Source organism: Thamnophis elegans, chromosome 3 (genome assembly GCF_009769535.1).
Source record: "Thamnophis elegans isolate rThaEle1 chromosome 3, rThaEle1.pri, whole genome shotgun sequence".
Classification (NCBI taxonomy): domain Eukaryota; kingdom Metazoa; phylum Chordata; class Lepidosauria; order Squamata; family Colubridae; genus Thamnophis; species Thamnophis elegans.
In genome coordinates, this window is record NC_045543.1 from 72,669,364 (window position 1) to 72,741,452 (window position 72,089).

Below are 72,089 nucleotides of genomic sequence, written 5' to 3' on the forward strand. Positions count from 1 at the left end.
TCCCATCGCACATATGTGCTAATCATTCTCAACTCTAGAGGGCGATGCTCATCTCCGTTTCAAAGCCAAAGAGCCAGCGCTGTCTGAAGACGTCTCCATGGTCATGTGGCCGACATGACTAAATGCTGAAGGCACACGGAATGTTGTTACCTTCCCACCAAAGGTGGTTCCTATTTTTCTACTTGCATTTTTTCGTGCTTTCGAACTACTAGGTTGGCAGAAGCTGGGACAAGTAACTGGAGCTCACTCCGTTAGGCAGTGCTATGGATTCGAACCACCAAACTGCCAACCTTTCTGATCGACAAGCTCAGCATATTAGTCACTGACCCACCACGTCCCTATACATATGGTTTCACTGTACATATAGTTAATTTTTTTTCTGTGACTGAGCAGGGCATCTTTCTCCCTTCGAATGTTCTTTGTAAAGTCTGCCTTCTAGTTTTCTCTGTAGTTTTAATGTTTTCCCTTTCCCTCTCTACTTCCTTCTTTGCTGGTTCTGCTAGGGTACATGAGTGTAAGTATATATGTATGTTTGTGTGAAAAATATTATTTAATGTGTAGAACTGCATTAGAGCAAAATTTGTCCTTAGCAGAATATGGCAATATAACTCTGTAAGAAATAATAATGAAAGTCTTCCTTATATATGCATGAAAAGAATAAGCAACAGTAAACAAGAGTTTGTTTTATCTCCTGGAGGCAGCTAACTGAAGCACTTCACCTACTTTCTATACATTTCTATTTTGCTTTCCCTCTATCCTTGCACATTTGACAGTATACAGTTTCTTTCCAACATGTCATCCCTTCTTTCTGAGACTCCAGTATAGTCAGGATTTTTTCCCTGTCTTTCCCTTTTCATCAACTCATTCAATTTTCCTTCTTGCAATTGTTTTGTGAATAAATTGCCATTCATTGTGCTTGTATCTAAATATATAGAAAGTGCTGAAAATACACCTCAAAATACTTCCTCTGAACTCATCACTCACTTTTGTATTCAGTTCACACTGAGTTATTATATATTCATTCCTGACCCAATCTTTCTTTGTTTTACCAAGCATACCTGTTAAGTACCTCACTCCTACTAAGTTCCATTTAGTATTATATTTCTGCTGACATGTTCAATTCTCACTTTCACATAGCAGACAAAAGCTGTGTTTAACTGGCTTTTTGAATTAACTCTCTTTCTGGGTTTGAACAATTCACTGAATTCTACAAATACTAATGGATAAAAAAAGCCCTCAAAACTTAGATTAGCATATTGCTCACATTCAGCAGCTGGAGGTTTAACAGATTCGCTTAGCATAGTGTACTAAATCTATGTATGTTTCTTCTTGGCAGAATATATTTATGCTATTTTTTTCATGGGACATGGCATAAGTTAAATTAGAGTAGATAGAAATTACTTCTTTCTTGTTTTGCCTTTTCAAACATGCATATACATATATGCATATGAGATGATAGATAGATAGACAGACAGACAGACAGACAGACAGACAGACAGACAGAGATAGAGAGGTAGAGGAGAGATAGAGATATATGTATTAATGTTTACTTTTCCTTTACTGCATCTATCAGTAGAAAATATTGGGTTTCTTCAAAGAACAATGTCAGCAAAAGAACCAAAGTGATTTCTTACACTCTGTCCTGGCATGAATGTGGAGGGAATAATTTCATGCAGTAATTCAAAATACATCCTTAGTGTCACTTATGTGGTGATAGCATAGCACCCATAATACCATCATGGATTTCTAACATGAATGTGCTTTCCAATCTTGTCTTCATTTTTGTATACAAATCCTTTTACGAATTGTGTTTAGCTTGGCTTGGCTTCTTTAGCAAGTGCCTTAGTTAATTCCTGATAATGATTCTGAGGAACTAATATGCCACTATTTTCTTCCCTTGGCAGTACATTAGCCATTGAAACAGTGTGACACTAATGCAGCTGTAGTCAGGTTTCTCCTTTTTTTTTGCAGGGCTTAAGCTGATAAATGCCAACAGAAACACTGAGTACAAGTTGAAGAAGAACCAAGAGATTTCTACTGCAGTTTTTAGGGAGATGCCCAACGTGGAGTTAGCAGTAGCATAAAAAAAATGCCTGTTCTCTTTATGAATGGTTTAAGAAGCATGTGATTTCCACAAACTAGGCATGGCCTTCTTCTCAAAGAAGGTCCCAAGGGCTGACAAACCTATATCTAAAAAATAGTACTATGAAAAGACAATACAAATTCATCTACTCTCTGTATTCCCTCTCTAGAATGCAGAAAGAGATACTATGTTTTGAATAAAGCTACCATTATACTGTACAATTGCTTACTTAGTTTGCTTACTTAGTTTGGACTAATTGCCACAACATAAATAGCAAATTGCTAGAGTATATTCATGGAACTCAAGCTAATAATCTTATTTGAATTTATATTTTAAAGCTTTTGTTCCAGGTAGATGTCAGTGTCACATTTGCTTTTGAAAACTGCTTTTGAAAACATTTAAAACCATAGCAACAACATTTGTTTGAGCAATCTATGTTTTTATTTATCCATTTATTATGCAAACTTTTACAAAGATATGTGTTTTTAAAAGATAAGCTCTTAATCAGTCTTGTGTGTGTGCTGAAAAAGTTGGTCACTGTTATACTAATCTAATTTTAACATTATTCAGCATCAACTGCAACATAAATTGAAGTTGTGCTGAGATTGTATTACTGCCACTCTAAATTACTGTTAGATATAATATATTCTGCAGGAAATTACTGTGTTGTTACCGTTGTTACTTTATATGCAGATACAGCAGAAACAGATACTATGCTGAGATTAGGTCTGTGAAAACTAAAGTAAGATCCATTTTCCCAGCTGATGAGCCTTTTGTAATACAATGCTTTGTAGTGGAAGATTGCCAGAAAAACCATCCTACAGAAAGACCATTTTAATTCCTGTTTTCTTCTTTGACTATACAATGTTACACATTTTTCAAGAAAATACATGATATAGGACCATCCTGTAGTTCAGCTTTCCTCAGTTTAGTGAGTTTTAGAGATATTATACTACAGTATTAATTCCATATAATTAGGCAGCATAGAAGGGAATTATACAATTTATAGCCTGCTCAATATATTTAGAGAGTATCCAATTAGGGAAATGCTAGAGATTGCCTGAATACTGTAGAACAAGGGTTTCAAACTGGCAGCCCATAGGCCAGATGTGTCATCTGCAGGCCACAGCCACCCCAGCTCCGTGAATGGGAAAAACATCACAAAATGTCACGTGATGACATTGTGATGTCGCAAGTTTGACACTCATGCTCTAGAAGAAAAGTGGGAAGCCTTTATTTTTTAATTATTGTTTACTTTAATGGGAGTGCATTGTCACAGGCTAAATCATTTAACAGTTTACTACTGCTACCACTCAAAGATGCTACTACTCTCATAAACCTGTATAAATGCCGCTCTTCAGTCTAAAACAAGCAAATAAACAAAATTAAGGTTTAGTAGATTTGGTATTGGTACTACCTGGCTGATCATTCTTGAGTGTAGAAACTAAGCATAATTGTATCTATCCAATATATAGATCAGTACTTTTCAACCTTTAATATGTGTGGACTTCAAGTCAGAAAATTCCCTAGCTAGCAGTAATATAAATGGAAAGAAATCCCTGGCTCTGGAGTAAACTAAGAGTTTGAAAACAGCCTAGAAAAAAGCACTTTAAATGTTTTCCTACTGCTACCAATAATACTGTAAGAACATGTCCATAAAGTTATCAGGAATTGAGCTGGGTTCAAAGGAAGCTTTATCTTACATTTTATTGAGAAAAACAATTTGAACTGGGATTAATTTAAAAAATAAGACACAAACATACATTCTGATTGTCCTTTGGGGTTATTATATTGCACAAATATATCACTTGGGTTGCTACGAGGTCATTTTATTTTCTTTATAATAAGGGCCATTCCACACTTTTTAGAATCACAAGGTGATGTGTGGGTGTTTTTTTGTTTTTGTTTTATGGTTTGTTTTTTGGACTACATTATTATTGTTGTTATTGTTATTGTTATTATTTTGGTGGATGGAACAGTCATGCAATACATTTTTTGTAAATTCATAATGCAGTTGTATGTTTTTCTGGAATTATATAGACACCTCTGTCTATATACACTTGATTGTACTTACAATGAACTAAAAGGCAAATATATATTTAAGTAGTTGCAGATCAATGAAATGTCCTTTTTTGCTTTTAAATGGCCTTCCATTTGAATTTGGCCTTCCATAAGAAAAGCAAAATCCTTCCAAAACAAATATATTAAGAACTAGTTAGTATATTTTAGAAAGTGTGCTTCTGCAGACACCATAGCAAAATAAAGTAAATTTCTTCTAACAACTACCTAAGAATTTCCGCCTTCCTGCACCTGTACTGCTACCTTGTAGAGTTCATTGGTTTTAGAGAACCAAATTCTACTCTCCATTTCTTAAAATCTGTCCCTGCAATAATTAACATACTTTTCAGCTGGAAGACTCTATTAAGATTCACATCCAATAGACCTGAATACAATCTGATTCAAAATCTGTCAGTGCTGAAAGCCATCTTTTTCTTTGGAGCTTCAGGGCTACCACATTTTGTGCCTGGGAAAATGGGAGGGAGGATATCAAGGAGTGGTGAAGTATTAGCCATAATAACATTCCTTTTTCTGGGGGTCAAGGGCTTTCGTCCTGCACCTGGATGGAAGTGACTGGGGGTTGTCTCCAGTTGGAGCCTTGAATTGATTGGATCATGTGATGGACTTGTGAATGCAGGGGATGGATCTTTGACTTTCTGTTGGATAGGGAAAACCCGGAACTCTCATATTCAGGTTTTCCCAATATGACATCTCTAATAAATATGACGTCTCTAATAAAATGGAACTTTGAGGAACTTCAAGCCTTGGAGTCTTTTTTCGGTGAATGTGTTAGTTGGAACTCTGACAAAATCATTTGTGGGGTGATATTAGGGAAATGTGCATATTAGTTTTTAAAACAGGGGAAATAGGATTAAAGTCCCAGTACCTAGTATTTCTTTGAAATGAACTATAGAATAGGCAGCTTGTCAAGCAGAGACATGATAGAAGGAATTGGTGATGAAGAATAATTGCATTCTTAAACAAAAAATATTAGGTATATGTATGTGTATGTTTATATATGTGTATATGCATATGTACAGTATGTAAACCCCCCCCCAAAAAAAACACATATACAAAGAAATAAGGTTTTTCATTTGTTTATGTTTCAGAGTGAAAAATGTAACTAAAAAAACAAATAATGTATGGCAGTAATTGCATTACATTTGTATTGATTGTCCATAAATTACAACCTTCTAATAACTTACTATTTCTTCTATAATTATATGTCTCCTGCTCATAAAATAAACATAGTAGCTTTTACTGTGCTGCATGTCATTTGCCTTGTAAAGGCAAGAGCCAAGGTGGCGCAGTGGTTAAATGCAGCACTGCAGGCTACTGCTAGATCAGCAGGTCAGCGGTTCAAATCTCACCGGCTCAGGGTTGACTCAGCCTTCCATCCTTCCGAGGTGGGTAAAATGAGGACCCAGATTGTTGGGGGCAATATGCTGACTCTCTGTAAACCGCTTAGAGAGGCCTGAAAGGCCTATGAAGCGGTATATAAGTCTACTGCTATTGCTATTGCTAAACAGATACTGTGTTGTAGAAAATAACTTTACTGATAACTTTAACCAAAGGAATGGTGATGCTTTTCCCCTTGCCATGGAAAATGTAGCCTGATTGAAATATGGGTAGAACCTAGGACTGACATTCAGATAAATTACAAAAATCTATAAACTATGTCATTTCAAGGACTGATAGGAATATTTATTTTCTTATCTCTCTATATATAAACATGAAAACACTCATGTAGAAATCACCACATCTCAAGAACAGTAAAGCCTACAAACTTAAAATTTGGCGCATAGGTGTTCAGTAACAAAGGATTTATTGAAATGACCATCAGAGCATTAATATTTTGTATATTATTATTAACATGCTCTGATACTAAGTAGTTAGACGTTCTACTCCCACTCCCAAACTGAAAACTTGGACGTGAGCATGGCCAGCATGGGACTCATCCGGCCTGCTGGCTGAGAGAGATAAGGTGATAAGATAGGTGGTGCTTCTGTGGGGGATACCTGAGGGAGAAAAGGGGTTATGAAAGGTGGGGCTTCTGTGGGCAAGCCTGAGGAACAGGATAGGAGAGTAAAAGAGGTTTCTGTGGGGCAAGCCTGAGGTAGAGAAGGAGCTAGGATAGGGAAAGCTTCTGTGGGGCAAGCCTGAGGGAGAGAAGGGGAGAAGAGAGGTTGATGGTAACTACTCATTAATTTTCAAGCTGTAAGTTTTGATTTATCAAGCCCGATCACATAGTTTCATAGTGGAGCACGGGTATAATAGCATAGTACTTTATAATAATTCGCTATCATTAAAATATAGAATTTGGGATGTGTAGCTCTTCAGAGTTTGTAGCAGCTATTTTTTTAGTCCTTAAGTAAAGAATGCTTAAGAAAATAATAATGCATTGGCCTTCTCATACTTGATCCTGAAGAATTAAATCAGTTTCCCAGTACTTGGGGAGATCTTGTTCACAAACCAATATTTTACTTTTTAGGTTTACTGTATGAAAATAAGGACTTTATTTTAATGCGAGGACATCAGGGTTAACCATCTCAATATACAGTAGAGTATATGATCAAATTAATATTCTTAATGCTGCTTTCATAGTGTCCCTCCATTTTAAGTGGACAGGAATGTGCTTCTATAATGAGATTTCAGATAATAATTCAATTATATTCAGGGTACTTTTCTAAAATGCATTTTCAAAACAGCCCAGGCCTTGAAGTTATAGATCAGGGTGTCAAACTGGCCACCTGCGGTCCGGATGCATCATACGCAGGCCATGTCTACCACAGCTCTGCGAATGGGAAAACATTGCAATATGTCACCTGATGGCAACATGATGCCGCAAGTTTAAGACCTGTGCTATAGATAGTCCTCATTTAATGATCATTTATTTAGCAACCATATGAAATTAGGACAGTGCTGAACAAGTGGTACTTACTACTGATCCTTGACATTTTGGCCATTCCTTTACCTCATGGTCACATAATTGCAATCTGGGTGTTTGGCAGCTGGTTTGTATTTATGTTAGTTGCAGTGGTAACATGATTGTAATTTGCAACCTTCCCTGCTGGACTCCCACAAGCAAAATCATTGGGAAAGCCAGCAAGTTTCTCCAGTAAGTTGCTTGCACATTCCCCGTATCTCTGACCGCACTGTGCTTCTGTTTGTCTTGTGAGCTACCCATGCACCTTCCCTCACTTGGCAGCAGCCACTCTCAGTCTCAAAATAGTAGCTCTAAGTCATGTTTGATCCAATGAATTTCTTGTCATCTAGCAACGCTCTAAGTGTCTCTTCATCTGCTTTATATTCTTCAACTCTGTTGTAAACCAAGGGTAATTGCTACTCTTCCAACTTAAAACTGAAAGCTGTTCAAAACTCTAGAATCAAAATTATACTTGTGGAAAAATATTTCCAAAGAAAATGCTTACAGGAGTAACCATACTTATAAGTTCAAGGCAGGTGGTAATTCTGAGAATGAATTGATGATGTGAATATAAATGCCTAAGGCGTTAAGGAGCTCCTAAAGGAGCTGAAATGTATCTGCATGGACAAAAGTGAGAAAACAAACCCTAAAGATCATCTAGGAGAGAAATATTGCATCACAATAAACACACACAAACACACACACACACACAGAGTTGATTTTTTTAAAAAATATTTTCAATTAATTAAATGTAACAATTATTGAGAAACAGAACCTTAAAGACATGGTTTGGGGATCCAGATGTCCAACAGAACCTATTTAATAGTTATGTAAATAGTCTGTGGTTTTCTTTTTTAAAAAAAACATTTGATTGTTAATTATGGACATATTATTTTTATTGCTATAGGTTGTTAGTGCTTTTAATTACTATTAGCTGCCAAGAGTCATGAATTTAAGATGTATATAAATATAAATATTATATATATAAATAAGGTTTATTACAAACATCCAGAATATTAGAGAAGGCAAATTAATTGAAGCACAAGGAAAGATATCACATTAGTGAATCAATTAAAAAATTAGACTATAATTTACTATGATAATGTTTTCATTTGATACATGTTTCATTTGCAGTATCCAGTCTTCATGGTGTCTACAATGAACTGTGTGAATTGCATACCCCTTGTCTGCATGCCACGAGTAATGTCAATGGGGAAGCCAAGAGAAAGTTGAAATCATTTCTGATCCCATTGCTATTTTGCCTGTCTGTGGTCATTCTGATTTTCTCTTGAGATAAGGAAATATCTGTGAAAGAATGACCTAATATTCAAGGGTTGTCTAAACCAGAATAAGTTAATTTTCATTTTGCATTATTTGGTTTTGAAAATAAAACAACAAAAGTGCAAAAATGTTATTATTATACCATTCTTCCTACTGAAAGAACTCAGAATGGTATGCGATAGTAACAACTTCTGCTTATCCCAGGTTCTTGGGAAAAAGTCAGATAGATATAATGCCAAATCTAGTTTAAATATCTGGCTGACTGCAATAAACCATAATAATAACTGATTAAACTGTATGCCACTCAACTCCTAGTGACTCTGGAAGATTACAATTGTTATATCATTCAATTTGTAAACAGGTAGTCAACAATTGGGACCAGAATGTCCATTGTTAAGCAAGATGGTTGTTAAGTGAGCCATGCCCAATTTTATGACCCTTTGTACTATGGTTGTTAAGTGAATTGTGTTACATGGCTCTGACTTCCGCCATTGACTTTGCTTATCAGAATCCAGCTGGTAAGGTGTTTATAATTACTAGCACACAATCAGAAGTGCCTAATGTTGTTAAAATGTTTGTTGTCTATCAGTATTTTTTTTAAAAAAAATTGGAGTTAATTTCAGAAATATAGACCCCTGCTCTCTGAATTCCTGTTGATGTCAGCTACAAACCTTGGTGTGAAGTTAATATCTGTCTCTCATGTTTTTTAGTTTTTATACATGAGTTTCACCTCTATCACTATAGAACAAGTACAAGTTGTACTTGTACTCTAGTACAAGTTCTAGAAGAACACCTCTAACCTCCCTGTCAGCTGACACATTTTCAACTTCACCAGGAAGAACTGTGTGCACCATAGCCATTCTCCTCAGATGGCCTCTGGCATAAGTCAGAGTAAGCCTAGGGCTGTTGTAAATTAAACTACTGACTGTAGTCTCTAGTGAATCAGCCAAAATGGAAACACAGCTTTGCTTGGAAATGCCTGCCATATTTTTTTCTAATTTAAAATAAATAAATAAATAAATAAATAAATAAATAAATAAATAAATAAATAAATAAATAAATAAATAAATAAATAAATAATATTGGAACAAGGAAAAAAGAACAAATGAGAGATGAAGGCAGAGTACTAGGAACATGTTAATCTGATCAGTAGTACTATAGGGAGTAGAGTTGATGGCAGCTGTAGCTAGGTTGAAAACTTTCTGAGTCTGATATCAGTAAATGTTAAGGAAAGAAATAAGCAACCAAGGTTGGAAGAATCCCCAGTGGAAGCAGACTTTACTGTGAATAAAATAAATAAAAATTCAGTTTAAGTAGAAGGGAATGAATCTGGAAAAACAGCACTTAAATATATGGTGGTGGTGGTGCTGCTGCTGCTGCTGCTGGCAGCAAAGAGGAGGAAGAGGATTACTGGTATTTAAATTTATATGCCACTAGACTCCCAACAACTCTGGGAAGATTGCAAATGGTGAAAAGCTTTTGAACAAAAAAGGAACAATTCAAAAATGACACTAAAGCAGGACTGTCAAACTCCCTGCCTCCACCCAGTTTAACAAAGGAGAAAAAAAGCCCTGATACATCTCATGATGACAACGTCACAATGTGAGTTTGACACCCCTGCACTAAAGGAAGAGCAGAGGTGTCAGAGAAATTAGATAGAGGCATATGTATAATACTAATAAAATTTATTCGTTATAAAATACATCAATTGAGTTGTAGCTTCTGCTATTACTAATTGTGGTTGGTTTAACTATGCAGTCTTGTCTTGATGACTAGGCAAATGCTCTAAGCACCTGTGTAAAAATTATTGTGAGGTAACCATCATCAAGGTGAGAGACTTTCAAAATGTGGGCCATAAAATTATCAGTGGTCTGAGAAGGTCTGCTAGTGATTACCGCAGACTCTTGATGTTTGTAACCTTGCTGCCTCAACCCTGCTTTAGTCCTTGCACCAACAATCCTCACTGGATCTGTCCAGTGGGGGGATTCACATTTTTTTTACTACTGGTTCCGTGGGCGTGGCTTGGTGGGGAAGGATACTGTAAAATCTCCATTCCCTCCCCACTGCAGGGGAAAGTTACTGCAAAGTCCTCATTCCTCCCCATCAGCTGGGACTTGGGAGGCAGAGAATAGATGGAAGCGGGGCCAGTCTGAAAACCTAGCGGTTTTCTAGAAGTGTTTAGAACCTGCTGAATACCACCTCTGGATCTGTCCCTTGTTTTTTTTCCTGCAAGCAAAGAAAGATTATTCAGAAGAATGGATTCAGGATCATGCAGGGGATGATACAGTCATGTGTATCAAAATTCCAAAAACATTTACAATAGTTAACGGGTCATCGATCTTCAACAATAAGAAAGAGGCAGCTATCCTTTTTTCTCAATCCAATTTTTAATTAGGTTTGATTAGTTACTACAATAAAATTTTAGTTACTCCTTTCATTTTCAATGTGTAATCTCTGAACTTGAAAGAAAAGAGCATTCTCAGAATCCTTTATTTTTAAGGCTAATATTTACATTAACCAAACTATTCCATTTCATAAGTGCATATTACACACACACACACACATACACATAAATACACACACACACACACACACATATATACACATACACATATACATATGCACACATCTTCTGACTGAAGAACAAAGTGAGATGTTTCGATGGCTCACAAATTTATTGTTAGCTTTCCCCAGAAATATAAACTTTGTTTGCATGGCATTGGATATTCTCTTACAACGTTCTTTACTGAAACTAGACCAATATTAATATTTATCTACTTTATTACTTTTTAATTAAAGAAAAAAGAGAAAAATACAAAAGTAATAACGATAATAATAATGCATTGTCAAAAAGAAGAAAAAAAGAACTTGCTTTCACAAAAAAGTGAAAAAATATAAAAAACATGTTTCTTTACAATATATTCTGTATATAAACAGCATTAATATTATTCAAGTAGGAATATATTTCTAATACATTTATACAACTATCTTTTTAACCTACTGACTTTGGTATAAATAACCTAACTTTTCATTATACTTGTCTATAAAAGGTCTACATTTATAGGCAATCCATTCAGAAGTGGCAAATGCAATCAAGTCTTCAATCCATGTACTAAATGGAAGCATACATTTATCTTTTCAATATCAGTATTTTAGCCATAGTTAAGGCTGGGAGAATCCATTTGTCTGATTCTCCACTTCCATGTACTAAGTATGTGGTTCAAAAGAATATTATCCTCTGAGAATTTTAGTTTTTGTCAAACAATTATATTTATGTAATATAGTACTTTCCCCCCAAACTTGTTAAGTATTGGACATTGAGGAAATGTGATTTAAAGAAGCATTATTATTTTCATACTTTGATGGTATTTTTCTACACAAATGTTATGCCTTCAGATGCTTTGGCAAATAGGTTGACCCCCCCCCCCCCTCTGGACTATCATGTCACCCCTGGTTCTCATTTTCATTAAACTAGATAATAATATCTGGTCATTATTTTCATTAAACTAGACATACTTAGTTCCTGCAACTGTTCTTCATATGTTTTAGCCTCCAGTCCCCTATCATCTTTGTTGCTCTTTTCTGCACTCTTTCCAGAGTCTCAACATCTTTTTTTATATCGTGCTGACCAAAACTGGATGCAGTATTCCAAGTGTGGTCTTCCCAGGGCATTACAAAATGGTACTAACACTTCACATGACCCTCATTCTATCCCTCTGTTAATACAGCCAAGGACCCTGTTAGCTTTTATGGCAGCTCTAGCTCATATTTAAGAGATTGTCCATAAGCATTCCAACATCTCTCTTGCAATTACTATCATTGAGCCAGTATGATAGGTGAGAAGTAGAGGTGGGTTTCAGCTGCTTCTGTCGGGTATGTGTATACCGGTTGAAAGAATTTAGCATGCCTTCCCATACCGGGGCTTCTGGGGGCCTGGTACTGGAACAGTCCCTTCCCTGGCCTGTCCCTCGCCCCTGCTCATCCACCAGCAGAAGCCTTCTGGCGCGTGGAGGGAGGGGAATTCATGCAGAGGTAGGAAGATGCATGGATTCCCCACCCCCTTCATTGGAAATGAGGCATCTGTTAGAGGAGAGCAGTGCGCGTCTGTTGGCTTGTCCAATGAATCCTCCCCTCCTGTTAATTCTTCTTCCGTTTGAACAAGCCATGTGGGGCGCGCTCCCTTGTTTTAACAGCCTCCTCATTTCCAATTGGGGGGTAATAAATCCATCTTTTCTGTTCCTCTCCATGGATCCCTGCCCCAATTCGAAAGGAGCAGGCTATGAAAGACAAGGCAGCATGCCCTGCGTGGCTGTTCAAACAGCAAAAGAAGGAACAGGAGAGGAATTCTGCGTGGGGCTTTTTAAACAGCCAAACTCTCCTCCTGTTAATTCTTCTGTTTGAACAAGCCATGCGGGATGCACTCCCTTGCTTTAACAGCTGCCTCATTTCCAATTGGGGGGTGGGAAAGAAATCCATCCTTTCTGTCCCTCTCCATGGATCCCCCAAATTGGAAACAAGGGGTGTATGAAAGACAAGGCAGTGCGCCCCACGTGGCTGTTCAAACAGCAAAAGATGCAACAGGAGAGAAGTTTTATGCAGGAGTTTTTAAGCAGCCTAACTCCCCTCCTATTTCTCAGGCAGGCCGGATTGGGAGTGCACGCCAGGCTGTTGCTCCTCCTGCTGCCACTGTGGTCGTCATGACTCTCGTGAGGGGAAGAGAAAAAAATAATAAAAGGCTCCCGCCATGGAGCCACCCACCCCACTCCCCCATCCAGCAGAGCTTTTTTCCCCCCTCAGCTTGGCTCCTCTTCGCCCACCAAAGCCCTGCCCCCACTCGGCTACCCTTGCTGTCACCATGTCCCCTCTGCATGCCTACCGACGACCTGAGGGGGAGCGAGTGATGCTGTGTGGGGCGGCTGGCAGTGGCTACAACTCCTGGGCTCATTGTGGGTAGTGGGCAGCACCCCAACTCTCCTGCTGCCACCGCCACTGCCATGCCACCTCACCAGCAGCACCTCCTGCCCGCAAAACCGAGGTGTGGAAGAATATTGAAAGACGTGGAGCCACAGACTTTCCCCCACCCCACAGCTTGCCTCCTTGGGTGGGACCAGGGCTTGTGCAGAGTGTGTGGAGTTTGTGACCAACTTTAAAGTGAATGGGGCTGTTTGTGACTAAATGGGACAGAAAACATAGAGGAATGCAAGGGAACATGGATTTAATCTAGTCCAAACCCTTCCCAAGGCAGGAGTCCTTCCTTCTCTTTGAGAGCTGTCAGTGGCAGACATGAGGGAAATTGTGTGTGTGTGAACGAGAGAGAGATATATAAGAAAGAATGAGAAAAGGAAAGAAAGTTAGAGAGAGAGAGACAAGAAAGAAAGAAGGAAGGAAGGGAAAGAAAGAAAATAAGTGGGGGAGAGAGACACAAGAAAGAAGGAAGGGGGAGAGGGAGAAAACGTATGATCATAATAGAGCCCAAAATTTGGTACATTTTGCCCCAAGCAAGAATCTGAATTATAATTGGCATTTGAATTTGAGGAATGGAAGGTAGCCATTGTTTCACTATCATACAAAAGCAGTTCAATTCTTTCAGCAAGTATTAGTAATTTATTAGACATGGCTAATTTATTTGGACTTTAAACTCTGTTCCTGAAGCATGGGTGCCATAGAAATTATGGTCTGTGTTTTTCTTTACTGGCAGTTTTATAGTGAAATTAATCTTCATCAGATTACCCTTTTAACTAAATTCCCTGAAAGCTCTGTTCAGATTTTCATTACAATATTTACCATATTATTATGGTTAACTATTTATACTAATGTGAAAAAATTGTATTTCATCATATATAAACTCTGCCCTCCCCAATTAGATGCTTAAATTAGATGCTACTAATGATGAAGTTCAGGTAGTAATTTTATTGCTTACAATCTAAGACAGAACCAATATAATTTCTTTACCCATCAGCGTTAGAACCATTAGCATCTGAAATAGACTATGTGCATAAATTTAAATATTAGTGATCATTTTTAACTTTTTAGCCTTTTAAGGTATCATCATTCCTTTATTTGCTATTTTATTACAGCATATTACAGTTCTTACAGTTAGAATATTAATATTATAGTTTGCATATTTTAGTCCTATGGTCAGTTTACATTTATTGTGATTAGCATTTTCTGCTATCTAAGGGATATTAAAATATTCATTTGGACAATTGCGAATATGTTGTTTCTGTTGCAGGTTTCATGCAAAAATTGTGAACAGTGGCACTAGTGACGTGATAACTACCCACAGATATAAATCACATTAGCCTAGCAATAGAATAAAGATTTTAAAGTAAGGAGAGTTAATAATACAAATATTATTAGTGTAGGCCATCTCTCCATATCCTTTTCAGTCAAAAGATACATTTAAAATATTTTAGAATTATAGAAAGTGATTGCCACGTTGGATACTTCAAGGGACAAAATAAGTAACTGTTCTAATTCTTGATATGATTGATAGATAGACGGACAGGCAGGCAGGCAGGCAATATACAATTACTCAAATACAAGACTCATAGCTATTTTTTGAAATGAAATTGAGATTAGAGTTTCACTCTGTCCTTTGTAGCATATTCATTTTCCATTTTTAAATTAACAAACTATTAAAAACAATTTTTGCAAGTCAAATGAGACAGACAATTTGTAGGTCCAAAATCTTTATCCATGGCCTTTTAGCAATCACAGCTCTTGACATTTTATATAAACATTTAAGTTGACATCTGGGAGAGAATATCAAGAACAAAATATAGATACATAATCAACATAGTCAATTTGGAAAGTTCTATCTCAGATGCACTGTATAATAGGGAACAGAAGTGGGAATCTGTTCGATGACTTGTCAAGTACTAGATTAGTGTAGTAATCTTGACAATGAATACTTTGTGAACATAAAATATGTGATATATATATCACATATATATCACATATTTTATGGTAAGCCCCAATTATGGGAGGAAGCCCTGGTAAGCCCCAATTATGGGAGGAAGCTAACTGCTTCCATCATCTGTCAATCAGCTCATCACAAGAGTCCATCACGACAGAAACCCAATATTTTTACTGTTGCCTTTGTTATATTTTTGTGTGTGTTTTTTATTTGTACTGATAAATAAATAAAGGGAGACTAGTATAGATCTATTTCAAGCTAGCTGATGAGAGCTAAATAGCTTGAAATAGATCTATACTAGTCTCCCTTTATTTATTTATCAGCACAAATTAAACGCACACACACACACACACACACATATATATTCCATATAGATAGATATAGATATAGATATAGATATAGATATAGATATAGATATAGATATAGATATAGATATAGATATAGATATAGATATAGATATAGATATAGATATAGATATAGATATAGATATAGATATAGATATAGATATAGATATAGATATAGATATAGATATAGATATAGATATAGATATAGATATAGATATAGATATAGATATAGATATAGATATAGATATAGATATAGATATAGATATAGATATAGATATAGATATAGCAATAGCAATAGCAATAGCAATAGCAGTTAGACTTATATACCGCTTCATAGGGCTTTCAGCCCTCTCTAAGCGGTTTACAGAGTCAGCATATCGCCCCCACAGTCCGGGTCCTCATTTCACCTACCTCGGAAGGATGGAAGGCTGAGTTAACCTTGAGCCGGTGAGATTAGAACCGCTGAACTGCAGATAACAGTCAGCTGTAGTGGCCTTCAGTACTGCACCCTAACCACTGCGCCACCTTGGCTCTATCTAGATATAGATATAGATATAGATATAGATATAGATATAGATATAGATATAGATATAGATATAGATATAGATATAGATATAGATATAGATATAGATATAGATATAGATATAGATATAGATATAGATATAGATATAGATATAGATATAGATAGATATAGATATAGATATAGATATAGATAGATATAGATATAGATATAGATATAGATATAGATATAGATATAGATATAGATATAGATATAGATATGTGTGTGTGTGTGTCTGTGTGTGTGTGTGTGTGTGTGTGTGTGTTTAAAATTTGTGCTGATAAATAAATAAAGGGAGACTAGTATAGATCTATTTCAAGCTATTTAGCTCTCATCAGCTAGCCATACCCTTACTGGGATTTGAACCTGGGCTATATTACATACTAGGCAGAGATCTTAGCCATTAGGCCACAGGCTCTTATCCGTTATCATTTGAACCTGAGGCCCGGTAGCCGCCAGCTGGGGTGGCTGTCAAGGTGCTGACAGCAGAGCAGATGCGCCGTTTGTTACTGATTCCAGCAATCGAGACGGACGAGGGAAGCGGTGGTGGCGGACATCAGCAGCGACTGTAACGACCGCGCGGGCGAGGTGTGGAGGAAGAACGGAAGGTCCCTCCCGCCCGCGATGACGGCTCCAGCCATGGACGAGCAGGCTGGCCCCGGCGTCTTCTTCAACAACAACAACAACGCACTGCTCTTGCCGCCACCTCTGGGTGGGAAGCAACCATGCCTTGCAGACTCGCTTCCCACCGCAGCACAGGGGCCGCACAGGCGTGGTTGCTTCCCATCCGGAGGTGGCGGCAAGAGCAGTGCGTTGTTGTTGTTGGGGCCAGCCTGCTCGTCCATGGCTGGAGCCGTCGTCGCGGGCGGAAGGGACCTTCTGTTCTTCCTCCGCACCTCGCCTGAGCAGTCGTTACAGTCGCTGCCGACGTCCGCCACCGCCGCTTCTAATTAATATAATTCTCCCTCTCTTTTTCACTCTCTCTCCAGCACACAAACGCAAATGCATAGGGCAGCCCACCTCACACACAGGTAACTCCGGGCAGCTTACAACATTATGATGCACGTCTCCCCATAGGAGAGGAGATGGGGAAGCCGGGGGCCCGGAGATCACCCGGAGGATGCCGAGGATGCCTTAACCAATCGAAAGCCGGCGTACCTCGTCATAATGGGGGATGGATTTCTTGCCAGGAAACGCGAGGGTTGGACAACGGCGGAGGCTCGGGTTTGTTTTTTTTCCCGGGAATAAAAGTGAACATAAGACTTCTAAATCCCCAGCAAGGAAAGAAATGCAACTGTAGTGGTCTCTCCCCCCCTTCCTCTAAAGAACAAATGTTATCCTGCCGCAGAAGCGAAGAAATCTCAGATTTTGCCCTTCTGCAACAGCCTCCCTCGGGATCCCGCTCCTCCGCTACAGATGCATCGCGTCCCAACAGCGGAACTTCACAGCCCCAAACCCAGTTTCTGGGTGACCCGTCGAGAGACTAACTGCTTCTTCTCCCCACCCCTTCATGTACCATTTCACCTTTGCTAAAATTCCCACATGTTTTAACCATTACCTGTAATAGAATCCCCTGATCATTTTAGTTGTCTTTTCTGACATATATATATATATATTTATTTATTTCTTCCTCATATGTTTAGCACCTAGAATTGTAAATTATATTTTCAGTAAATTCAAATTACAGATTTTTAGAAAGTCATTGTTATGTTAATTATTTTTCCTTTGATTTCTTTCCTATTGATCTTTTATACTGATTTCTGTGTCACTGAATCTACTTTTGCTGCGGCTCCTGTTGTCCATCTGTTCCCATAAACCCAAAATCACTTTCCTGATCACATCAGATCCCTTTGGCATTGAAATTTTTGGGCTTAATTTTTATCTTCTAATTTTTTGTTAAGGAATTACTTATTTCATGAGTGCTAGGTTTGTTGTTTTCACAACTGCTAAGTTTCTTTAATGAATGGTTTCCTCCTGTGCTGTTTGAAACTCTAATTGTTCAACATCCACTGAATCACTATTAATGTTTGCAGAAATACTCAGAATTCAACAAAATGCTCCTAGAGAATTTAAAATACAGAGCATTTGTTAGAAGAAAATCCAGTTTATTCCGAGCCAGAACAAGTTATGTGGCTTGAGGATATTGCAATTGTAGTAAGTGTGAGCTGGTTGCTAAGCAATGAATCACGATCGCATGACTGTGGGGATGCTGTGATGGTTGTAAGTATAACAAACTGTCATATGTCACTTTTTTCAGCACTATCATTTCAGGTGCAAATACCATGTCTACACATGAAGGTTCAATTAGACTGATTTATTATTTACCACTTTATAATGCCTTGGTAAGGCCACACTACATCCAGTTTTGGTTGCCCCGATGTAAAAAAGATGTGGAGACTCTAGAAAGAGTGCAGAGAAGACCAACAAAAATGATTAGGGGACTGGAAGCTAAAACTTATGAAGAACAGTTGTTGGAACTTGGTATGTCTGGTCTGATGAAAAGAAGGACTAGGGGAGACATGATAGCAGTGTTCCAATATCTCAGGGGTTGCCACAAAGAAGAGGCACTCAAACTATTCTCGAAAGCACCTGAGTGCAGGAGAAGAAGCAATGGGTGGAAACTAATCAAGGAGATAAGCAATCTGGAACTAAGGAGAAATTTCCTGACAGAATAATTAATCAATTGAATAACTTGCCTCCAGAAGTTGTGAATTCTCCAACAGTGGATGTTTTTAAGAAGATGTTGGATATCCATTTGTCTGAAGTGGTGTAGGGTTTCCTGCATAAGCAGGGGGTTGGACTAGAAGACCTCCAAGGTCCTTTCCAACTCTGTTATTCTAAATTGCTAAAAGCCTATGCACAGAATTCTTCAATTAACGGCCAGCACCTGCTCAGAGTTAGATAAGGGTCAATGGCACTCAAGCGGGATTTGACTTAATTTTCTTGTGGCTATGTAGGGATTCTAGGATGATCCCCCTTTTCATTCCACTTCTCTGCCATTCTTTCTCCTCTACATCAAAACTTCACATAGTTATTCAACAAATGGTTGTAGACCTGTAACCTCTATAAATAAAAATGTTGACAAATTGTTCTAAAGCCTAAAAATCTGGTTTAACAATTGAGCCATTATTCTAATGCTAATCTTCCCCTATGTAGTAAATAAAAGAAGATGCAATGTTACTCAAATTCACATTTTTGAATATTGAAAGTATTCCAAATGATGCAATGTTTATCTCCAAGAACAGAAGCAATGTTTATCTCTAAAAATAAAATGGTTATATGAACTGGTATATTTGAAATAAACATAAGCGAAAAAAGTTACCAAACTGGATAATTTAATCATGTGACTTTAGAGGACAATCAAGTGAGTGTTATTGTGTGTGAGTGTGCATGCACGTGAGTGTGCGTGTGTGTGTTGCAATATTGTGGAAAGATCTAGACAATAATGCTGAAAAACAGGAAACTGAATATTTGTCTTCAAAGGGGTACTCCAGTTGTATAGTATTAAAAAAACTGGGTTTCCTTGCTTGATAAAATCTTTATCTCATATATGTTCACTATTTGCTGATAAAAACTTGAGTCTCCTTAACTTGGCAATTCCTAATACAAAGAAGAAAGCAATTAACTCTACTGATATTTTAAAAAGACGTTGTAGTCTTGATATTAACCAGCTCTATCTTTAGGAGAGAGACTTTTTTTCCATGAATTTCAGAGTTTCTTGACAAGAAATTTTGTTTTATCAGATTTGAGAAACAAGGTAGTAACTGAAAGGAAAAGTAGTGTGTGTGTTACAAGTTAGCGCAGGGTTACTCAAATTTTTTAAACAGGGAACCAATTTACGGCCACTCAGACTGTTGGGGACCCCAGACTGGCTGGGTGTGTGTGCCTGGCTGATCATGTGACCGGGAGGGCATGGCTAGATGGTCATGGAGTGATGGTGGAGTGGTTAGGTGGGCATGTGACTGAGTGGGCATGACCAATTTAGTCAATTAAACAATACACACAAATTAAACTTTAATTTGTTATGCTCCTGGGTGTGGAAAGCAGATCAGTGAAGGAATGTGGCTGCTTTGAGATGTGTGTTCGTCTCTGTCTCTCTCTCTCTGTGTGTGTCTCCCTCCCTCCCTCCCTCTGGAGGCTGGGAGGCCAAAAACAGCCCATTTTTGGCCTCCACAGCATCCAAAACCTCTCTGCCGCCCCAAAATGGGCCCATTTTTGGCTTCCTGAGGCCTCCGTACATCCCATTTTTGGCCTCCTTGGCCTCCAGAAGCTGAGCAGGCGCCAGTGGGTAGGGGGGACAATGTGGGTGGGGCAGACTTGTGATTCCTTATGGGTCAGATTAATGGCTTCAGTGGGCCAGAGAGTGTCCCTATTCAGGGACAGTCTAAATAAGAAAAAATAGGCAGTGATAGTATTATTTTTAATGTTCCATTTTTATTAAAAAATGATTTTTCAATCCAAATACCTGGAATTCAAACTATGATTAAGCCAATGATTTTATTCAATTCATTAAAATTGTATCCTGCTAAAATTAAAATAGATTTTTACTTCACATATAATTTTAGCCATGAACAAGAGAATCAGCCTGGAACTTAATCCCTCTATGGCTGTTTTCATAAATAATATTAAGTCCCAATCTTACTTAATAATTGATATATCAGCAAGTCATTTTCCCTTTAAGAATAATATAATGTGAACCTTTAAATATTAGACGCTCTGCCTGCATTTTTGCTTTTGTTTTTCAAAACCTTTTCAGGCATTGTCTGCAGGGAGTGATGTTTAACAAGTATTTTATTTATTTGCTACTTGAACTGTATAAATAGATATGACGACAAGATTCAGTGATTGCTCAGAATGACACATGGGGAAGCTAAGCTTCATAAAAAGAACTGTTAAAACAAATTTTAACATCTCGTATGCTCATTTCTCCTTTTGCTGGATCTGTAGCTAGAGGATAAAAGAAAAATACTCATCAGAGAGATCAGTTTGTATATGACTGTCTGTGTACCATCTTTGCAAAAGAGCAGAAATGATTCCCTTAATAAAATATTCCCAGTATAGTCTCTAATTGTTTCTATCTAAATGGTAGTATGCGGCTTTAAAATTATAAAATTTTAATATCCACACTTGTCTCCAGCTTTATTTCCTTTACAATTTATTGATATTTCCTTGGTCAGTACAAGTGGTCTTCGATTTACGACCACAACCAATCCCAAAATTTCCATTGCTAAGCAAGACAATTGTTAAGTGAGTTGCACTCCATTTTACCATCATTTTTTTTGCCACAGTTGTTAAGAAAATCACTGAGGTTGTTAAGTGAATCTGGCTCCCCTCATTGACTTTGCTTGTCAGAAGCCAGCTGGGAAGATAACAAATGGTGATTACGTGACCGTCAGACTGTGCAACTCTCATAAATAGATGACCATTGCCAGGTATCCAAATTCTGATCACCATGGGATGCTGCAATGGCTATAAGTGTGAAAAATGGTAATAAGTCACTTTTTAAAGTGCCATTGTAACTTTCAACAGTCACTAAATTAATGGTTGTAAGTTGAGGATGACTACTCGTCGTGATATCTTCATACTAGCAGCTACTTCTCCCCTTCCTTTAATCCCTTTGTATACAATGGACCAAATTTAATTGCAGTGTATCGTTTGCAATTGGTATTATTTGTGTGATAATATAATTTGTGTTATTTGTATTAGTCTGATAATCTACTCTGATTTATGTCAGTGCTTTAAGGTAGTCCAAACAAGAAGTACAAGCCATGAGTATTAACATTACTTTTGTTGTAAGACTACAGTTTCAAAAACTTGCAAATCTGAAAATATTTCTCACTCTCTTTCCCTTTATTCTCCAAAAACCTAGGGAGTGTCCTGTCAGCGTCACTCCATTACATAATTAGGAAAGGAAGACTAAGAGACTCCATGGATTGGAAATCCAAAGTACTTTTACTAATTATAAATGGTAAGCAAGCAGTTGCGAAGCAAAGTCTACTTAATTAGGCGCGAAAGCGATTGATATATAGAATAGCCCATTCCCCACCCCTTAAGATCATAGCATCAGGCCAATCATAAGTCCTTCAAGTGTCAGGTGTGAGATAACTTCAAACAGGCATCACGAAGATGGAATGTCGAGGCCGTTAGTCTAAGCGGGAAGCTCTCACGCATGCGCCATCCGAACAACTCGAACATCCTAGAACATTCCTCCAGCACATCAATTAACCCCTCCCAAATACCAGCCCTCCCTCGCCGTTTCATGGCAGCTGAAGCAATAGCAAGGCAGAAGCTGACATCCGGCCGTCCCCCGGAAAAAGGCTGTTAGGCCTGGAAAAAAAAAAAAACGAAACAGACAAACAACAAAACATAAAAAGAAGAAGGGGGGGGGAAATAAAGTTAAGGCTTGTCGGGATAAGCAGCATAAAATTTCTGAAGCAGGCGGGGAGCACGAACATGGGATTTATCGACCCATTCCGTGTGGGAGGGAGGAAAATGCTTCCAAGCCACTAGGTATTGGATGTGATTACGGTGCTTGCGGGAATCCAGAATTTCACGAACTTCGAAATGACGTTCCCCATCAATTAGTAACGGAGCAGGCGGAGGGTCATCAGGGGGATGTAAGTGGGAAACCCGAACAGGTCTGATGAGGTTAATGTGGAACACCGGGTGGATTCGGTTGAGGTGTTTTGGCAATTGTAAACGAACAGAAACAGGATTGATGATCTTCACAATGGGGAAGGGGCCAACATATTTTGGTCCCAACTTCTTAGACTTCTGCGTAGTGTGCAGGAATTTTGTGGATAAATATACCAAATCTCCAGTCCGGTATTCATAGGGCTGAGAGCGCTTTTTATCTGCTTGGTTCTTATGGGCCTTATGTGCAGCGTCCAAAGTGGAGAGGGTCAGTGGCCAAACTCGACTGAGACGCTCACTCCAGTCCGCAATTGAAGGAACTTGCGGTTGGTCACGAGGCAATTCAGGAATAGGGACAAAATCCTGACCGTAAACGACCCGAAAAGGGGTGAACCCCGTGCTGGAATGAACCGAGTTGTTGTAGGCCACCTCAGCATGTGGTAACAAGTCTACCCAGTCGTCCTGTTGATAATTGATGAAACAACGTAAATATTGTTCAAGCACAGAATTAGTACGTTCACAGCCGCCATTAGTCTGAGGATGGTAGGCGGAGCTAAGGCCCTGGGCAGAGCCAATGCGTTTGAGAAATTCCTTCCAAAAATTAGATGTAAATTGGACACCACGATCGGAGATAATACGGTCGGGCACTCCATGCAAACGGTAAATGTAGGAAATGAACAGTTTAGCCAATGCCTTGGTGGAAGGAATTTTGTGGCAAGGCACAAAATGAACTTGCTTGGAAAACAAATCAGTGACCACCCATATGACAGTATGCCCCTGGCTTTCAGGGAGTTCAACAATAAAGTCCATAGAAATCTCCTTCCAAGGGGCAACCGGCCGAGCGACAGACTGGAGCAGTCCTTGCGGTTTCCCTGGCGGTCTTTTGGCGGCAGCGCAAACTGGGCAACTGGCCACATAAAGTTCAACGTCCTTTTTTAAAGAGGGCCACCAGAATTGTCTCTTCACGAGATGCAAAGTTTTGACATCAATTAACCCAGCCCTCCCTCCCCGTTTCATGGCAGCTGAAGCAATAGCAAGGCAGAAGCTGACAGGTCCCTTCTGAGATGCTTCCCCTGCCTCTATTGTTTCTGTGGACTGAAATACCTATTGCATGAGTGTTGTGTAACCTGGAACACTTCCTCTTGTTTATCAAGATCATTCTCGTACACTATTACAATTTATTAAACTTTTGGGAAACACTCTTTTTTTCCCAATTATTCTTTTAAAATGAGATTTCATTGTAAATATATAAAAATTAGACAAAATATAAAATGTCATTTTGTATGATAAATAAAAATGAGGCTATAACCATTTTTTTTACATGTGGACCTTAATATGCTATACTGAAGTGTCCTTTTCTTCAAAAATTCATTCGGAGAATAACATCTAACAGTTTCAGTTTTGAAACATCAGCATTTGAGTAGCAATTCCAATTGGAAGGAATTTTCAAAACGATTTGTTTCAATGTTCTGCAGTGGCAGGAGTTAAAGTATAGAAATAATGAGAAAAGCTAGGGCTAAAAGAAAAAAATATCTTATTTTTTTTGTTTTAAATAGAAAACCATTTGTATGAAGTGACAGCCATGTGGTTTAGACTCCCAGTGTACCATTTCTAAGCTAGCCTATCTTGAGAGGAAAGAATTCATCATAAAATTTCTAAAATTAGTATAGCATGCAAGGTTGGCTTTTTGAAAGCATAATTCATGTTAGACCAAAGAGGAACAAGAAAGAACTATTGAATAAAAGAGATTGAGGAAGAAAAGGGGAATCAGTGAAGAGAAAACTTAAACTAATATTTGACAAATGCTTTAGAGAACTGCATTCAAATGACAATAAATAGGTGTAGTCATCATAATAGTTAAATAAATAAGATTTGGAGTTCATACTATGTGAGATAGTGGAAATTCCACTTTCCAATTATGTCAACATAATTGCATTTAGATCCAAATTAACTGACATAGTTTCTATATTTTTATTTACTTACTAGCTGATTACCTGGCGTTGCCCAGATATTTATTTATAGGGGAAAATTCTGGACCATTTGTAATTATTGGGTTTTCCCCCTTACCAGAGGGAACCCTGTTAGGAATATAATTCCAACGGTTGAGTTGGCAATATATAAATCATGTAACAATGTTGTATCTGTTTCTTTAAAGCTGTTGTGACTCGGCTAGAGCCTTGGGAGCTGTTGTCAGACTCTGACAGCGAGGGGGATTTTGAGTCATGTTTGGAAAAGGAGGAAGGTTCTGGACAGGGGTCTGCCTCAGAGCAGGGCTCAGAGAGACTAGTGGGTCACCAGGTAATGGCTGAGCCTTGGGCCAGTGGGGAGGACATAAGAGAGACTGAGCCTTGGAGCAGTGGGGAGGAGACAAGAGAGGCTGAGCAAGAACCCTTCTGTGAATATTTTCAGGATGCACATAGGAGACGAGCTGACAGGCGTAAGGCACAACGGAGGACTCCGAGGAGGTGATTGTAACCAGATGTGCCTCGTTGGAGGCTTCCATTAGGGATAAAAGGACTGGTGGTGCCACGCCCTCCTCGCAGAAGTCAACGTTCCTTGATCTTGGATTGTGGTTTCTTTGCTGTGCACTTTGAAAAGTGTTTTGGACTTCTGTAACCCTGATTCGGAGAAACTCTGGGAAGAAGGGCTACGCTTCCGTTTAATTCTTCTTGTATTTACCATAAGAAAACTTTCTGTTTGAGACTGTTTATCTTCTGGTAGAGACTTTAATTAGTTTAGCTTGGCTTGCAGCCATTTTGAAATTGAGAACTGATAAAGAGAATTCCCTTTCTTTATTTGCCTGTCGTCTGTTAACAAGTGAAGGAGAGAGGAACAGAACAAAAGCATACTGTAAAATGTGATTGGTTGCTGTTTTGCTCAATCAGCCATAAGAAGGAGCCAGAATGACTGTTAGCCCTCTCTGTTTGTTAGATGCTGGGCTGATCTGATCTGAGTGCCGTGAGCTATTGTAAGTTTTGCAATTGTTAGCAAACTTTGTGTACCGGACTGATTATATGATACTGGACTATGTTATTTGGATTATCCCTTTACTAAGAGACGTTGATAACTGACTGACTTATCCGTGTATGACTTGGACTGTTTGATGGACTCTGATACCTCTATTTCCACGAAAGTAAAAACCTATTTAAACTACAGTGTTTCTGTATGCTGGTTTGTGGTTTCTCCAACACAACTATCACAACGCTTCGCTGAACATACTTGCTCTCCCAATGGGAGAGCAAACTCCCTTATGGTATTTTCTTCTCTACCATGGCAACTCCACTGCACTGTACAGTAGAAGCCATTTTACGGCAGTCCTTGGTGTCCTTGTAGTACACAGTCAGATGTGAAAAAATGGAGCTATAAGAATTTGAAATTTAAAGGTATCACCATTATTCTTTGAATGTCCTCTGGTTCTTACAAAAGCATGAACACATGTATATAAAGACAATATAATTTTTCCACCATTGCTAACTATGGTGAACCAGTGGATTAACTCTTTTTTTTTCTTTTGCTTACATTTTTTCAAAATATTTTGATCTCATTTCTCTAATCACTAAGGGCCACTGAGTTCCAAGTATGCAACATAATTAATTTTGCAGCAGAGAAGAAAAGTGAATCTGATTATTAAAATGGATTTATAGCGTTTTAAATTACCTACATTTATGTCACTGTAATGCTGATTATATAAGAGTTTCATTCTTGAAGGATAGGAATTGCCAGTCACTGTTCCTAACCAAAACAATCATTTTGGAACCAAAGCATGATTTTTTTAAAAAAATCAACACCATTTCTTTTAAGGACTATTTACAAAACTTATAGTGATAATTAAGCGTAATTACAAATCACATATTTGTAACTTTTGGCTACATCATATGGTCTTTTAAATTCATCATAGTTTATGATATTGCTGTCCTTGGAATCATGTCTTGTGAATTGTAAAATTTACCTATATTCTAAATTGCCCCTCCCCATAATAGGTCTCTGACTCATGTTATAATGTGGTTTGGAAAACTTTTCTTTTTCTGATTTATTCAGTGGCAACAGCAGCTGTGGAATGAATAACAAGTCACTCTTTGTTTCTTCTTTTCTTCTTGAATTATTAATTTAGCAGTATGCCTGGTACCAGAATCCTGGAAATGTTGGAATGAGAAGTGCAGAAAAAATAAAGGGAGATCAATTATTTCCTGCTGGCTATCATTCTTATAATGACCGCATCTATAATAGAAGTGGCCACTTAAGTGGTATTTTTGTAGTTATATTGTAACTAAAAATTTCATACTATCAATCATCTTACTATTATGTTTCTAAATTAACTGGCCTATTTTCTTATTTCTGTTTGCACTTTCATTTGCCTTCTCTCCCTCCCCCAGCAGCTTAACTTAATATGCCTTAGTAGATAGCAACACTTGATTGACTTTCTCTGGGCTGGACAGTGAAAGACATTCAAGCCTAATTAGCACTTGGAAGGGAGATCTCCAGAGAACACGAGGGCAATAAGCTACATGTGGCAAAATAATTCCAGAAAAAGACAATGGCAAATCATTTCTAGGCTGTTGCTAAGAAACCTACTTGGTTATGTCCATGAAGTCATCAGGATTCAGGCTTATCCCAGAAGAGACATTTCTTAACCTAACACGGAATACGGCCAAAAAGAGGTCACCCTTAAGCTGACGTAATAAAGTCAGTTTTGCAAAAATAGAATAGAGAGAGTTACAGAGTGAAAAATAGGTGGCATTTATTGTGTGGCCTAGAAATGCAGCTGATTTTACTGGCTGCAAGCGCAGCAATTTATGCATCGAAGCTAACCTCCAAGGATTTGATAGCATCTTCATTCTTCTGCAGAAGCATTTTGACAGTAATGGAGATGCCTGCAGCTGCTCCTAACAGGAAATAAACTAGTATTTCCCAAAATATGATGATGTATTTTAAACTATGCTAAATTTAAAGATGAAAAATAATTTAAAATCCTTTTCCTTGTTATGTCTTTCTTTCTTTTCTTCCACTTACTAATTCTAACCATTTTAAATTGTTTTAAAAGATATGAGTGGTAGAACAAATTTAATAATACAAATCCAGATTAGATTTGGCCACACTAAATTAATGCCATCTAGTGTAATACTTACAAAATCTAAAACAATAAAAATGTATTATATAGTTTAATTCTATGTATCTGAACAGCAAGGTCTTTTACTTCCAAATGTACTAAATACCTAATTTTTCTAATGGTGAACAATCAGAAAATGCTTTTTTGTTTGCTAAACATTTTCAAACCCAGATTTTCCATAATATAGTTATAGGATAACCTAGGAAGCTTATAATTCTTTGAAATGTCAGTGATAATTCTATTGTGTTCCTGAGAGCGCAGTGTGAGATAAATAGCTTTGTCATATACATCTGCTAGTGTAGCTTAATAATCTTAGACATGCCATCATTCAAACTGTGTGGAAGAAAAATAATGTTACTAAAAGCACCTTGGCATCCTATGGGCAAACTTGAAGAGTCTTATGCGTATAAAGGCAATAAAACACTTTCCTCCTGTAAAAAAATTGTAAAAGAGATTCCTAAACTACCATATTTAGACAAAATAAATTATGACGGAGCTGCATTGAAGTTAAATTTGATAAAATGATTTTGATTTTTAGCAATAAATCAACAGAGACAGATAGAGAACTGTCTGTTTGGTAAGTAATTAATTCAGCTTTCTTTCCCTCTCCAGTTAAGGGAAAGAAAGCTAAACAGGAAAAGCACAAAACATACTGAAAGAATCAAAATGCGGACATGGCAAAATTAAGACACCATTTCATTCAAAACAAATCACATCCAACCATTATCCATTATCCATTAGCAATTCCATGGAAAAAAATAAAATAAAATGGAGAATATGTTGGAAGAAAGTCCCGGGTGCTACAGAATTGGCACAAATGTCAACAGCACCAACCTCTAAGCACTAGTGGGAATGATGCAGGCCAAGTCAAGAATGCATCACACTGCATTTTTCATGCCAGACTAGATGCAGACACATGATTTTTGCTCCAGACAGAGCCTTGCGCAGTGCCAGCGGGGCCCAGAGCAGAGGGCAACTCTTGCTCTTGCTGCAGTTTACATTTTAAAGTATCCTGGAAGAAACTGATTTTGGATCTATTCCAAAGTGCCCACTTTAAATCTGTGTTGCAGAGAGTTTTTTTTCTTTTTGCAACATTTTCACTTGGACAGGACTCTTTTGAGTTAAGGGTCACTGGGGATGGCTGGACATGCCGCAGACAAAGAAGCACTGTGGAAGGCAGAGGGGAACATAGATATGTAAACAAATAACATGAATGGCAATGGTAGTGGATTATCTGGAACAAAATAAGGACTCTCACTAATATTATATTCTTGCATTAAACACTAGACATTTGATTTGGATTCATGAAATTATTGAGCCTCCCTGAAGTTTTGTTTAAGAAAATCTTCCTTTTATTTTAATTTGAATTTTTATAAGCATTTTATAGTTATTCCAAGATTTTTATCAATTGTTTCCAATTTAATATCCTATTAGGTAGGAATTAATGCTGGGCAGCTGGTTAGCAATCCTACATTCGAGACCCAAGAACTGCTGTGGGGAGGGGTTGATCTCTCGGCCTTTACTGCAATTCCTGCAGGAGACTCGAAAGGAGCCCCCACTGGGCATCCCCAGGGCAATGGTGATGTCATCAGCTAATCTTTTCAACCCAGAAGTGCCTAATGCTTTTTTGCTTCAAATGCAAAAAATAAAAATCTAGGAATTCTGGGAACAGTAGTTGTAATATACTCAGAAGACACTAGAAACTTTTGATATTCAGTACCCCAGAATAAAGAGCAATAGCACTTAGACTTATACACTGCTTCATAGTGCTTTTACAGCCCTCTCTAAGCAGTTTACAGAATCAGCATATTGCTCCCAACCATCTGGGTCCTCATTTTACCCATCTTGGAAGGATGGAAGGCTGAGTCAACCTTGAGCCAGTGAGATTTGAACTGCTGAACTGCAGTTAGCAGCCAGCTGAAGTAGCCTGCAGTACTGCACTCTAACCACTGTGCCATCTCGGCTCTTTTAAAGCCATTTTTTTTTGTTGAAAGATAAACAAACCTGTACTTTGTTTCTATGAGATAAATATTTTCTTTCACAATACTAGTAATTGAGAAGGAGAGTAAACTTTTCACCTGTTTGTAATTTAAGGAAGGGACTGAGATAATGAACATAGTAAATATCCTAGATTAAGGACAATAATGTTTTTTAAATAAATATCCAATTGTTATTTGTCATTTTGCTCTTTTTCTCTTCCCCTCATTTAGAAAAAGTGGCTAAAGCATTGTTATTCCTTATCAAAATTAGGTTGGGGAGAAAAGTAAGCATATTCATTAAAAATTTAACTTTTTAATTTTTTCCACAAATTTGGTCAGTTTTAAAAAATATTTAGTGAGCATGAACTGTCATAGTTTCAACACTGATAATTTCTGACCAAAGGATCAGATTGTTTGCAGAAACATATATTGATCTTAGAGGTGGGTTGCTCCTGGTTCGGCCTGATTCGACCAAACCGGTAGTGGTGGCGGTGGGAGGCTTCATCCATCTGGCTGGATGCTTTGTGCATGTGCATAGTGCATGAGAGAACCAGTAGTAATACCAGTACAAACCCACCACTGATTGACCTATTATCTATAGAAAATTGGAGTTTGGGGGACATTCAGTAATATCTATTTAAATAAAATGTAAAGTAAATTGATTGCAACTTCTCTTGAAATATATTTTTAAAAATTATCTGATACCAACGCAGCAATGAAATAAAATATGTGTAAAACATGTACAATTATGTGATTGGAAACAATTCATATGTCATAATTTTTAAAGTCTGATTTTGCAAATAAAAGAGCTACGTTTTCACAAACTCACCGCCTGTATAAAGCAAATAAATGCAGACTATAACATATATTATTCTGCATTGTATATTACTTAGTTCATGTTAGATATCTGTTGCAACTTTCAAAAACTTACTTTTACTTGAAAGATACTATATATAACCTTGTCATACAAAATTATTTAAATCTGAAAATTTTAAAGTCATACTAGTGGTATTAAAGAAGAACATTTGGGGAACCTATTCCTTTTTATGACTGGTAGCTGCATAAATTGTGGTATCTTTAATTGAGATCATAATTATGTTAGAGTTTAATTAACAGTGTTGCATGTCAATTAAAAAGGCCATTTTGCAAATGAAATAGAATAAAAACACAATTGGTTAATATCCAAACTGAATAAAATTATACAACTCTAGATTAATGGGTGATTTAAAATGCCTGAGAAAAGGTTATTTAGCAAATGAGCTAAGTGCTAAATCACATAATATCAAAGAAAAAATGGAGAAATGCCATTTACTAAATGCACGATACAATTTTTATAGAAACTTTCACTTAATGCAATATTTAGAATGAGTATATTTTATAATTTAACTATATGCCTACTGTGTTACATGCATTGAAATAGCATGTCTTATTGCTCATATTGTATTGTCATGTTATGTATTATCACATAATACTATAATAGAGCATGTTCATAGACTTTCAGAATTAACTATTTTTAAGTATTGGCTGATATTTTTGATTTTTTTGGGAATAGGATTCCAGTAACTTGAATGACAATTGCACATATTCCTTTACAGCCAATCACTACAATTAAGCATCTAAACTGCAAAGCAGAACCACAACTATATTGCTTTTATTTTAAAATAGTCTAAATAGACTTTATATAACTACAGATTAGTTATATTAAAAGTAGTTATAAAGGCTGATTTTTTTCCCATGCTTCTAAGGATGAATACTGTTATTTAGAAAGATATCCCACAGAATGAGTTTCTTCTCTGAAATGTTCTCTAAAAGTGTTATTTCAGATTTTTGTGAGTTCGCTTGGAACTGTATGTGACCTCCGAGCTTAAAACAATATTATCTCATCATCCTAGCATATTTTTTGTAACATCAGCTCATGAATCATACTTTACTCATTGATTATCTGTAGAAATGAAAAATCTTATGAGTTTAATTGAAGCAACTATGAAACTTCTTGTCACATGGAAGTCTAATCCTATTCCGATGCACTGCACTCATACAGCTTTCCAAGGTTTCAGAAGCAATGAATTCATACTTCTCACTATCATTTTACTTTGACACCTTTTCCATCACATTCAGCATCTGTTGAATAATATGAAATTGGACTTGGAAGGGGAAAGGAAGAAGCTGTCTGCAGTGTTCACAGCTGGCACTCTAGTGCTGCAGTGCCTTGTCATCACCTGCCTACACTCAGTTAATAAGCATCTGTTTTTATCTTCATCCTCCCTCTCCCAACCTCCAAACAACTTTCTTTCTTTTTTTCCCCTTTTTTGATCTTCTGGTCTCAGACTTACAACAGGAACTGCTATATTTGATTGTTACTTTTTTTTAGGCAGCAGGTTATTTCATTGTTTATGCAAAATATTAAGTTTAAAATAAACTCTGGAAAAATAAGAAAATTGCTTTAAAAATAAATGTGCCTGGCATTATATAGTACACCAAGTGCTTTCAACTTAAAATCAATTTGTTTAGAGGAAAGGAAAGTGAAACTTTCAACTTTGTTACTTAGAAATGTGGTTCAAATTTTAAAGAGTGATGTATTTAATTTGAAGGCTCTGGATATATATATATATATATATATATATATATATATATATATATATATATATATATATATATATATATATATATATATATGTTATATATATGCTGATAAATAAATAAAGGGAGACTAGTATAGATCTATTTCAAGCTATTTAGCTCTCATCAGCTAGCCATACCCAAATTTTTGGGAATCGAACCTGTGCTCTATTGCCTCCCAGGCAGGGAGTTAACCATTTGAGCTACAGAGAACGACTCCTTTATCAGCCAGCCAGGGTGGGAGGTATATACTTAAAGTCACAACCCCTGGTATGCCCAAGTATGGGAGGAAGGTCACACTTCCACTCTCTGTCATTAGGCTCGTCACAAGAGACCATCCAGACAGAAACCCAATATTTTTTACTGTTGCCTTTTTTGTTACATTTGTTATATTTATGCTGATAAATAAATAAAGGGAGACTAGTATAGATCTATTTCAATCTATTTAGCTCTCATCAGCTAGCCATACCCAAGTTTTTGGGAATAGAACCTGTGCTCTATTGCCTCCCAGGCAGGGAGTTAAACTCCCTGCCTCCCCAGGCAGGGAGTTAAAAAAAAGGCAACAGTAAAAAATATTGAACCGGGAGGCACTCACAACAGTCACTCGGGCCCTTGTGACCTCTAGGCTGGAATACTGCAATGTGCTCTACATGGGGCTGCCTTTGAAGAGCATCCGGCGACTTCAGCTAGTACAGAATGCGGCCGCGCGAGCGATTGTGGGTGCACCTCGGTTCACCCACATAACACCTATCCTCCGCGAGCTGCGCTGGCTACCTGTCGATCTCCGGATGCGCTTCAAGGTGCTATTAGTCACCCATAAAGCCCTGCATGGTAGTGGATCCGGATACTTGAGAGACCGCCTCCTGCCAATTACCTCCCTGCGACCAATTAGATCTCACCGATTGGGCCTCCTCCGTATTCCATCGGCCAGCCAATGCCGGCTGGCAACTACAAGGAGGAGGACCTTCTCGGTAGTAGCCCCGACCCTTTGGAACGAACTCCCCGTGGAGATTCGTACCCTCACCACCGTCCAGGCCTTCCGCACAGCCTTGAAGAACTGGCTAGCCCGTCAGGCCTGGGGACAAGGATAGCCGCCCCTCCCGAATGATGAATGTATGTTGTTTATTACTTTTATTATATGTGTCTATGTCATTGTTGTACTTTCCCTTCCCTGATTTTATGTGAGCCGCCCTGAGTCCCCTCAGGGAAAAGGGCAGCCTACAAATGCTAATAAAATCTAAAATCTAAATCTAAAAATCTAAATATTGGGTTTCTGTCTGGATGGTCTCTTGTGACGAGCCTAATGACAGAGAGTGGAAGTGTGACCTTCCTCCCATACTTGGGCATACCAGGGGTTGTGACTTTAAGTATATACCTCCCACCCTGGCTGGCTGATAAAGGAGTCGTTCTCTGTAGCTCAAATGGTTAACTCCCTGCCTGGGAGGCAATAGAGCACAGGTTCTATTCCCAAAAACTTGGGTATGGCTAGCTGATGAGAGCTAAATAGCTTGAAATAGATCTATACTAGTCTCCCTTTATTTATTTATCAGCATAAATATAACAAATGTAACAAAAAAGGCAACAGTAAAAAATATTGGGTTTCTGTCTGGATGGTCTCTTGTGACGAGCCTAATGACAGAGAGTGGAAGTGTGACCTTCCTCCCATACTTGGGCATACCAGGGGTTGTGACTTTAAGTATATACCTCCCACCCTGGCTGGCTGATAAAGGAGTCGTTCTCTGTAGCTCAAATGGTTAACTCCCTGCCTGGGAGGCAATAGAGCACAGGTTCGATTCCCAAAAACTTGGGTATGGCTAGCTGATGAGAGCTAAATAGCTTGAAATAGATCTATACTAGTCTCCCTTTATTTATTTATCAGCATAAATATAACAAATGTAACAAAAAAGGCAACAGTAAAAAATATTGGGTTTCTGTCTGGATGGTCTCTTGTGACGAGCCTAATGACAGAGAGTGGAAGTGTGACCTTCCTCCCATACTTGGGCATACCAGGGGTTGTGACTTTAAGTAAGTGTATATATATATATATATATATATATATATATATATATATATATATATGTATGTATGTATGTATGTATGTATGTATGTATGTATGTTATGTTATGTTATGTTATGTTATGTTATATTTATGCTGATAAATAAATAAATAAAGGGAGACTAGTATAGATCTATTTCAAGCTATTTAGCTCTCATCAGCTAGCCATACCCTATGTTGGGAATCGAACCTGTGCTCTATTGCCTCTCAGGCAGATGTGTTAACCATTGAGCTACAAGGCTCGACTCCTTATCAGCCAGCCAGGGTGAGAGGTATATATTTAAAGTCACAACCCCTGGTATGCCCAAATATGGGAGGAAGGTCACACTTCCACTCTCTGTCTTCGGCTCGTCACAAGAGACCATTCAGACAGAAACCCAGTATTTTTTACTGTTGCCTTTTTGTTACATTTGTTATATTTATGCTGATAAATAAATAAAGGGAGACTAGTATAGATCTATTTCAAGCTATTTAGCTCTCATCAGCTAGCCATACCCTATGTTGGGAATCTAGTATAGATTCGATTCAAGAGAGCACAGGTTCGATTCCCAACATAGGGTATGGCTAGCTGATGAGAGCTAAATAGCTTGAAATAGATCTATACTAGTCTCCCTTTATTTATTTATCAGCATATATATATATATATATATATATATATATATATATATATATATATATATATATATATATATATATATATATATATATATATATATTAGATTTTTTTTTTTTACAACCCCTGGTAAGGGGTTACCTTACCAGGGGTTGTAAAAAAAAATCTAATAGATACCTTTCACCCTGGCTTCGCTGATAAACGGATAAGAGCCTGTGGCCTAATGGCTAAGATCTCTGCCCAGTATGCCTAGTGTGCAATATAGCCCAGGTTCAAATCCCAGTAAGGGTATGGCTAGCTGATGAGAGCTAAATAGCTTGAAATAGATCTATACTAGTCTCCCTTTATTTATTTATCAGCACAAATAAAAAAAACAAAAACACACACACACACACACACACACACACACACACACACACACACACACATATATATATATATATATATATATATATATATATATATATATATCCAGATAATATTCTGTTCATTGTATTACTACTGTTTTCTCCCATCCCTTCTCTTAACATACAAGAGAAGCATTATTGATTTTCTTTTTCCTCACAAAATCCTGTGAGGTTAGACCAAGAATGCTTTCTAACCTAGTTAACACAGTACAAATTTGACATCTTCTCTCCCCTCTCTTTCTTGGTGTACCACCCATAACTCCAGTCTGGTTCAATCATATATTTTCAGCTTCTGCTCTTATGAGGAATGAAATATTATAGACTTCATTTCTATTGACTGATGAAGCAAATGCAGTTGTTTTAATTATATTACACTTACATCTCTTTTGCCTCTATTTCAGTTCCTAACTATATATAACAACAAGCATGAGTTTTAAATGTTCTGATTTCAGTTGTAAAAATATGAATTTATGCCGTAAAATTTAGTAGCTTTCAAGTCCCTAAGGCTTCAATTCAGTAAAGACTGATACAAGGATAATTAATTAATTAATTAATATAGAACAGAAATGCTTACTTTGCATAGATTTTCCAGCAAATATATGTATGTTATTCCAAGTATGGTTGTTTTTGTTGTTAGTGTATGTATACTCCTGGGATTTAAAGAAATTTGGCCCATATAATCATGTTTTGTGTAAATATAAACATTGCATCTTTGAATTGCATTTGGTTCAATATTAAAGGTTGTGAGGGGATGACATTGCCATAGGTCTATACTACAGACCACCCAACCAAGCAGAGGAAGTAGATGAACTTTTTGCTAGTCAGCTAACCAAGGTATGTAGGAAGCACACCACAATAGTAGTGGGGGAATTTAACTACCCTGACATCAACTGGGAAACAAACTCTGCACCAAGTGGAAGATTCAACAGGTTCCTAACAAACCTAGCAGACAACTTTGTTTCCCAAAAATTAGAGAAGGGGACAATATACAGAGAGGAAATGATAGAAGGTATTGAAGCCACAGGAACCCTGGGGGCAAGTGACCATGCAATACTAGAATTCAACATTATGCAAACACAAGTAGTAGAACAAAGTGAAACTAGAGTCTTGGACTTTAAGGGAGCTAATTTCAATAAACTTAGAGAGAGCTTGGGAAAAAATCCATGGAAGAAGAAAACAACTCAAGAAGCTTGGGAAATTTTGAAAAATGAGATTACAAAAGCCCAGTCTAGCACAATACCAATGAAGAGGAAAAGTAACAGCTCCCCAAAGAAACCAGCATGACTGCATAAAGAACTCTCTGACAAATTGAAAGAAAAAAAAGATAAGTATAAAAAGTGGAAAGGGGGGGCCTTAACAAAGGCAGAATATCGGCAAATAGCCCGAGCCTGTACAGATGAAGTGAGGAAAGCTAAGGCTCACAATGAAGAAAGGCTTGCCACAGAAGTAAAAAATAATTAAAAAAAGCTTCTTCCAAACTTTTTTCTTGTTAAAAACAAGAACAAAGTTAAGGAAACAATTGGTCCATTGCTGGGAGAAAGTGGCAAGAAGGTGACAAGCAACAGGGAGAAAGCAGAACTATTTAACTCATGTTTTGCATCTGTCTTTACAAAAAGGGATAAAACAGTCCAACCTATCAAAAACAGCACCAAAAAGTCAGATTAGGAACACAAGTTGAAATAGGGAAGAAAATGGTAAGTGAGCACCTGTCTACCCTAGACGAGTTCAAATCACCAGGACCGGATGGATTACACCCCGGGTTCTGAAGGAACTGGCAGATGTGATCTCAGAACCACTGAACTATATCTTTCAGAGATCCTGGAGCACTGGGGAACTACCAGAGGACTGGAAAAGAGCTGATGTGGTTCCCATCTTCAAAAAAGGGGAAAAAAGATCCAAAAAACTACAGACTATCAGCCTGACCTCAATACCAGGAAAGATTCTGGAAAAGATAATCAAGCAATGAATTAGTGAACACCTAGAAGCAAACAAACTAATAGCCAAAAGCCAACATGGGTTTGTCAAAAACAGATCATGCCAGATTAATCTTATTGCATTCTTTGATAATGTGACAAATGGACCAGAGGAATGCTGTCAATATAGTTTACTTGGACTTCAGTAAGGCATTTGATAAGGTATACCATAACCTACTACTAGATAAAGTGAGTTAGACAGCATCACCACCAGATGGATTCGTAACTGGCTGACCAACCACACTCAACATGTAGTTCTCAATGGAACTGCATCTTCATGGAGGGAAGTATGCAGTACCCCAAGGCTCTGTTTTGGGCCCAGTACTCTTCAACATCTTCATCAATGATTTGGATGAGGGAATAAATGGGGAACTCATCAAATTTGTAGATGACATTAAGCTGGCAGAAATAGCCAACATTCCAGAAGATAGGCTAAAGATACAGAAGGATCTTGACAAACTTGAACATTGGGCACTATCTAATAAAATGAAATTCAATGGTAAAAAGAGTATGGTTCTACATTTAGGCAACAAAAACAAAATGCACAGATACAGTACAGGTGGTACCTTGCTCAACAGTTGTAACTGAAAGGGATCTTTGAATCCTAGTGGACAACCATTTAAATATGAGCCAGCAGTGTGCAGCAGCTGCCAAAAAAGCCAACACAGTTCTAGGCTGCATAAACAGAGGGATAGAATCAAGATCACATGAAGTGTTAATACCGCTTTATAATGCCTTGGTAAAGCCACACTTGGAATACTGCATTCAGTTTTGGTCACCATGGTGTAGAAAAGATGTGGAGACTCTAGAAAGAGTGCAGAGAAGAACAACAAAGATGGTTGGGGGACTGGAGATTAAAACATATGAAGAACGGTTGCAGGAACTGTGTATGTCTAGCTTAATAGAAAGAAGGACTAGGGGAGACATGATAGCAGTGTTCCAATATCTCAGGGGTTGCCACAAAGAAGAGGGAGTCAAACTATTTTCCAAGGCACCTGAGGGTAGAACAAGAAGCAATGGGTGGAAACTAATCAAGGAGAGAAGCAACTTAGAACTGAAGAGAAATTTCCTAACAGTTAGAATAATTAATCAGTGGAACAGCTTGCCTCCAGAAGTTGTGAATGCCCCAACACTGGAAGTGTTTAAGAAGATGTTGGATAGCCATTTGTCTGGAACAGTTTTCTGCATAGGCAGGGGGTTGGACTAGAAGGCCTCCAAGGTGCCTTCCAACTCTGCTATTGTATTAGTGTATAATTAAAAAATGATACAAATATATTGGCAATAGATGTCATATTTAAATATAAAGCTATACTTGATTTTAAGCGATATATACCTTGTAAACTATAGTTTCGTTTCTGTGTCAGTATAGCTCCTATGTCCATCTTGAGATGGTATAGGTACAAGGTTATTCCTTGAACAACTAATGTTGGTTAGTTAGTTGCTCTTTGAACAATTAAAATTATGTTGAATAGAAGTTGTTTGCTCGAGAATTTGGTCTGGTTGTTTTTAGGCTTGTTGTTTGTGAAAAAATTATAGTTTAGATGTTTAGATGTTTTAGATGTTTATTAACATTTGTAGGCCGCCCTTTTCCCTGAGGGGACTCAGGGCGGCTCACATAAAATCAGGAAGGGGGAATACAAACAATGACGTAGACACATATAATAAAAGTAATAAGCAACATACATTCATCATTCGGGAGGGGCGGCTATCCTTGTCCCCAGGCCTGACGGGCTAGCCAGTTCTTAAGGGCTGTGCGGAAGGCCTGGACGGTGGTGAGGGTACGAATCTCCACGGGGAGCTCGTTCCAAAGGGTCGGGGCTACTACTGAGAAGGCCCTCCTCCTTGTAGTTGCCAGCCGGCACTGGCTGGCCGATGGAATACGGAGGAGGCCCATTCTATGAGATCTAATTGGTCGCAGGGAGGTAATTGGCAGAAGGCGGTCTCTCAAGTATCCAGATCCACTACCATGCAGGGCTTTATGGGTGACTAATAGCACCTTGAAGCGCATCCGGAGATCGACAGGTAGCCAGCGCAGCTCGCGGAGGATAGGTGTTATGTGGGTGAACCGAGGTGCACCCACAATCACTCGCGCGGCCGCGTTCTGCACTAGCTGAAGTCGCCGGATGCTCTTCAAGGGCAGCCCCATGTAGAGCACATTGCAGTATTCCAGCCTAGAGGTCACAAGGGCCCGAGTGACTGTTGTGAGAGCCTCCCGATTCAGGTAGGGTCGCAACTGGCGCACCAGGCGAACCTGGGCGAATGCCCCCCTGGTCACAGCCGTCAGGTGGTGGTCAAACGATAGCTGTGAATCCAGGAGGACTCCCAAGTTGCGAACCCTCTCTGAGGGGTGTAAAATTTGACCCCCCAGCCTGAGTGATGGAATATTGGTCGAATCTTTGGGAGGAAAGCACAACAGCCACTCGGTCTTTTCTGGGTTGAGCACAAGCTTGTTAACCCTCATCCAGTCCATTACGGCCTCAAGGCCTCGGTTCATCACGTCTGCCGCTTCATTGTGTTGGCACGGGGCGGACAGATACAACTGGGTATCGTCCGCATATTGATGGTATCTGATCCCGTGCCTGCGGATGATCTCTCCCAGCGGTTTCATGTAGATGTTGAATAGTAGGGGGGATAAGCCCGAGCCCTGAGGCACCCCATATGTTAGGGGCCTAGGGGACGATCTCTGCCCCCCCACTAACACCGACTGCGACCTGTCCGAGAGGTAGGAGGAGAACCACCGCAACACGGTGCCTCCCACTCCCACCTCCCGCAGTCGTCGCAGAAGGATACCATGGTCGATGGTATCGAAAGCCGCTGAGAGGTCAAGGAGGACCAGGATGGAGGAATGTCCTCCATCTCTGGCTCTCCAGAGATCATCGGTCAATGCGACCAAAGCAGTTTCTGTGCTGTAACCGGGTCTGAAGCCTGACTGGAAGGGGTCGAGATAGTTTGCTTCCTCCAAGGACCGTTGGAGCTGGAAGGCCACCACCTTCTCAACAACCTTCCCAAGGAAGGGAAGGTTGGAGACTGGGCGATAATTATTAAGAACAGCTGGATCCAGAGATGGCTTCTTTAGGAGGGGTCTCACCACGGCCGCTTTCAGTGCGGCGGGGAAGTTCCCCTCCCGAAGAGAGGCGGTAACAACCGCCTGGATCCAGCCTCGTGTCACCTCACTGCTGTTAGTAACCAGCCATGAGGGACACGGGTCCAGTACGCAGGTGGAGGCACTTACAGCCCTCATGGCCTTGTCCACATCCCCGGGGGTAACATCCTGAAACTCAACCCAGAGATGTTCTACTTGATCCTCTTGTGCCTCGGCTGGAACTGCGGGGATGGAGTCCAAGTCCGACCGAAACCGAGCAATTTTGTCCGCTAAGAATTGGGCATAATCCTCAGCTCTGCCTTGCAAGGGTTCCCCCGCTTCCCTTTTATTTAGTAGGGAGCGGGTTATCTTAAACAGGGCGGCTGGGCGGGACTCAGCAGACGCAACCAAGGTGGCTATGTGAGATCTTTTCGCTGCCCTAAGTGCCCTGGTGTATTCCTTGGTGCAGGTGGTTACCATTGCTCGGTTCGATTCGGACTTATCGGACCTCCATCGGTGCTCTAGGCATCTCCTCCGGCGCTTCATCTCCCGGAGTTCCTCGGTGAACCAAGGAGGTCTCCGGGATCTGCCGCCTCGGAGGGGCCGTAGTGGCGCAATCCGGTCGAGGGCCTCCGATGCTGCCGAGTGCCAAGCAGCAGCCAGAGTCTCTACCGGACTGTGGGCGAAAGTATCAGGAATGACCCCAAGCTCCGTCTGGAACCTTAACGGTTCCATAAGTCGCCTGGGGCGGAACCACCTGGTCGGTTCCTCCTCCCTACAGTGGGGGTTTGGTCTCCGGAAGTCGAGCCTCAGTAGGCAGTGGTCTGACCACGACAGGGGTATGATGTCGTTACCCCTCAGACCAAGATCACAAATCCACTGCTCCGAGAGGAATACGAGGTCGAGCATGTGACCCGCCGAATGGGTTGGGCCCCGAATTACTTGGGTCAAGCCCATGGCTGTCATGGAAGCCATGAACTCCTGCGCCCCATCAGAGTTTTCACCGAGCGACGGCAAATTAAAGTCCCCCAGGACCATCAACCTAGGGAACTCAATTGCCAGCTCGGCTACCGACTCGAGGAGCGAGGGGAGGGCTGCTGCAACGCTGTTGGGAGGCAGGTACATTAACAGCAGACCCACTTGACCCTTGAGGTCCAACTTTATCAGCAGAGACTCACACCCGACAAGCTCCGGAGCAGGGACCCTACGAGGAACTAACGACTCCCGGATAACAATGGCCACACCCCCACCCCTTCCCTGGGCTCTCGGCTGGTGTAGCACCTGAAATCCTTCTGGGCACAGCTCTACAAGGGGGACTCCTCCCTCTGGGCCCAGCCAGGTTTCAGTAATACATGCCAGGTCTGCCCTCTCGTCTAAAATTAAGTCCCGGACGAGAGGAGCTTTATGTACCACAGACCTGGCATTTAGCGACAGCAGCCTGAGTCCAGGGTCCTGATTACTTGCGCCATCTGGTCTCGGAGTGGGACTCATAGGGCCGGAAGGAGGGATCTCTGTAATGTAGCGAACCCTCCTTCCCCGGTAATGGCCTGCCCTAAAGTCCCCGCCGTATCTGCCCCTCCCTGTTACGACCGTAATACCCCGACCCTCTCCCGTGTCTCTGGTCCCCTCAACCACCCCCAGGATGGTTTAGGATTCCATTAAATGAAATTATTTCACCTTGTTTCATTGTATAATTGATCTTCAATATATACAACAGAAAGAATTATATTTCCAAAACCATCATACAAAATCTATGGGGCTACATGAAAATGATGCAGCATATAGAATTATATTATTACATTTGTGCTATTTGACATTGATATGTGTGACTTTCTGGGGCAGTGATTACCCAAAACATTACTACAATGCCTGGCTTCAAAGCTATCGGGAAAATATAATTCTTCAGCTTAACTAGTATCCCTGTAGGTAATAGTAAGTGCATGTTAGCAAATCTTTAGTGGATCCTTAGATTCTGTTATAGAGATAGAAATGTTATTAAATATACCCAGTGTATAATATAACAGGCATACACAAAGCAGCACAAATTGCCAATAGAACAGAAATTTTGAATGCAAAAGTCATGTACAGATAGTGCATTCAAAATTAAAACAATATTCAAAAACAGCAGATAATGTACATCAAGCTTGCAAGGCACGGAAAAAGACAAAGAAAAATGAATGTGCATTTTTCAATTGCACTACAAAATATATAGCAATTAACTGGTTTTGTGAGTGAGGTGATAAGGATGGTCCTTCAGCAATGGTTGATTCTAGGCAGAGGCAAGGTGGAAATGGAGGCCAAATTAAAAATGGTAGAAGGGTGTTAAATTTAGAAAGTAAAGACTTCAAGATAAGCTTGACCTGTGATGATGACTCAGATAACTTCCCTGTGCCAAAAATATAGACTGTTTCCCCATTATTTTCTTCTCAATTGCATTATTCCTTAACTTCACAGCAACTTACAGCCCTAGCCATGTGAAAGAAAAAGTAGTCTTGAAAAATAAGGTGTGGCCATGGGAATCTGGAAGGTAAAGTCTCAGAAGAAAATCAACTACAGTATGAGTAAAACTGGACTGACCAAAGATTTAAGAAAGAGTTAAAAATGCAGAAACATGCAATTCATAAACAGCTTTTTGAAAGAGCATTCCAAATATGACTATTATCCTTTAGTGTAAGTATATCAGAGTCAAGGTAAATTGTGTATAAGCAATTAACTGCAGGTTTATCAAAGGCTTTTGGAAACCTATCCAACTTTTTTCCTCAATTAATTGGCCTCTGTGGAATCAGCTTGCTGGAAAAGAGGGCAAACTGATGGATAAATTAAGCAGCCGGAGATGGAGATGCCTGGTGCATGTATGCAACATTTTCTTCTCCCCAGAAAACAGGGGAGGTAAAATCATGGAAGATTTGTCAAAAAGAATGTTTGTGATAAAAAGGAAGATTTGTACTAATCCAATACTATGGTATTTTATTGCTGAAGTGTAATTAGGAAGGGTTGCTTTTCAGTCTGTATATAGGTGATTTTTTTTGAAACACCAGCTGTTAAAGGACAGTTTGAAATATTTAAATTAAAAAAATAAAAAGAGATTAAATACATTTATCCTCTACCAGTTAATGTTTAATATTTAATAGTTGATATCAGCCTTACCAAGGATACTGGCTAAGAAACAGGGCCAGATAACTTAATTCTACTTTATTATAAAATTTTGCTTTATTATACTAATTCTACTTCATTGTAAACTAAATTAGAAGAATTTGGCAACTCTGAAAGTGTAATTCTCCTACTACCATCTTTATGCTTGTTAGCTTCAGAGTGGTCCCTCCTAAGACTATTCTTCCACCCATTGAATTCCCACTGAGAGGCTACTGAACCTCTTGCTCCACTATGCAACTTCAGGCTGTGTTCTTATCTGACCACTCCCTGGGCAGCATCTCTTTGCTTAGTATCCCAAGTTCATTCCCACATACTATTGCAGTTGACTATGAGTGAATTCTATTGATTTCAGTGGAAAGGTGAAAACGAAATTGAGATATTTTAACCATGGAACATAATCTTATTTCTAAAGTTGATCTATGTTTGGCCAACTGAGTTGCAATTCCATCACAAGCTCAAGGATAGAATTGCTATTACTATCCAATCTAGAGACAATTTCTGAATTAATTTTATACCTAACCATCATAGTGATGTTGATGAGACTCTTAGGCACTTCGCCATGTAAAAATGGCAACAGAAACGTATTAGTATCATAACTATCTGGTCCAGTGTAGATATTGAGGTAAGAACATTCTAACTTTTTTCCAAAGCCTAGAACTGGCTATATGATTACCAATCAATGGATGAACAATCATCATTCTGACTAAAATAATAAATTTAAATGATATTAAATGATCAGATTTAATGGTATTCTAACAGTGGCAACCTACATAGACATTAATGGGGGAAATTACCCCTCATTTAACATACCATTAATGCCATGTACCCAATGATGCTGGCACATGGGAAAAAGCCCTTTACCTTTAGTCCATTTAATAAAGGAAATCATAAAATGTCATGTTCAACTGCATTTGAATGGCAGGTAATGCTATCCTGTTATAAATCAAGCATAAGATTACTCAAACACAACTCTGTCAGTCCTTTAAAGAGACCAGGTTTAAAAATAGTCAATGCAAGAATTCCAGGAATGCTATTTTATTGTTGCAAGGTATAGTAACAGAAACTTAAAGCCAGAAAGCCTTCTGCCATCATATGTGTGGCCCTCTTTCATTCTGATCAAATTGTACATGACCCTTGATTAGCAATCTAATCTGAGCTAACAGATCTATTGCTTTCCTCCTTGCCTTCAATCTTTCAGTCCATATTTAGAGAAAAAAACAAGTTCCAGGATCGAGGTAGAAAGGGTTGGGCATATAAAATCATATTCATGTTTACATGATGGTGCATAATGTAGGTGAAATAAAAATTGAAATGGGTAAAATATGTAAACTCCTTTCAAGTCTAATTTAGTGAAAATGCACTGTCTTTTGAAGGCAATCCAAGCAGGTCTGAAATAAGAGGCAGTGGATAATGATCCCTAATGGCCATAGAAATCAGAAGCCTTTAATCATGATCAACCCTCAATGACTCATCTTCTGGGGTAAAAAAAAAAATAACATATTTGCTGAGAAAACTTTTTTTTCAGATTGCCATGCAGAAAGTCTTTTAACATAGCTAGTTTTTTAAAAAAAATAGACATAGGGTTTTAGTTGAGATCTAGACTCCCAGCTTCACGTTGATGGCACAGTCACATGCCATCTGAGGAGACAAAGTAATTGCTTCCTCTTCCCCCAAAACACCAGTAAAGTCTGCCTACTTTATTTCTGGCAGGGAAGGAAATTCAAACAGCTGTGATGGTGTTTGAGTGGGAGGGAAAAGGAAGCTAGTGGTATGTCTACAAATGATGCTGTTGACACTGGAAAAGAATCATTCTTTGCTCTCAGTGAACATCTGAATTAGGAGTTTGCAGCCAGTCTGTGCCCAATACTTGAAAGAAGCGTAAGGAAACTGGTAAAAAAAAAAAATCTGTTATCATTTATTTTCAGTTGTAGAAGAGTTGTACATTGCAAAACAGGACCAATTGTCTGTCAATCATTTCCACAAGCACAACACTGTGGGCAATTCGTACAGAAGCACTATAGTATCATTTATGAAATTGGCGGTTGCACCAGAGTCTCAAAAGAGCAGAGGTCTATATTTTTATTCCTGATGGGATACAAGTAACACGTATAAAAAGAGCTCACAAATTGTTGGTAGTGTGAGGTCTTTTTAATTGTCTGAGGAACAACCAGCCAAGTACTTGGGAGGGAAACCTGCAAAATTTCCTGACGGAAAGAAAGCAATGTTCTGTAACAATTTTAACACTTGTTTGCTAAGTGGCTTGTATATACAACTGGCTCGCGGATCAGTGCTTTACTGAGCCACATCTTGGCTATCTGTTCTGGAGCTCCACAGCAATACCATAAACAAATCTCTCTCCTTCTCTATTTTCCTGCTGGGTACAGGGATCTGATTACTGCTTCCATTTGCAGGCGATCCAATGACTGGAGTTCAATAAGGCCATAGGGAGGTGGACTTAATGGCAAAGAAAGACCATAAATCCTCCTCCCCTTATTATATTAGCTGCCTCTCATCTTCTCCAATCACCGTTTAATGATAGTGTAACATTAGAACACTTTCTTTTACAGTCTTTAGGGTTCCTTGTCTGACTAATTCATCTGTCAATTCATCAGCAAATCTTTCCTGAAACTGGTCAATAAAAAGCAAGATAATTTCATCCTACAATCATGGCATAAAATGAGAAATTCAACATCACAGAATCAACAGAATCAACACTTCCCTTGTTTTGGATTGCAAATCTCCCACTATGTTGATGGTCTCCCATGAGATATTAAAAAAAAATAATATTAATTATTCCAAATAATTTTATGAATTCTGGTAATTATGCAACAATGGATCATTGATCTCCTTGAAGGCCATCAAAGTCATTTGACTGACCCTTTCTTCAGCAAAACGAAGACGTTCTGGAGCATCTGTATGAAATTCTGCTACTCAATTATCCCCTAAATCATTCTTATTCAGTCAGAATTTAGGCCTGGACATCCTCAGACTTTTCCTGCAAACTTCATGACAACAAATAAGCCTTTCCGCAATTTCTGGGTTACTTTGAATCTACCATATTCATTACACTTATTGTTGATTATATCCACTTATTGTTGATCTTGTATCAATGCTTCAGCAAGGTATTCTGCAGGCAACACAATACCCCAAGGATCTATTGCCAGCTTAAGACTTAAAGACAAAATTTGATACCTTTCCCATGAAAAAGTGAGAAAGCTTTCAAGATTAATGTATCTGTTTGAGGTAGGCCACATCAAGAAATACATACTGCAGGGATAATGGGAATATTATTTTTATTATTGGAAGGTATGGTAACAAAATCTGAAAATCATGTCAAAGGTTCTCTTTTTCCTATTTGATATTAAACAAAAATCAAGGTGGAATTGAGCTTCTTCGTCACACTTACTTCAATCATTGCCTATGTAATTTATTTATTTTTACAGTTCTTTTATATTTTTCTCATGGTATGGAAGACATCTTCTTACAATATATATTCTCTAAATTCCTTTAACAGTATGGAAGACATCATGGCCTGATATCCCACAGTTTTATCACACTGCACAAAGTGTTAATGCTTCTAAAGTTGACAGGCAAAACATATTCTTCACAAGGTGGAGAAGATAGTGAAATAATGAGCTAAAGTGTACATCCTCTACTGAAACAATTTTAAATTGCAAAGATACTAAATAAAATGTCAGTAAAGATGATTAGGTAACTGCAGATTATTTAATTCTTTATTTTGTCTGTTCGATGTAGGTTTTTTAGCTATACATATAACTAATGCCCCCCATGGTCTGCACCAGTTCATGCAAATATCAAGTCCCATTGTTTTAAACATATTCCTTCTTTTCATATAACTTGTCAGTTTGCCAAGTGAACAAGCTGCCTGGAAAATAATGTCTGATTTGGAATAACCAGATTTAGTTGCAGGAACATCTGCCTAGCTAGCCTGCTAGGGGGATGAGAAACTAGTTGGATGACATAGTATCATTGACTTCCCAGGGCTGTAGCTTAGTCTGGGTAGGTCAGTAAGGAGAAATCTGAAAGTGTGCCCTTAACATCAGACTAATAGTGCAAAGTGGCATTTAAATGACCCTCCTATATTAAATATACTCTGTTTTGATAACCATAGTAAGTGAAGTACATTAAGAAATATCTTTATAATTTAAGCTTTCTAAAGAAACTCTCTCCAATCAACAGTTAGAGATCTGTAGAAGAGAACAGATCTCAATAGATCCAAACATTGTCTGTATCTCTAATTTTGCTCAGAGTTTTACCTATGTGATCCAATCTTAGAGGTCTCTCTATCAGCTCCCCATATTAGTCCTATGAATTCAGGTGTAGATCAGATTGCAATCCAGGCAGAAGTCTCACATCGCAAGGACTCATTTGTCTGAATGCATGCAAATGTTTACTCAGATGAGGCCTAGATCTGCATTTGAATGGCAAAGGTCCTCCTGACATAAAATAACGCTGAAGAAACAGCTTCTCTAGAGCTTCATGGACCAGAACAATTGAAAACTCAGGGGTAGCATGTTAACAAATTAAAACAGAAGCAATCATTGCTTAAATGAATTAAAATATTTCTTACTATTAGGTGATAATACCAAGCCTTACAAGAATGCACAAGTTACATAAGAAGGATGATTAGGGAAATTCAACATGAACAAACTCTTGTAGGAACATAAATTGTACAAATAATTATCTCTGTGTGGTGACAGGTTTTAGTGGACTTCTTTAAAAGGAATTCTCCAGAGATCCTAACCAGCACTTATGAGTTTCAATCTCATTTATATAAAAGGCAGGTCCTTGTAGAGCAAAATATCCAATTTAGATTCAAAATTGTAGTGCAACATTTATGGGTTATAGTGTTTCATGCTTCAATTATTTCTCTTAAGAAATTTATAACACAATTATAAAAACTATTGAAGAGACGAAGCACTTTTCTATGAAATAATAATCCTATTAAAAGAGACAGTCATCAGTTACAATTAAGTGTTGAAGTTGGAATCAGTAACTATGCATTATGGTTTGGAAAAATGTAAGTATTAGAGAAGAGGAATATACAGACTAGCATCAGATTTCAGGTTCTGAATTTTATTTTTATTTTAGAATACCCATGAGTACTAATAATTTCACTGTTGAATATATGCTGGGAAAAAGAATGTTTAATTCTTCCTTCCAAATAAAAATTAAAGCATAGAAAATTGCATCTATAGTTCTCAGTCTAACTTCAAAATTTCACACCTTTATGGATTACTCAAGCCCACTTCTTTATTTCTCTTTCTTTCTTTTTTCAATCAATCAATCAAACAAACAAACAAACAAGAAACAGAAGGAAGGAAGGAAGGAAGGAAGGAAGGAAGGAAGGAAAGAAAGAAAGAAAGAAAGAAAGAAAGAAAGAAAGAAAGAAAGAAAGAAAGAAAGAAAGAATAAGCAAACTATTTAAAATAAGCATCCAGTATGAAGTTTATTCATTAAAAAGAAGTAGCATTCATCCTCACACATGTTGGAATGGAAGGAATTATCTTTATTGTGATCATTAACCAGTATGTGCATTTCAGTAGAATTTTCTTTGTGCATAGTATCATGGAGATTTTATTTTATCTTATTTTTAACATTTTTGAACAACCCATCTTCCTCAAAAAGGGACTTCAGGGTGGTGCACAATAAAATGTTAAAATATAAAAATAGTATATAAAATTTAAAATTTAAAGAAGGCAATCATGGTTAAACACTGTTAAAATTAGTTAAAAGGCTCTCTGGCTAGACCCCCACCAGTCAGAATTCTTTAACTGAAGGGACCTGCAGCATACCTTTCCTGCCTGACTGGGTGGGCCAGCTGCAGCCTGATATAATGGCTGTTGAACATGGCCATTTCGGAAAGATATCAGGAGGGAGTCAAGAATACTTAGATTTACTCTGAAATAGAAATAATATCTAGGACTATCATAAGAACATTGCATTTAGTCCCCCAAACACTAGTTGGCAGGGTATGCAACAATTCTGTAAAGGAGCTTTAATGGAAAGTTTCTCTATAAAAATGAAGGTACTGCACCAATGTAAATGTTTGTACAATCTAGCGTTTGCACAGTTACAACTCTGTGTGCATACTGTAGAGTCCTTTTATTTTTATTTATTACTAGATGTATATCCCAATTTTATTTGCAAAACACTGTTTTCCCCATAGCAACAACATTGTGAGGCTGGTGTGCTTGCAATGTGTATGGATGCTAGATGTCTATTAGCCCAAATTTACAATGGCCACATATTATTTCAATGTTGACATTTTTCTATCAATTTTCTACTGAGATACAGAGTGGAAAGATGGATGTTATTATTAGATTTAAAGGAGGCAGTTTAGAAATGCAAATTGCAAAAGCCATTTTAGCTTTCAACCAGTATTGCTTTTATTATTAAACTAAAAACTACAAGTAATTGCTTTAAGGCAAAAGTCATTTCAATGTTTGAGGCAGTATGCAAGTTGTCAAATAAATAGGGGAAGGGAAGGGAAGGGAAGGGAAGGGAAAGCCAGGTGAGGCGAGGCAGGGACTGAAAACAAAAAAAAACAAACATTTGCATTGCATTTGGACTCCAATTAATATGACCAATTAATAGAACCATTTTATTAGTACTTGTTTATTCACTGATTTAAATTACCCACCTGGCTTAGTCTAAGGGAGAACTAAAAACTCATGGTCTCCTGTTGCATAGTTACCTTAATCAGTTCACACATACATGATATTGTGATGGTGGTGGTAGTAATGGAATTCACATTTCTAGAAATTAAACAAAATCTAGAATAATAAGTTAACCACATTATTTGTACTAGTATTTGTTACAGGCTAGAAGCCGAAAGATATTGAACTCCAATCTTCCCTTGGGCACAAAACTAGGTAGGTGACTTTAGGTCAGTCTCTCTCTCTTTAGCTATGAGTGTGGGTATGTGTATGTAAATATTTATAGATATAACTTTATATCTATAGGTTACCAATTAGAATCTGATGAGAATTTGAAGTGAACATGTCACCTTGTGCGCTGAAGAGTATTTCAGAAAATCCACTTTACTGAACCATAGGTTTTCTTTTCTTTCTTTTTATCATTAGCTTTCCTTGTTTGATCTATATATAAAATACCAAGAAAAATAAAAATAGGAAATTAGGGGAAGAAAAAAGCGAGGGAAAAAGAAAATCTAAGGTACAAGGGAAAAAAGAAAAAAAAAGTATTAACTTCCTACTCTTTTTAGCACACTACAAGATAAAAACATTCCAGGCTGAATTTTTTTGCTTTTACATAGTAGGATTAGGATTATGAGGATTAGGATTACTTTATTTATATGCCGCCCTTTTCTCTGGGGGGGCTCAGGGCGGCTCACAATCCAAGGGGGAGGGGAGTACAAGACAAAATACACACATAAAACAGTACATCGTTAAAAAAATGCAACAGTCATACTATTCAGGTGGGGTTGAAATCTTAGCCCCAGGCTTGTCGGGACAGCCAGGTTTTAAGGGCTATGCGGAAGGTCTGGAGGGTGGTGAGGGTACGAATCTCCACGGGGAGTTCGTTCCATAGGGTCGGAGCAGCAACCGAGAAGGCTCTCCTCCGGGTAGTTGCCAGTCGACATTGACCGGCTGATGGAATTCAGAGGAGGCCTAATGTATGGGATCTTATTGGCCTAGTGGAGGTAATTGGCAGTAGGCGGTCTCTCAAGTGCAGTAGGCAGTCTCTCAAGTAGTAGTATATAACCTAGCAATTTCTACAACATCAAAGCTATCTAACTGACAAAACCAAAGTCAAAGTTTCATTTTTTTTATCACAAGCACAAAATCCAGAAGTGATATCCAAATGAAAAATGTTCTTAAATATTAAAAATGTACTTATTCCCCTTTGAATAAAAAAATCAATTTAACCATTTCTGCTTTATCTTCCTTGCTGTGGAAATAATATGTATTTCTATTAGCACCTAATAATCTTTATAATTATCACCATTTATATTAACTAGGTTCACTGTATTCTTTCAAATTCTTTGACCTTACAGGGAAAAATAGATTTTATTTCATCCATTTTAAAATGCTAAACTTTTCTTTAAATACATTTCTGAAATCAAAACTGGTCTTTAATTAAAACAGTGTAAAAACAATTAAAAACAACCAGAATTAAAACAACCATTCTTTTTCTGCAACCCTTTCTTATTTGCAGTTCAGTCACAAATTTTGAATTGCTTTTATATGTAACAATTGTCATTTTCTGTTTCTGTATGATGTTATGTGTTATATTCCATCATGTTGAATAGCCTTTCCGACCAGATGCCCTCCAGATGTTTAAAGTACAACATCCAACATCCCCAGCCATGTTGTCTGCCTCTATTGGCTAGGACTCCTTAATCCATCAGGAAAGGGCCAGGTGGAGGAAGGCAATATTATGACACTATTATAATATTATACTATTATATTATTATAATAAGTGAACATATTTACCCAAATTCTATTCAGAGGGTTGCAAACCCATATTAAACACTTTGTAATAAAGCTTTCAAATTAGAAGGGTTTACCAGGATTACAGATTAATACTTACAATGATTCATTTTGTGACTGTTTGAAGTTATATTGGCCCTGAAAAAAAAGTGAATTTACAACTAATATTCAGATTTATGGCCTTTGCAGCATGCTCATAGTGACGTGGTTAAAATTCAGATGCTTGGGAACTGGCATGTATTTAAGATGTTACATATGATTGACATTTGCAACCTTCCAAGTCAGCTGCTGACAAGCAAAGTTAGTGGGGAATTCAGATCCACTTAAATGTGTGATTCGTTTAACAACTCTAGTGATGGCAAAAAAAGGGTCATAAAATTGGGCATGATTCACTTAACAGCTGCCTTGTCTAGCAATGGATATTTTGGTCCCAATTGCGATTGTAAGTCAAGGACTCCCTTTGTGAGGATTACATACATTATCAATCAATAAAGGATAAAGCCACCATCCCTATCTCTTTATTTCAGTAGTTTGTGTGGCTTAGTGTTTTTTGTATTTCTTATACCGTTGCTTTCTATGCAGCTTTGTGCAATGCAAGCTTGCCTCTTATTTCATCTGAAGAAGCAGTTGGGAGACTATGTTTAGCAGTAACCAAGAATAAGGTTATTGTTTGAGATGTGTTGTGGTGCTTGTCTCTTATTACAACCTAGCCCAAATTAAACTCCCTAAGCAGAATATATAGTACTGAAGGCTACATTCAATAAAGCATATGTTATTTTTGTTTTGTTTATTTATTTATTAAATTTGTTTGCTGCCCATCTCACTTTGCAGCCACTCTGAGCTGCTTACAGCATTTAAAAGCGATAAAACTATCAAAGATAAATATTTCTAAGGACAATAAAAATAGAATTACAACCCAAAGTAAAGTTACAATTAAAAGGTGGGGAGGGAGGAAACAGGGGGGATGAAAGGTGGGATTGCCTCTTAATTCATCAACCACCTCCAGTGTGGTAATAGCAATAGCATTTAGAATTATAGACCACTTCATAGTGCTTTGCAGCCCTCTCTAAGCGATGTACGGAGTCCCCACAATATGGGTCCTCATTTTACTGACCTCGGAAGGATGGAAGTTTGAGAAAACCTTGACCTGGTCAGAATCGACCTGCTGATAGTCAGCAGAATTAGCCTGCAATACTGCATTCTAACCACTCTGCCATCACATCTCTTAATCCCCCATTGGGCCTCAAGCCATCTGGCAGAGCCATGTCTTTAGGCCCTTACAGAAGGTCAGAAAGGTAAACAGTATGTTAAACAGTAACAGAGTTGGAAGGGACCTTGGAGATCATCTAGTCCAACCCCCTGCTCACTCAGAAGACCTGTACTAAGGATTCGAACTGCGGAACTGATAACCTTTCTGATCGACAAGCTCAGTGTCTTAGCCACTGAGCCACCTAGTGAGCCAATCTCATCTCAGGGAGTAAGATGTTTCAAAGGGCAGAAGCCATTGCAGAGAAGGATCTGCTCCTGGACCACACCAGCCAAAATTCCTTGACTGACAGGGCCTGCAGCATACCCCCTCTGCCGGCATTGGTGGGCTGAGTCAGTCAAATTGGGATGAAGTAGTTCCTCAAGTAACCTGGACCCATGCCATGTAGGACTTTAAAAGTAATAACCAACATTTTGAATTGCACCCAGAAGCACCCTTTTTCTCCAATAAAAAGACAATATTCAGAAGGATTAGTTTGGCACTTACTTTAATCAGAACCAATCTGTACCATGCTGGCAATGTAGACATACACTGGGACGGATTTAATTTATTTATTTATATGTGTTTTTGATACTTTGCGAAAGAATAAACTATTAATGCAAAAGATGTTGAGGTGTTAATTATTTATTAGGTATAAACTTGTTTTATGACAATACTAATAACCTGGTCAGACAAGGAAAGAATGTAACTAATGTTAAATATCAATATAGTAGGCAAAATCAGTATATATATAAATGAATCATTGTAAATATTAATCTGTAATCCTGCCAAACTATGCAAGTTGCTTTATAAAATGGAATAAAAACTCCAGGTGCTTCTGCTTTGGAAAGCTCTAAGTACATATACCAGAAAATATATTTAGCAGACTTTAAAGACAGATAATTTAAAAATGAATTTTACTCTGTTGTTAATGAAAGAGTGACAGATGGCCACAGCTTCGTTTAAAATAATGCATCCATTTCTGTTTTGTTCTTTAACTTAAAAAGAAAAAAGAAAAATAAAGCAATTTTAGATGCATAAACATAATAAACCTGCGAAAAAGAAGAAACATCACTAATGAAGTCAAACATTTTTTTTAAAAAGCACACAGGAAAGCAAGTAAATATATTCCATTGAGTGAAGCTTGATCCCTGACATTTCCTTAAGAATGCTAGTTATCAATTTTTTTTTCAGAGATGATAGCAATATCTAACTGGTTTTGGCTGACCTTGAAAGAGTTAAGCAACCTTGGCCTTGTCTTGTTCCGGGTTCAAAGACTACTAGGAAATTCCTATGAGAACCCTATAAAATACAGGTATTTTTTGTTTGTTTGTTAGTGGCACTGTTTTGGACTGGAAATCTGTTGTTAAACAGTATGGTTGCAAGTCGAAAAGAAGTCCTTATAAAGTTTTTGTCCTTAACAAGCTTTTTAAAAACTAGATTCTAACATCATAACTTGTTCCTAACTCTGAATTATATTAAATAATCTACGTAAATAGAGTTGGTCCTTATTAATTTTTCAGCTTGGGCTCTGTTTCTTATTATAAAGAAATTAAAATAGCCTGGCTGTATTGTACGTATTTTCAATGTCTTGCTCTATCCTCATGGCCATTTATTGACTTTAATTATCCTGAGAACCATATATAATATCCAAGTTGCCTTTCTGTTCCTGTTTGTGCAGCATGTGGAAGCAATTCTCACAACTATCAGTTCTTAGTGGCCTTTTTTTTACTTTCTGAAGGAATGTTCTATGATTAGAGGGTGAGGAGAAGAGACATTTCTAATCAGGATTGTGAATAAAAAAATGAATAATATTATTTTCTAAGAAAAGGCATGTGCCTTGAGTGAGAACTGTGAGTTGATTTGTTTAATCAATCATTGCACAAAATCAACCCAAAGCTCTTGTTCAAGGCACAAATGACCAAGTTGAAATTCTCCTGCTTCAGACATATTATGCGTGAAGACCTAACTATCTGGAAAAGGCTCTAATGTTGGGAAAGAAGAAGAGAATGACCAGGAGCTTACACTGTTTACAGTGGTGATGGGAGGACCATTGGAAAAGCTGAAGGGTCAGCATTATGGAAAATTTCTACAAAGTCAAAATCCCGGCCCTCTGGCCAGATGCGTCACATGCCAGCCATGCCCATGCCTGGTTTAGCGAAGAGGGGGGAAAGTCCTGATACATCGTGTGACACCACCGTGACGATGCGATCGACACCCCTGATCTGCATGATTGCAAAGAGTCAAAAATGACTAATCAATCAAGAAAACCTTTTTTGCTATGTTCCTAATTTATCATGACAGTGTAGTTCTTAACTTTGGGTATTGGGTTCAGGTTATTTGTGGGACCATTTTCTCCAAATAAACTGCCTTCTCCATATGCTTAATCCAGGAAGGGATGTCCTCTGTCTTCTTCTTTGAAAAGGTTCAAGAGATGAGAGGCTAGAAGCTGTCTTCTGTAGGCACCTCCTACATTTTTGTATTCTGGAAAGTGGTGAATTCTTTTCTCTGGACTATTCAGGAATAGATGAGGTTTGTTTTTCAGGTCTGTTTCTTTAGTATGGTTTTCATTGTAGTTTAAAAGTTACTGTTTTATGATACCAAATCTGTGTGAGGCACCCAGTGTTCATGTAATTTCAAGGAAAAAAGCTATGTAAATAAATAAATGAATATCTCCCTGTAGCTGAGTTTTTGGACTCCAGTCTCCTACCTAGTCTTTATATATGAACATCTATTTTTCCATCTGTGTTAAAATATACTCTCATGTTCCTTAATTCATGGTTTCCCAATATTTATAAATTATTCTTTTTGTAAGTTATTTAAATGAGAGATGGTAGCTTTCCTTTTTCACAGTGTTACTTTTTAATGGGTGGAATCTTCTTACTTTAAAATACCATTAGGTAACAAATAGAAGTGTGAAAAATGACACCCTTGCCTGTGATCTCTAAGAAGCAGTGAACCATTGTTTGTATGTCTCTGTAGGATGATTTCAGGCAGTTTTCTTTGTATTATATTTTTTACAGATTTATAGGAGAGAGAATCACTAGCTTTCTAAAATTAAAACTGTGAATTCTTAAGCCTGTTTAGATAATAGAAATTTGACACTCTATATTAGACTTAAAAGCAAAGATGTTTGGCCTAATCCTAAACATATGGGAAAATTGACTTGAATTTGAGTGATAATACACTTTATTTCATAATTTTGAGGATGGTTTATGTGTTTAAAAATTAATATTTAATCAGGTAGGTCATGTATGTTAATAACCCTTATATGTGGAATCCTTGGTGTTCTCTTAGCTTGGTTGCTGACAGTAAGCATATGGATTTCTGCCCTATTTATAAACAGTAATTTCCCCCTTAAGTGTTGGTGGGGGTAGTGTATTCTCTGGCAGTTCCTTGATTGGGGTATTGTTTTCTGCTTGATTATTTGTCTAGTATAAAATCCCTGTGTATCTGGATGTAGGCTGCTGGAAAGTATGGGTTGTGATCTTTTTAATTATTTTTTAGCTTTGTTATTGTTCTTTTGAATAGTATGTAAATATAATATATGTTTTCTATAAACAGAAACTCCAATTTAATCATTAGCATTTCTGTCGAGCAAAGAAAAATTCACAATTGAAATGCCAGAGTTATAGTGAAGCATTCTTCATTCAAAACTGCAAAGAAAACAGCATAAATTTCATGCAGTTTTGTCCAACAAAGGAAATGTTTCATGATGAAGTCATGTAAAAAAAGATGTGTGTAAAAAGTTTTTTCAATGACTGGACACACCACAATGTAAATGAAAAAAAAAATCATCATCATCTTCTTCTTCTTCTCTTCTTTTTCTTTTTCTTCTTCTTCTTCTTCTTCTTCTTCTTCCTCTTCTTCTTCTTCTTCTTCTTCTCCTCCTCCTCCTCCTCCTCCTCCTCCTCCTCCTCCTCCTCCTCACTCCCTCCTTCTTCTTCTTGCACCTAAATCATTACACCAAGATCTTTTATTGTAGTACACACTTTATCAAACAATAGCTTGTTGACCATTCAGAGACATGGTTAACTCCATCTTCCTAGCACTTATGGGTTGGTTAAGATTTGTAAAGAAAGTCCAGGCAGGAAATTCAGGCAGTTCAAATGAATATAAAGGTTTGTTGCAAGCTTATACTCTCTACAAAAATCTGGACTTCCCTTGGTCAAGACTAATAGGTGGTAGATAAGAGTCAATGGAATTTAAGGTGCGCTGGCCTTAGATTTCTTGTGAGCACGAAGAAACTTGAACCTGATGATGTGTTTGATCTCTTCCTCAGGCTCAGTCTGGTCATGTCATACAGGAAGTCTTTCAGACTTAACTCTTATTAAAAAAAATCTTAGAGTCTGTAAAATATATTTTGCCTCCCTCCCCAAAAAATTTCATTTGTTGGTATGGCCTTGACATGGTGGCTTCCTTTATAACTAGGCTTGTTGACAACTTTCAGGCCAAACCCAAGGTCTTCTTTTAAACAATGTTGCTATTGAGCATCAAAGATGAAGTCTAGGTAGGCTCAGACCAAGACAGTTTGCTTATTGTAGTTGTGATATTGGCAGTATATCTCTGTTGTGCCAATAGCTATTACACTTGCCCAAGCATTGCTTGCTCTATTCTTCCTCTTCTCCTGTCCAGTTATAAACAGTCTAAGCTGTTTTTCCCTTTTTTAGGTTAAAAGTTTGGATGGGGTAAAATGTGCTAACCTGGATGGCTATGGGTCTTTGACCATTCTGGCAAAAGCCCAGGTATGGATAAACTAACCAGTTGGAAAATTATACCACTGGTCGAATAGCTAGCTGTGACTCCAATATGAATGACTGTGAGTGGATCTGTGCAGGTCAGTCTGTGTCTAACTGCGACCTGAGAGGAAGTGTAGACCCTCCCCCCTCTCAGACTGTAAATCTTGTACGTTTTGTGTGTGTGTGTGTGTGTGTGTGTGTGTGTGTGTGTGAGAGAGAGAGAGAGAGAGAGAGAGAGGGAGAGAGAGAGAGGGAGGGAGAGAGAGAGAGGGAGGGAGGGAGAGAGAGAATTTAGCTTAGGCACTGGAAGAGTGAGGGAAAATATTTGTACTCAATAGTAGTCACTTCGGTCCACATTTTCAGTTCTCCTTTTGTCAAGGGAAGGAGGCACTTTTATAATTACTGTTCTCTCCCTCACACTGTGGCTTAAAAAAGAAAATCTAAACCCCAGGTGATATTCCTAAACTAGCAGGTTTACACTTGCACTGGAACTGGCAAAATTAATTCCCTCCAGAGGAAAAAAAAATTGTTAAAAGAACAGAAATTGGTCAAAAAGATGAAAAATAGTGCAAACACTGACCTTGCCTAGAGTGCTGCCCAGATCACTCACATACACACATTTAACCGTGGTTTAGTGAATTTATTAATATTCCCCAGCAATTCATTAAGACTCAGAATCAGAGGTGGGTTCCTATCGGTTTGGCTGAACCGGTATGGTTTGGCGGCCTGGGTCGCTGGAACCGGCAGTGATCCAGGCCTGTCATGCCCCCAAACCAGTTCTCCTAAGGGGCCGTCATCTTGATTTTTGGTTCTGCGCATGTGCAGAACAATTGTAATTGCACTCATTTAATTTTTTTTCCTTTTTTAATATTTTGCGCATGCACAGACCTATTTTTGTGCAAATGTGCATGTGTGAATTGCATGTGTCTGGCGTGCAAGCAAGCGAAGGGAGCACACGCACACAAAACTTGCATTCACTGAACTGGCAGTAATGCCAGCAGTAACCCACCCCTGTTCAGAATTGTCCCCAGTAAGTCCAGCCACAACCAGGCCAAGATTAGTCCAGAAAGTAATTGAAAGTTGTTCAAACAAAATAACTCTTAGGTGTTCTTTGATCTAGACTTTCATCTGCCTTTAGTTCAAATTTACATCATTCTATATTTCCCTCTCTAACATACACATATACATAAATTAATTTCAACAAGGAAGATGTTGCAAAATATCAGTTTGAGCAACATATTATTAAACATACTAAAAGATGCAGTCTGTTGTAGGATAGCATGAGTTTTATGGCCAAATGCTGTTTTGCAAATGTACAAAAAAGAATGTAGGACTAACTGAATAATTATTTCAAAATTTATGTTTCCTGAACTTAGGAAAGGTTAAATAAATGTGTTACAGCTAATAATTTGGTTTTAATCAATTCAAAACCTTAAAAATATCTGTGTTACAATTTCATGTTCCAATATGTATTTTCTAATACAAGGAATTTGCCATTTTATATAGTTTGTGTATTATAGAATAATTCTTTCTTTGGTATCTTATTCCTTAAGCTGTATTGGATGCACTGCATTGTATTTGCCTTTTAAATATTAATTGTATATATTATCTTAACTGCTGTTTTATATAATTAGAGAAATTTGAATTCAGAAAGCAGAGTAGGGAAAGTTGAAATAACATTAGACAGACATGACAATATTGCTCCAAATAATGGAAGCTTTTACAAAATATAGAAATGTATGATTCCACAGATTAATAAGCATGTTTATTGTTTAATTTGTTTTTCTAGATATATTGTAAGGAATACTTTCTTTATAATTGTGAAGAAATGTTCACAATAGCAAAGTCACTATAATGACAGGGGTTGGTCAGTCAAACAATCAGAGAATCTTACAATAGTCTTCAAAGAAGCATTAAGAGTTTCTTTCACACTCAGTAAAAAGTCTCAGCAAATACACTGGCATTTCAGAATCTAGAGTGTAGTTACTTGAAAGACTTTATTTTAAATTGAGAGCAAGGAAGGGAGAGCAATTTTGTTCCTGTACAAGTGCTTTAAATTTGATCTGAACTGATTTTTAAAAAACTGAATATGAATAAAACAAGAAATTTAGAATAGCCAGCTAGGTCTTTCTGAAGAATGCATGTGGCAAGAACAAAACAAAAATCTATATCAAGGCAAACCTATTTGGTAACTTCTGTTGGATCACTAATTGAACAATTAAATCAGAAATGTAAAGTAGTCAGCTAATTTTTCTTTGTATCAAATGATCTTGATGCCAGGATATTTACCAAGTATATCTGGAATTGTTGGCACGTGATTTAGCTGCTGTCCAAGTCCAAATGTTAAAATACAGGTACTCCTCAATTTACACCTACAATTGAGCCCATATATATGTTGCTAAGTGAAAAATTCGTTTAGGGAGTTTTGCCCCATTTTACAAATTTTCTTGTCACTGTTGCCAAGTGAATCACTGCAGTTGTTAAATAAGTAGCATGGCTGTTAAATTTCTCCATTAATTTGACTTGTTGGAAGGCTGCAAAAGGTGATCATATGATTCTAGGACATTGCAACTATCATAAATGTGAGTCAGTTGTCAAGCATCCAAAAGTAAATCATGTGTCCATGGGGATGCTGCAAAGGTCATAAGTGTGAAAACTTATCACTTTTTTCAATGCTGTTGTAACTTTGAATGGTCACTAACCAAATTGTTTTAAGTTGAGCACTACCTGTACAGATACTGGCAATTTACACAGTCAAACAATAAAGTACAAAGTGAGGCAGAACTAAAGTTAGTGCTGGTGATAAGGTCTTCCAGCAGGAGCCATGAATCTGGGACAAGGGTGAGTTGTGGCTGATTCGAGCCGGATCGGGAGAACTGGCAGTGGCAGGAGGCTCCGCCCACCTGCCTGGATGCATGCACAGAAGCATCCCGCGATCACACAAGTGTGAGCATGCACACGAGCGAACTAATAGTAAAACAAATAGAAACCTACCACTGATCTAGGAGGATTCTCATTTGCTGAATATGATCTTCATGAGAATACTCATCTCTGTTGACAGATAGACCCCCGAATTAAGAACCTTTTATTCTATTTCTTCCTGTCTAGATCATTTCAATCTGGAAGTACAAAGTCATAACTTCTATCAAATTCTACCATATTTTCCATTTGGCTTAAAGTGGGAATGTATCATGATAACTTCTCTCAAATGTACCAAAGGTCTCTCTAAGCAACTTCCTGTAGACTTTAAGGATAGGACCAAGATATTCCATAACAGAGTCCTGCTGGTCAGACTGCTTCCCTACCTGCCCCCCCCACCCCACCAACTGGACCCAGGAACAATGATAATATCTTACTTCCAACTCACAAGAAGTCCAGAATGATACTGTGGCTGTCACAATTCAAAGCCACTGAGCTGTTTAAGATTTGTTTAGGTCATGAAACAAATTGTCCATAACAAAGTCTAATGTGGTTTCTGTTGCAAAAACAAATTCAGACTTATTTGAAAAAATGAGTTGATAAAGCTCTTTTAAATGCTTGCATTTAATACACTAGTATACACTAGAATAATTTGGTGCAATCTATAAATAAAATCATGAACACAATTTCCATAATTGTAAATAATAACTTGTAATGTACCTCATATTTAGGCTAAATATTATTAGTAAGGATGGTACAGGAATAAATTGAAGTAGGCTACAAATGATGTTGAATATTTATTATTTTCTTTGATGTTGTGTCACAATGACAAGGAGAGGTAAGGCAGCTGCTATTCAACTGATCTAGAAGATGAGATAATAGGATAATGCAGTAATGATTAATGGAATATAAAGTAAATTTTATAACTCATCAAAAGGTAGCTTTTTGGGTACATTGCAAATTCTGAGTTAAGGATAATTTATTTCATGAAGTTCAAAAGAAAATGAACATAATATTATGAGCACTTCCTTTTGTTCAATCCTTTCAGTTTATGAAATCAATACTTTTTGTACATATATTACATTTTTGCAGGCGTTTCAGAATGCCAAACATTATTTTTAGCAACTTTGTGTACCCTGGAGAGAAATACATCCCTATAACAAGCACTGCCATCTGCTCTCTGCTTTTTTAATGAATTGATGGAACCTTTTGCTTTGTGATTATTTAAAAATTAGCAATAGAAACTACAGAATGTTTGCATATTTTCAGTTTTAATCTTTTTGTATTAGAAAGAAAACCGATGTTCTATTACTGTTCTGATCTTTTTAAAAATCTAATTTGCATGTTGGATGGAAAAAAGGGAACTGCTATGTGTATAAGATCAACTTGAAGGCAGGGGACTTGGCTTTCAAAGAGTTACTATGTACCATCTACTCCCATAAGAAATCATACTGTGGCATCTGCTTTGAAAACCAGTTTCAAGTAGCTCACTTATTAATCAAAACCCAAAATGATGTATTTCATGTTAATTTTTCTGCATGCCATTTTTTTTAAAAAAATCCCATATAATTTAATCACTTTTAATATGGATTATTGATTGCATTGTTAAAACTACATGCAGAATTACTTTTCAGAACAAATGACTGACAAGCTGTGAGGATTTTCAGGAAAAATATATAACAATGCTGAACCAAACATTAATCAATCGTAAATTTAATTAATGTTAGCCAATATTGATTTAGTTTCTCCATATCAGTGACTGATAGCAAAGTAACAAAATAACAGAGTTGGAAGGAACCTTGGAGGTTTTCTAGTCCAACCTCCTGCTCAAATAGGAGATCTTTACTATTCCAGACAAGTAGTTGTCCAGTCTCTTCTTTAAAGCCTCCAGTGATGCACCCACAATTTCTGAAGTCAAGCTGTTCTACCAGGTAATTGTTCTCATTGTTAGGAAATTTCGTTTTAGTTCTAGGTTGCTTATCTCCTTGATTAGTTTCCATCCATTGTTTCTTGTCTTGCTTTCTGGTGCTTTGGAAAATAGTTCCCTCCCTTCCTCCCCTCAGCTTTGTAGAAGCCCCTCAAATACTGTAACACTGCTATCATGTCATTCCTAGTACTTCTTTTCCTTAGGCTAGACATACCCAATTCCGGCAACAGTCCTTCATATGTTTTAGCCTCCAGCTCTCTTAAGTGTGGTCTTACTAAGGCTTTTTAAAGTGGTACTAGTACTTCACATGATCTTGAAAGTTCTAGAGACCAAATGGAATATTTAGTTTTTCTGTACTTGTAATATGAATGTGTGATATATGGGGCATATGTATCTATTTTATGGTGATATTATCATGTAATCTTGAAGATGTGCAGTCATGTTATATTATCTAAAATCATTAAAACATGCTTATCTTGTACAAAGTATTAGCAGCCTACAAGGGACTCTGCTGCTGTAATAAAATGCATCTAATTGCTAAAATTGATGTCTTTGCATAACTGAGAATATTGTGATGACATAGACTTAATTGCAGCACATTTCAGTATATGACAATAAACAATGGTTACTCTTCTGCTAAAGTGCATAGTGAGATGCAATTTCTTAGTAGTAGCATTAGTTTTCAGCTGATAGTTATTTTATTTTGGTTAATTTCATGAGCTTATCATCTATAGCTATAACCATGTCTACTTTATGTCAAACAAGGGATTGCATAGCTTGATTTCTCAACAAGAGTAATGGTGGGAAATTAAAATAATGGTCGCCTTGTTGTCGCTCACTTATTCTGGATGTTCGACCCGCCCACCCAATCTGAATGTTTCTTCCTTTGTTCACAGCAGAGCTGCTGCAGCCTGTACCTTTAAGGTAGTCCCTGGGAGGGAAGGGGTATGGGCGGGGGACCATAAAGGGAGCAGCAACTCTGCTGTGAACAGAGGAAGAAACATTTAGATTGTGTCTGGTGCATTCAACTTTGAATTATGTGGCAAAGACAATCCAAATGTTTCTTCCTCTGTTCAAAGCAGAGCTGTTGCAGCCTGTCCCCCTTAAGGTAGACCCAGGAAGGGAGGGGGAGGGGGAACCATAAAGGGAGCAGCAGCTCTACTGTAAATGGACTCATACGCAATTTGTTTTCCTCCTGGATTCTGTGGACATAGCTTGGTGGTGGTGGTGGCATGTGATTGAGTGGGTAATGGCTATGAGTGACATTAAGTTGGCCACGCCCACTCAGTCACAAGACCTTACCATCAAGCCACACCCACAGAACTGGTAGTAGAAAAAAATAAATTTCACCACTGCTATTAACTATATCTGTGATCATGTGGCCAGCATGACATTATGGGGTGCCGTTACCTTCCCATGAAGTATATTTATTTACTCACATGCCCAGGCTTCAAACTGCTAGTTTGGCAGGAGCTGGGACGAAGATAGGAACTTACCCCTTTTCATGGTGCTTGGGTCTCGAACCTGGGCTGCCATCTTTCCAACTGATAAGCTCAGCATCTTGACCATTGAGCCACCATGCTGTTACAGAAGCTTGACTCTGTATTATATACTGTGTAACTTTGTACATCTATGAAACTTTTGCCATTTTCCTTTATTCATTGCAGCAGAGTTATGAAATTTTCATTTGGTTATTATAATAAATCTTTTTACACCATCGCTTTATGGGAATAGTGGTATGATATCTAAAAAGAAAACTACATGAATCAATCAATAAATATATGTTTGTGAGAAAAAAGTTATAAATAAAATCCCATTTTGAAATATCCTATGGCATTTAAGTTGATCAAGTGACTTGTGAAATGAAAATGTTAATCTGCTGATATATGTTTTCAGAAATTGTATTAACTTTTTTTTTTACTGTTTAAATCAATGCACATTGAAGAGTTGATTGCTGCAGTGGCAAATATAAGGCTAATGAACAGGCTTGAAAATGCATGATCATTCTTTCTGATGTAGGAAACAAACCAGGAATGCTAATTCTCCTTCATCTGGAGAAGTATATGATTACTTGGAAGGAAAAGTATGTGGGGTGGAGTAGTAACTTTATAGAAGAGCAAAGAAATGAAAGCTTTTCATTGCTGGTTATCAAAACATTTTTGCAATTCTCAGACCTTGAAAATTAGCTTACCATCATCACAGCAGCCTTATGTCACAAAATCATTATTTTAATTTCCCACCATTACTCTTGTTGAGAAATCAAGCTATGCAACCATTTGTTTGGCATGGTTATAGCTATAAATCATAAGTACAGTGTATGCTGCATTATGAAATTAGCTGATGGATTTCTATCATCATTGTAAAACTAGTTCATAGTTCACTAGTTATACTTTTTAGCTTCTCTAAAATAACAAGGTAGACATATTACTTTTTTCAGTCATTTTTCAGTCATACTATTTTAATGTGAGATACCTACATTTGAACATGGAGTATTCTGGAGTTAAATATTAATGAGCTTAGGCTCATGACTGGAAGACAAGACTATTTTGGAAGATTTCATTCTGAAACAATATATACAGTAAATTGGAGACCATACTGCTTTCTGATAAGACTTTTGACAACCAGCAATGAAACTTTTGAGGTGAGCCAAGAAAAGATTTTACATATCTGAAAGTTATAAGTAATTTCAAAGGCTTAATATAATTATCACATTAATAAGATAATAGCACTACCTTTTGTTAGTCGATCTGGTTTATTAAATATAATTTAATGGAACACTATCATACTCAAAGATGGGGAGAAGGGTGTCTGTGTGTGTGAGAGAGAGAAACAGAGACAAGAGAGAGAGAGAGACAGAGAGTTTTAACAGTATATTTTCAGAATGTCCACAGATATTTTTTTTCTTGTATTTCCCATAGACTAAGCTAAGGAATATTTATATTGCAATTCGTAAGGGTTGCATTCCATTGAGGGTCATCTCTTGGGATTGACAAGTTTGTAGTGAACAGGACCAAAACCAGAGGTGATGGGTTGTATTTCACAGCTATCTCTTTTACCAATACTCCGATATAATTTCTCCCATTGTCCTTTTCTTCTTTCAGCCCAGTGGAGTTTGCAGAAGTTAAATTGATCATACACTTTTTAGGAAGAGCAAAAACACCTGTAGTATAAGGAGCAGATCAGTAGTTCGCATGCTATGTTTTCTATTAAGGTCTGGAATGCAAAATATCTGATAAGCCACACTTATGTATGCATTAAATAAGGCTACCACTTAACATTTGTTGGCCATTGTGTGTAAAAGTAATAGGAAGCCAAATATAATAATATTTAATTTAAAGATTTACTTCTTCCAAATTGTTGTTTTTCAATGCTAGTATTAAAACAATTGATACTTTTAAGTATTTAACTATTGAAATATAGCATTTTGTATTGGATGAATAAGAGTTCTGAATACTGTAATTAGTTTATGAAGGGATTTTTTCTAAACTTCATGTGCAATGCAGTTGATTCTGTTGTAATCCTATTGGAATATATGAACAGAGATTTTCTCTTAAGATGCAAGTTTTTACATTCTTCTCTAATAATGCATAGTACAAAACAAAAACTTAGTGGACTGTTCATTTAATGCATCAAAAAGCAACAAATTGATACCTTTGAAATTTGATTAATTATGTAAGCTTTTCTTGAAAAAGCCAACAGTAATGAAATCGTAGCAAGTAAGCTACAAGAAATATAATTATCTGTAGCAACCAGGTCCCTGAATTCCCTTTACTTTTCTTGGATTTTTTTAAAAAATCCCAGCTTTATTATTTTGTAAGTAATTCAATGCCATAATACATAATACTCTTTCCTCCTTCTATTTTCCCCATAACAACAACCTTGTGATGTGAGTTAGTTTGCAAGAGAATGTCTGGGCAGAGAAACCCAATGTCGGGGGGGTGGGAGAACTTGGTTTCCTAGGTCCAATTTCCCATATCCTGCTTGTGACGTTCAGTTGGCTTCCTTTAGAATTGTGTAGGCATGTATTAATGAAGGTTTGGGGATTTGGCTCAAGCTTTGACTCTTCGGACAGTACTTCCTTGGACATAGCTGATGTGGCTCTCCCTGTGGTACCATCTGATATTTTCCAGTTATTTTCCAATGTAAAGGTTTAAAACTTGGTAGCCAGGTATTTGTGGGACTGCTTCTTCTTGAGCATATCTGTCAAATCTGACAGGACAGATAGAGTGGATGCACTCTAGATCCATTCCCTTAAAGGTGGTCATCTATTAGGACCTAGGAAGCATGCTTTCTTAATAGTGAAATCATGTAAAATCATCATGTCTTTCCTTAGATCAGTAAGCAGCAGTAGTAGCTAATGCTGTTTTCCTCCATACTTTGGACTATAATGACTGATAATGTTATCTTGTTAAGAACATAAAGGATAACTCCAAAACAGCTATTTGAGACTGGTCCCAAAATCCAACCTTGTATTGCCTATCTAACATTGATAGCAGTGTTCCAATTATCTAAGGGTCAACTTATTATCCGAAGCATCTGAGGGTAGGATAAGAAGCAATGGATGGAAACTAATCAAGGAGACAAGTAACCTAGAACTAAGGAGAAATTTCCTGACAGTTGAAACAATTAATCAGTGGAACGACTTGACTCCAGATGTTGTGGGTGCTCCAACACTGGAGGTTTTGAAGAAGAGATTGGATAACCATCTGTCTGAAATGTTATAGGGTAGTGATGGCTAATCTTTTTGTCATTGCATGCCAAAAGCATGCACAACAGCGTGTGCTCACACCCATAATGCAATGCACATGTGACACCCCACCCCCCACACATGCACACATGACACCTTGCCTCAATGCATGTGCATGCAAGCCCCCTCTGCTCTCCCATGCATGTTCATGTGACCTACCGTGCCCCATTTTGGGCCTTGCAAGCCTTCCTGAAGCCTCCTTGGGCCTAGCAGGCCTCCCTGCAGCCTCCTGGAACCAAAAACAGGCCACTGGGCAGTGCTCCCTATACCGCCCACGCCCTGTGCATGCATGCACGACCCCCCTGCCCCTGTGTGTCTTCTGCATGCAGCTCACCCCCGTGCATGTGCAGTAGAGACCCGAAAATCAACTGGCCGGCTAGAGTCATGCACACATGTGTGGTGGAGTGTGCCATAGGTTTGATATATGGTTATAGGGTTTCCTGCTTGAGAAGGTATTTGGACTAAAAGATCCTCAAGGTCCCTTCCAACTCTGTTAGTCAATTAAACATTCCAGTTCTGAGGACTGGTAAACTTCTACTCTTTCAGTCTTCTGGAAGATCTTAAAAAGTTATGTATTCTTCCAAGCATTAGGGTTGAGTAAAGGTGGAATTCAGTGTTTTTTATTATTGGGAGTGTTGTCTGATGCCGCCAGGCACTGTACCCTTTTAGGAATTTGATATTGTATTAATTTATTTTTCATTTTTACATGTTTTTATGGTTATTGATGTGAGTTTCCCAGAGTTATGTTATATAGGATAAGTGGTCTTGTAAATATTCTAAAATAAACTAAATAATAAAATAAATAAAATATCTTATTTTTAATAAACAGTTTGCTTACGGTTCTGTTATTTTACTTCCTGGATCATCAACAATTTTTTACATACATTTATATTTCTAATTGGTGTAGTATGAATTTTAAAAAAATACAAAAATATAAAAATATAATCTATGAAAAGAACACATATTAAAATAAAGGCCTGGTTATATTTACATTTTGAGATATTAAATTCATATTTACTCACTCTGAATTACAATCTGTTAAATATTACTGGTCAAGTATTTGAGTGCACGCGCGCGCACACACACACACACACATTTATCAGCACAAATACAACAACATATATATATATATATATATATATATATATATATATATATATATATATATATATATATAATCTGCTTTTGCAATATTAATTTGAGAGTTAACATGTAAAAAGGTGCATATTAAAATTTCAGAAATGGATTCTCTGTAAAATCTATTAAAATGGAGCTTATAGATGCAAATATGGACATGAAAAAGCTCATATAAGATCTCTCTGTACAGATTTTATTTAACCAAGCCTTGCCTTACAGGGATTAATACATATAAGCCCAGTTTTCTTTATATATTCCTGTTATATCCTCTCAAATACCATCATTCACCTTTACACTTAACCTGATTAAACTGTCTTTGACACTTACTATATATTAAACTGAAATAAAATCTTCAATAATTCCTGAGTTTATCCTATTACTGTACCTTGGGTGTATTGGCCAAGCTTTTTAGCAGACATACTAGCACTTGCTTCCAAAATAACATACTATAACCATATAATATATTAAGCATTGCACATTGGTACAATGTATTACTATCTGAGGAAAAACACACTCAAAATGTCATAAACTTTATAAAACAGCTGGTCAGTTCTATAGTTAAAGATAACAAGAGTAATTATGCTGGTATTGTATCTGATTGCTAGGTTAGAATCAATAAAATCAAACCTGTTAAAGTAAAAGGGAAGTAAAATATAGCTAGTAGGAAATGCTATAGTCCTTCTCATGGTTTCTAGTCAAATTTAGAAATTGCTTTGAATTTTTATCTTTTAGCATAACTTGCAATGGGACTAATCAGATACATCTATTGATCTAATATCTGATAGTGTACTTTTTTAAAGAATTGTTGAACTAGAACAAAATAAAGATTAGAATAGAATTTAAAACTTGGGGAGAAACATGTGAAACTTTCTACAGATCAGTTAGATATTATTCAGGTGTTAACATAATGCAAATCCATGGATAATATATATTTTAGGAAAGAAATGTGAGGTTCATTAGATTTTCTAAACATCTTTCATTTTACTTCATAAAGGATTAAAATTGTATTTAAACTTTTGCTTAGTCTGGTTTTTGCTTTCCCCAACTTTTATCAGGGTTGATTGTGAATCAAGATTTTATTAGGACAATATATATCAAGATTTATTTTGATTGTTGTCTTGCAGAAAAAGCCATTCTCTTTTCAAGTATATTTCTTCATTAACTCTGAAACATACTGTAGATTGTAAAATATACTGGAATTTAGTTGAATCCATTTTTCCTGTCTGTTCCAATCCCACAATATTTCCAGTGCCATTGGTTATTACATAATCTTAAAACATAATAGAGTCATCCCCATACTTAACAATTCACAAGGTGTTCTTTTCTTCTTCTTCTTTGTTCAAATGTGACAAAAATCAGTTGGGTGTTTTTTTTAAAGTTTTCAATCCAAAGCATTTGTTCCAAGTCATTTCATTCATGCATTCATATTCAGGCAATGACTTTTGTAATGAAGTGGGAGAATAATAATTTTCCTTTGCAGATCCCATGCTTACTGTTGCATAATCTATGCTTTAATGTGAACCAGTGAACAACAATTCCGGTGTTAACTAAACTTTGCAGCCTATCAATTCCACAGCTAGACTGTTTTCCAGTTCTGAACAGTTTTGGTACTGTGCTAGCAAAAACCTTTTTAGTCTTCTACCTAATGGTGGAAAAACTGAATCTGAGAATAAGTTCATTTTTTCAGCAAGAGAGGAATCCAAAATGCATCTCCAAATCAACCATGAAGTACTTATAAAAAAATACAGATAAATAAGAGCATTTGCAATCTCCAGACTTTACTTCTATAGAAAAAAATAAACCAACTTTGGAAGATTTAAAATATGTAGTATATGCAAGTAAAAGTAAACTTTAAAATGTTTTTGACCTTGACGAGCACTGCAAGGAAGTCAGGGGAAAATCCAAACAGAATAAGAGCCTCTTAGCTGGCTAAAGGAAGCCTTTGGAGTTGTTTCTGCCAAAGGAGATGTTAACAAAATACTGAAAGGTTCTCCAAACGTTTGTAATTCCTACTGCATATTCTCTTGCTTCTTGAGAGCTCCTTGGTTTCTCTCTGAGCTTAGTTGTTTTCTTGCACTGATTATGTCACCTCGTTTGGCTAATGAAACGTCTGCAAGAAAACAACCAAGTTTGAAGTGCATCAAGGACCCTCCATTTCAACCCTGAGGTTTAAATACTCTCCTTTATTGGTATCACTTTCTTCTTCTTTTGAAATCTGTAAATAATAGCACATCTTGTATTCATATCTGCAAGAAAATGTATTAAGTTTATACCATATGGGGGTTACAATAGTTTCTGAGGAAATCACTCAAACTAAAGAATCAGTAAAACATTCAGTTGGACCAAGAGACCTACAACATACATATAAAACCATCAAATTATCATCAAATATCATAAACCTCTTGGTATGAACAAGAGATGGAACCTACTGGTTCAGCCCGGTTTGGCTGAACCGGTAGTGGTATGGCTGCATGGGTCGTTGGAACCGGCAGCGACCCAGGCCTGCCACATCCCTGAACTGACTCTCTGGTTGGCGCCATTGACACCGCCATCTTATTTTTATGTTCTGTGCATACGCAGAACAAGTTTAATTGAATTGTGCACGTGTGCGTGCAAAGCATGCGCACGAGTGAACCAGCAGTAAAGCCGGCCAGAACCCACCCTTGGTGTGAGCCTTGCATATTTGCTCTTTGAATGATACTGTAATTTTTGTATTTCTAGGCTTTGCTTTTTTTGTTCCACCAAAAGTTTGAAAATAGGGATAAGATCAGTCTTAAAGCACTTTATGAATGTACCTTACAAAGACAGATTTTTGAACACTATACTTTGGGATTTTCCAAAGTTGGATTTTATGCCTGTTCTAATATAGTTTGTTACATAATACAAAAATATGGTATAATGTTGCAATGCATTGTTAAAGTAAGCACATTAGTCTGAGGTGAAAAGCACTGCAGGTGTACAGCTTTATAGGACTTAATTAAATACCAGATGAATATAAATAGGAAGGACAGATTGCATGAGTTTATTGTTTATGTAAGTAAGAAACAGAGGGAAATGCTGATTCTTGCATCCTGAAATAAAAACAACTGACACTATTTTTTCATAATT